Consider the following 71,063-nt stretch of genomic DNA (forward strand, 5'->3'; position numbering starts at 1 on the left):
CTCAGGCCTGATTAAATATATAAAAACGTGAAGCCTAAAGGAGGGTGTTAGTGAAGTATGGAAATCTGGAGCTAACACAAGTGCTGTGGCCAATGTCACCAGTGTCTTGTCAACCCACTGCCCAGAGGAGCAGAAGAGTTAGTTGTAGGACTGAGTTTCCAAGTTCTACTGAGGAGATCTCCTGTGAAATGAATATGTCAAATGCCTTCCAAGATTTAGTTCCCTTAATTATTTTGTGCTTATTCCTTGCTCCTGTGGTGGTTAAGAAGTTCCTATAGTTAATTCTCCTGCAAGTTAATAAATAGGTGTCTTTGCTTTATGGGCTTGCTTAACAGGAGTCTGCTGCAAGAGGTGGTTTCATCCTTGGTACGTAAACAATGCCACATCTCTCTGTCTGCAAGACTAAAAGGCCAAACCCTGGTAAATTTATCACAGTGTGAATTCTTCCTTGAATGTCTTTTGGAAGACAGCACTCCCCTGTTTTTTCTCCTTCACTCTAAGAGGATACCATTTATCGTGATAGAATGTATGTTTTTCTTAAAGCATTATGTGTTTGAATGTGCATGGATTTCAGAGACTGGTGTGTTGGCCAGTAATCCATCTAATAATGATAGGGCAAGACGGAGGGTATTTAGCACCTTGAGGAATTCCAGGCATGGAAGGAATCCTGATAAACTTCCTGCCATGGAGTTGAATGTTGAATGTCTAGTAATTAAAAATTCATATACCCAGGTGGTTTGGTCCATACTGGGGAAGCTCTCTTAAGGAGTTTCTCCACATATTAATTGATACTCGTGCTGGGTCCCCTGAGCTTTTCCTCATTAGGAGCATGCATAACTGTACAATCAGGATGGCATCCCCTACACTTATTAGCTCTGTCCTCTATTCTGGTGCCTTTGCTAGGAAATCAGATTTATTTTCCTCTAAACATGGCAATTATCTCCTTGCACCATAAGATGTGGTTCCATTCAGGCAAGGATTTCTCTGCCTTGTAAATATGAATCATTTTTAGATGGTCCTTTTGTAACAAGTTTATCATCGCTAACTTTGCTTACCAGGACCTTCTCATTGTTAAAATCAAGTTCAGAATGACTTCTGAGGATGCTGAAGAATTCCTACTGTATTTTAGTGGCACTGAGATTTCAATGAAATTTCTAAATTGTTGGGTGTCCCTTAACCCCTTCTTCTTGCATATGTGCCAATTTTGTGATGTGTATTTTCAAAGTGTCATCAATTTTCTGGGTTTTGCCAGGGAGACTATATAGACTGTGTATACCAGGTGAGCTCACGCATCCATCTTTCCTTCTGGGTTCATTTATGGGTATGTTTTCCATTGTGGAAGAAGGCAGGAAAGGTGGGCTTTAGGGACTAAATTCAGACAGATGAGCATTCATATCATTCCTGTTCTGGTAAACTAACTGCAGGGTTTTTTGGGAAAATACTTACATATTCCGACAAGATTTCATCATTTTTGCAAATGTTTTCAGAAATTTTGCACTTGAATTCTTTCAGTATCACGCCTGCTGTTCTGTACAGTAAGTTGATTCATGGGGTCAATATGAAAGAGTCTTCCTTCCTTTCTTCCCTCTCTCCCTCCTTCCTTCCTTCTCTTTTTCCTCCTTCATTAGTTGGCAAGACACAGTCCTGTCAGACACAGCTGTCCTGAACCACCTTTCCTGAATCAGTAATGACACAGGTTCATCACCCTCAGGTCTGGTGTGTGACTTTCATCTCAATCACTTCTATAATCATAGCATGTGGCAAAGTGCATGTTCAATAAATTTTGTTGAAATAAAGGACCTTTCTAATATCCAGATAGGACTCTTTTTTATTTTCCTTTCCAAAGTTCCAACTAGGAATGGGATATGAAACTGAATGTATTAAGTAATTTGTTTTCATACTCAAGGGTTCTTAGATCCATGTTCCCTTCTACACCTGCAGGTGCAAGGAGCAGAGGGCACCCAGATAGTGTAGTGTAAACAGCTTATTGTTTGAAGCCAGGTAATCTGCTGGCTGGCTGTGCAAACTTGAACTACTTACTTAGTCTCCCTTAGCCTCTGTTTTCACATCTGTAAAACAGGGATAATAAAACCTTATTCCACCATTTTTCCTGCCCCCATACCCTCTCTCCTCCACTCCCTCCCCTTTGCTCGCGAGGTGGAGGCAAGAGGATTGTGAATTCAAAGCCAGCCTTAGCAATTTAGAGAGGTGCTAAGCAACTCAGTGAGGCCCTGTAATAAAATACAAAATAGGGCTGGGGATGTGGATCAGTGGTTGAGTGCCCCTAAGTTCATCCCTGGTACCGTTCCCCCCCCAAAAAAAAACACAAAAAAACCCAAACAAACAAACAAAAAAACCCAAAATTCTGCTGGGTTATGAGTTAGATGAGAAAATATCTAGGATGGTTCCAGTCAAGCAAGGATTTCTCTGTAGATGCTCAGTAAGTTCCTCAGCTCATTCTCTTCCCTATCATGAATCCGGAACAGGCACTTAGCAAGCCAGACAATCTGTCACTTTTCTGAGAATCCCTCTGTCTTGTTAAGTCATCTAAGATCTAACCACAAGATGGCTCTGGCCACCTTTTCCTTCCAGAGCCAGTATCAGTTCTTTTCCAAGAAAATATCTGGATATCATTTTTGTTTGTTCAGTTCTTCTTTAGAAAGGAAGGGACCACTTTCATATCTCACATCTATCATAGGAGTACCCAGTTTCTTTTCTGTAATACTTCTGCTTTCTAATAATGCTCTGGTGTCGAATCTCCTTGGCTTCAACCTTGCCTTACAATACCCTGAGACTGGGTGGAGCACAAGGAGTTAAATACCCATTGCTCACTTACTTCAGTTCCTAGAGTTCTCCAAGCAGGTACCATCCTTACAATGCTCTGTGTTTAGAAGAGATAATAGAAAATGCAAAAACACAAGAAAAGCCTTTTAAAGCAATAACTGTGAAAAACAAGACTTCAGCGTAGGGTCTGTGATAGGGAAGACTTTAAAAACATGATTCTAAGTGACCATGGAAACAAGGAGCAGGACATAAGGCTGATGAATACGCTGATAGATTGTGGTGGTCTGGATCATTTGAAATGTTGGCCATCAGTGCAGAGACTGGAGCAGTCCTACGGATTTGTTTTTCAAGATTCTTAGAGGGAAAGGGGGATGGCAACTTTTCCAAGGTTGAGATCTTGACTTTGTGTGGAGGATAGATGAAGCTGATCAGCAGCTGTTGCACCTAGCTGTGGAAAATAAAGACAAAAGCAAATAAAAATGAAGCAGGCTGCATTTCACAAAGCTGCCTCACAATTTAAGAAAATGAATTACAATGTTCCTATCTGCATTTTTCATTCAGTTTAGTTTTTATGTTAATGTTGAGTTTTTATTCTAATAAGCACAACGATATGCTAATTATTATGCTAATAAGCACATTATGCTAATAATCATAATAAGTTGTGGGAGTTATTTATGCTCTTTTAAAAAATTTTGTACTAATTAGTTGTATGTGATAGCAGATTTATTGTACACAAATGAAGCACAACTTTTCATTTCTCTGATTATACACAATGTAGAGTCCCATCACATGTGCAGTCACACATGTACCTAGTGTAATGATGTTCATCTCATTCCACGATGTTTCCTGCCCCATGCCGCCTCCCTTCCCCTTCGCCCAATCAACCTTTTTCCATTCTCCCCATGCCCCGCCCCGCCTGCCCTCTCATTATGGATCAGCATAATTACCATCCACTTATCAGAGAGAACATTTGGTCTTTGGTTTTTCGGGATTGGCTTACTTAGCATGATATTCTCCAACAATCCTTGTTCCTCATGTGCATTGTGAATATCTTCCTTGCCATGTGAGGCAAAAGAAATCAGTCCATAAAATCATAAAAAATGGTAAATTGTTGTCACTGTTAAAAAGTAGTTTACAACACAGCAACAGCTAATTAAAATAATTATATTATTACTTATTTAAAACTATTTTGCCCTTATTTTATGCCCACTATTTCTTTCATAATGCTGTTTATTTCCGTCTTACACTTATTAGCTGATTAATTTGGCCAGAGTTTTACCTATTTTATGCACTTTTTAAAAAGTTCAAACTTTTGGCTTTGTCCAATTCCACTATTTTTCCTTTATTTTCTGTTTTACTAATTTCCACTCTTATTTACAGTATTGTTTTCTTCTGTGTGGGTAGGGAGAAATGCTATTGCTTTTCTCCTAATTTTTTAAGATGGGTCATTAAGCTCATTTATTTTGAGGCTTTCCTCCTTCTTATATAAAGATATAAAGCTATAATTAAATTATCATTAAAATATTGCTTTTGTTACATCCTGTGAGTTTTGATATGTCATGTTTTATAATTATTTAATTCTTTACATTTGAGCAATTCCTCTATAGATTCTATGCTTGTGATTTTACCATTGATCCACTTTCCCTATCATCTTAGCTCTATGTCGCACAACTGGGGAGGCCTGCTACTGGCATCTAGTGGGCAGAGGCCAAGGAGGCTGCTCAACATTTTTCAATGCACAGAACAGACCCCACTGACAGTGGATCACCTGGACCAAGATGTCAACAGTGCCAAGGCTGAAGACGCTTGATTTAGAAAAACATCTAAATATAATTATACATATATATGTATATATTATATATTCACATATATTTACATGTATAAATATATGTATGTTTTGTAATTTATATTATTACATATACATATGTTTATGTACATGTAATATTATATGTGTAAATACATGCTAATATATAATGTATGCATTATATGCATTTAGGTAAATATTTGTAAATATATCCTTGGTACCAGGGATTGAACCCAGGGAAACTTAACCACTGAGCCACATTCCCAGTCTTTTATTTTTTTAATTTTTCATTTTGAGATAAGGTCTTGCTAAGTTGCTGAGGTTGGTGTTGAACTTGTGATCTTCCTGCCTCAGCCTTCCCAGTTGCTGGGATTTCAGGTGCATATCACTGTTCTAGACAACAAATATTATTACCTTCACTTACCTCTGTCCTCTGTTATGAACTGGGCAGTCTCTTCATAAAATCTCAGATATATCTGGATTTGATTTGTGCTTCTGCAGCAATCTCATAAAACACAGGATAGTGTTTTGTAGAGATTGTAGATAGCTCAAAGGTAATATTTCTCAATTCCTAAGATTGGGTCCATATTTAATTTCCTTAATAATGTCTGATTGAGACAAAAAAGTGAACTAAAGTATGGGGGTGGGTGCATGGAATATGCCCTGAGGGAATGTCATTTATTTGATCCTTTGTGTGTGTGTGTATGACATTATATATGACCACAAGAAAGACATTGTCCCAGAATGCTACTCCTGACAACAGAGCATAAGTGTGTGTACGTGAGCTTCAGGTTTAAGTGCATAAAACCCTTTTATTAAGAAATTAATAAAAATATGGCAGCCGCATGCTGGACATTGGTGAAGCCTGGTAATGGGGCTTGTGGCTGAAACTAGAGAACTGGCAGGTTTGTTGTCAGGAGTTGGACTATGCCAACTGATTGTATGGTGACAGGATCAGCAACAGGAAGGTTGCCAGCAGCTGGGCACGCAGCAGCGACTGTGGAGGCAGCTGGGATGGCATCTGGTGGTGCTATACCAGGTGGTCTGACGCAGGCAGGGTGGCAACAAGGCTGGCAGCAGCTGGACCCACAGCAGCTGGGTGGACAGCAGGCTGGTTTCCAGCAGGTGGTCCTGCAGCCGGCAGGCTAGCAGCAAGGTGAGCAGCAGGAGCGGGCCATAGTGTCAGGTGTGGAGGGTGGGTCCTGTTCACAGGTGAGTTTTTCAGATTATGATGACTCCTTCCAATCTAGATCTTATGTGCATTGTACTTCCAAAGTATGGACCAGTCAGTAGGATTTTTCCTTGTTGCTGTTTATATTATTTTCCGTATTCATTTTGGGGTCGACGAGGAGGAAGTCTTTTTCTAAATGTTATGAATCTTTTGAAAATAAGTGTTGGATCTGTTTTTTTAAATTGCCAATAACTCATGAATTTTTTTTCCAGATAAAGGACAGGAAGGTCACATCATTGACATTTTTTCCTGCTCTGATCATCATCTGTCATCTGATGATTCCTTTGGACTGCAGAAACTCAAGACAGATGTCCATCCACAGCTTGTTCTTTTGGAACGTATCTCTGGGATGGGGCATGAGGATGATACATCACTGTGACAAATTGAATCTGTGCATGGTTTCAAGGTTGTTCATGCACAAACCTGGTTCAAAATTAACAGGCATTTGTCCACCAAAGATGCTTGGCAAGAGAATGTTTGGCGCAATGTGTTCCTAATGGCAGAGCAGAATCAGAGCAGGTGATAGAGGAGTATACAGAGATTCAGAAAGCATTCATACAACATGTCCGGGGTGACCATTTATCAGGTTTGCATAGCATCCAGGGGTTTCCCAGGATGTGGGACTTGCGGTAATTAACAGGGAGAGTTATGCACAAACTGAGATGAGGCAGTCATTCTAGTGTAGCCTTGTTTAGCACTACTCAGAGATTTCAAGTCATTAAATAAAATTATTTTCTTTCCTGTATTTTATCAACAGCATATTCACAAATTTGTGGAGGGGAAAATTTACATGCATAGTCATGTACCCATCAAAATAATAGTTTTATTCTTCTCATAATAATCTTTTTATATTTAAAATTTTGGTTGCCACAATACACTCCTATGTCCTCCACTACAATGTTGCATGTGACCGAGAACTGGGTGTCCTTATATTCTTCATATAGTATATTTCACAGTTAAATATGACACTTTCAGTCTTTTCTTTGTAGCAAGTTTTTTCTTCCTCATTTGTTAAGGTTGTCTATCTTTAAAAATGTGTTGACTTTTGTAAAAGACTTTTTCTTCACAAATTGAGGCAATTTAAAGGTTATTTAACCCTGAAAAGTATATTTGAATAAAAGCATTTACTTAATATTGCAATTTTAGACCAACTTTGCATTTCTGAAAATATGCCCATTTGGGTTATTATGGCACTGGATTTGACTCATTTATATATTATTTAGGATACATACTGAATTTGATCCCACAAATTTATTTCCCCGTTTTCACTGTTTTTCCTTCCATCTTCTCTAATCAAGTCAATTTTAATTGAGCCCAAATTCCCTACTCTCCTATGATCCAATTTGGTCTTGATGTGGCTGTCTGTACTAATGTTCCCGAAGGCATACCCATGCCCGAACATACACTAGCAGTGTTATTGCAGAGGGTGGTATGGAATTGTCCCAGTGATCTATTTCTGGTACACACCCATCATGGCAGAAATTCCAGGAAAATGATTTTGCCAAATTGCTGAGCTTTGTTATGTACTTAAAAAAAAAGATAACAAACTCCAGAGCAATTTTCTCAAATTAATGCTTTGTTATTTCTAAACAATATCATGTTGCTCTGGAGAACATAGGTGAAGAAGTGACTTTAAACTCAAATGATAAGAGGAACTTCCTTGCAGGATAAGGTAGCATGGGCTCAGCCCACTGAAAAGCTGAGAGAAAAGTGTCATTGGGAAGCACAATCAAGAAGATGGTGGTATCAAGTTGTCCCCAGATCAACTGAGACATAAAACGAAAGAGCCCCTGTGATTCTTTGAAGAAAGACATACTACTCTGGGTATCACAAATAAATAGACAAATAGACAAATAGACTGGAGAAAATAAAGACCCTCAGTTACAAGAAAAATGATTATGCTTATATGATATGTGATAACATAATTAGCTCTTAAATGTCATGTAAGGCAGGAACAAAATGAAAGGTTACACTAGCAATTAAGAAATATCACAATTTTGGCAGTAAACTCAGCAGCCACAAGATAAAAACATAGGAGAGATCAGATTACCTTTAGAAAGAGGAAATTAAAGTGGTCAGGATTAGAAGAAATCACACTATCCTGGTTAAGGATTTTGTGATATAAAATGTGCATTTCTCAAAGGCAGTGGGACGGTCCCTCACAGAAGTCAGTCTTTGGAGCCACAATGGAATAGATGTTAGTGCCCTGTTAGCAAATCACAGACAAGAGTATGGTTCCTTGATATTCCAGTTCCTTAGGCAAAACCAAGAATTTTTTTTCTCATTGCCAAGATGTCAAAAACAGAAGAATACTATTCCAACATGGCAATAAATGCAATAATAAAATATTGTATTTGGATACTATTAAAACAGACTAAAGTCATTGACAAGGATGTGGAGAAATAGGAGTCCCACTATGCTGGAGGAAATGTAAAATGGTGCAGGAGAATGAGAAAACAGTATGGAGGGACTTCATAAAAGCAGGCACAGAGACACCATAAGATCCAGCAGCCCCGTTTCAGGGAGTTTAGGTAAAAAAAATGAAATCAGAATCTTGAAGACATTACATTCCAGTGTTCATGGCAGAACAATTAAAGACAGCCAAGCCATGGAAGGAACCCAAATGTCCTCTGAGTGACAGTGGATCTAGAAAATGTGTCACAAACATACAATGGAATACTAGTCATATATAAAAGAGAAGGAAATCCTCCCCCTTGTACTAATATGCATGACAAGAATTCTAATGATACCATTGCAGACAAATTGCTGAGTTTCATTATGGAACTGGACCCATGTGAATAAAGTCCAGAGCAATATACTAAAAATTGATACTGGTTGCTTTTACACCACATGGTATTATCCTGGAGAACATGAGTGAAGTAGGGCCTTTAGCCCTTAACTCAAATGATAAAAAGAGGAGCTTACCTGCAGGTTAAGTAAGCATTACCTCAACCCACTTTGATGCTGGGAGAAAAGTTTCATTGGGAAACATGATCAAGAAGCAGGTGGTATCAGATTTTCACCCAATCAAATGACACATAAAACAGGAGAGTTCCTGTGACTTCTGGAACACAGAACTTTCAGCAGGATTATAACTCTGCCTGGAAGATTTAGAGGCTCAAAAGTATTGAATCAGAAGCCCGATGTGTCAAAAATATATTTGGACTTGTATGACATGTTAATATCTTAATAGTCTGCAAACATTACATCAAAGAGGAACTCAAGGAAAGTTCGCATGAACAAATCAGAAGCATCCCATTTGAGCTGAACACTCAGGTGCCACAAGACAGGAAAATAAGAAAGATGGGAAAGTATAATTTCAAAGTGACACTAGTAGGAGCACATTTATTGCAAAGGCACCTCAAACAGAAAAAAGTAGCTTCCAGATTAGAAGCATTTACTCTAGCCTGGTTGGGGATTTTGTGAGAATAAATATATATATATTTTGGAAAGCATTGGAGTGGTCCACTAAGGAGGTTTGGAGGCTTGGGGGCATTGGATTGGAAGAAATGGAAAAGATGGCAGTGTCCAGCATCTCATGGGACAGGGGAAAGACATTGCACCCTAATCTTGTAGTTTCATAGGCAAGACGAAGAATTTTGTCCTGCATGAGATGTTGGTAAACAATGCATGTCATCCTAAAATTGCAATTGTTGTGCATCAGAATATTGTGTCTGTCTATGCTAGAAAGTACCCAATGGAGTCAGGGTTTTTACAAGGATGTGAAGAAATTGAAAGCCTGTTATATTGGAGGGAATGTCAAATGGTGCAGGGACCATTGAAATTAGTATGGCATTTTCTCATAAAATCAAACACAGAAATGCCGTATGACCCAGCAACCCTACCTCCAGGTGCTTGTTTGAAAGAATGAAACCAGAAACTTAGGGAGGCGTCAGTACTCTCACGTTCATGGCAGTACTATGAATAATAGCCACATTGTGGAAGCCAGCACACCTGTCAGCTGATGGATGAATGGCTCAAGAGCTTTTGCCAGACACCTACAATGGAATAGTGCTCAGCCTTAGAGAAGAAGAAAATCCTCCCCCTTGTACTAACGTGATTGAAACCTAAGATTCTCTCCTAAATGAACTAAGCTGGTCACAGAAGGCTATACACTAAAATATTCCACCTTTATGAGGCATGTAAAAGAGTGAAACTCACATAAAGAAAGAATGGAGTTGTGGTTTCAGAGGGTGAAGGTAAGTTGAGGCAGGGAGCAGAAAAGCAATAGGTGTGACATTCAGATTTATTTTTTGGTTCTGAGGATCAAATCCAGGGATGTCTTACCACTGAGCCACATCCTCAGTCATTTTTATTTTCATTTTGAGACAGGATCTTGCTACGAAGCTTAAGATCTCATTAAGTTGTGGAGGTTGGGCATGGACTTCCTGTCTCAACCTCCCAAGTCGCTGGATCATGGGCACGTGTCACTACTCAGCTGTTTGTAGGCTATGTCAGTTACTCAAGAAAAAGAACTTCTATGAAGCTTCAGTAGAGAGTGTGATGAAATAACAACATGTTTTGCACCTAAAACGTATGAAACATAGGATTCTCATGTCAGACATTCTCAGCATAGGAGAATAAAGACAGACAATATGAATGAATAAAGTTCCAAAATTTTATTAATAATTTATAAAGGTTGTCTGTACCCAGGCCATTGAAGTTGATGTTGACAGGAGAAAGCAGCATTCAGGAATATAGAGAACAAGACAAAAAGAAACCATAACTGTAACGATGAAGGAGCAGTTGCATATACCTATGAAATTCTTCTGGAAAAATGTGTTCTTGTTTTCTTTAGATGAGAGGTAAAAATCTTGGTCTCAGATTTTTCAGCCATGACAACACCTTGCCATCAAAGATATATTAAGCAGGCACAAGATGCACATGGCCTAAGGAAGAAGAGGACAGGAGTGGAGTGGTCTGCACTCCCTTGAGGTGATTCACATGCTGTTACAGGGGTGACTGTGAATTTCTGGTGACAGCTTGATGATCTTCAGCCAGGTAAGAAGAGAGTTCTTGCAGGAAAGGAAAGGCAGCTAACAGGAGTCTGTGTAAACCTTGGTCCTTAGGGGGTTGATCACGGGCAGCAAGGCTGGCAGCAGGTGTCCACACAGCAGCAGGGCTGGCAGCAGATGCTGCAGCAGCTGGGGCCACAGGTTGGTTTGCAGCAGGTAGTCCTGCAGCAGATGGTTTCACAGCAAGTTGGGGGACAGCAGGGCTGGCAGCAGGGAATGATGCAGCAGCTGGGGCAGCAGCAAGGCTCACAGCAGGGTGTGCTGCAGCAGCTGACCACAAAGGCTGGTTTGCAGCAGGTGGTTTTGCAGCAGGTGGTTTCACAGCAAGCTGGGGGACAGCAGCTGTCACAGGTGGTTTTAATACAGCAGCTGGGTGCACAGCAGCTGGGTGGACAGCAGGGTGTGCTGCAGCAGCTGGTGACACAGGCTGGTTTCCAGCAGGTGGTCTTGCAGCAGGTGGTCCTGCAGCAGGTAGGCTGGCAGCAAGGGAAAAAGCAGGAGCCGGCCATGGTGTGAGGTGTGGAGGGTGGGATCCTGTTCACAGGTGAGTGGGTTTGCACAATATGGTGACTCCTTGCCATTGGGCTCTTTTATCCTAGGGGCCTCCAAAGTTTGGGCCAATCAGCAGTCCTTCACCTTGTTGTTGTTTATGTTATTTTCCATATTCAGTTTATGTTTGTTAAGGAAGTTATACTGTAAATGTAATGAGTGTTGTGAAAGTGTTTAATCTGTTTCTTAAGAGGGCCTAACTCACAGGAACTGTTTCCAGATGAAAGGAAGACAGTCACCTCATTAGCATCTTTGGTGCTCTGAGCATCATTTGGGTCATGTGGTGGCTCCTGCTGCCCTGGGAGGGTCAGGGAAGTTGTTCCTCTGGAGATTTGTGTTTTGGGGCTGTATTCAGATTAGGGAGTGTCTATGGGAGGAGCTTCTGTATTCACAGAGATGAACAGAACACGTGTTTATCCAGAGCATCCTGACCAAAGACTCCTAGAGGCATCTGTCTCTGTCCCAGCTCTCCCACCTGTGTGTCCCAGGTGTATCCAAGGTACACCTTAAGAGGATGTTGGACACGTGGTTTTCCATAGCAGAGCAGAACCGGAATGTGAGAGCAGATGCAGCAGCAGTACATGGTGAAGAGCCAGGTATGATGGGTGTGTGGATGACCATCTGTCCTGTTATCCAGTCCTGAGGGCTCACCAGGATGAGCCTCTGGGACACTCTGCCACACTAGCCTTGCAGACTATGCCAGTCAGGATGAGCAGGTCACTGTTGTCCCCACCAGCATGCCAGCAGAGTCGGTGATTCTTGGGTCAGGGATCTTTCTGTTTTTCCTGTCTCTGCCTCTCTGTTTCTTTCTCCTCCCTTCTCATCTATCTATTGTTTTCTTGCCTTCTTTCTATTCCACGAGGAAATTATCTCAGGTGAGATGGTACCTAATTTTGTCTGTGAGGAATCTTGTATTTAAAACGTTTTTACTTCTACCATTCCATCCAAAATAATGCATGTTATTACTTTCCCACTTGATATAATATCCTAATGTGAATGCATGCATGTCACTATTAGTGGGTTAGGAAACGGACATGAACTTTGTTCCCTACAAATCATATCCTCTCACTCATCCCCTAAGAGGGCAGATTCCTCTCTTGACTTGTCACCTTTTGGAGCAGTTTTGGCTTTCTTCAACTCTTAGGTTCTTCAGGATGGTAGAAGTATTGGATCTCCTTATGAGTGTGAGATTCATCAGTATAGTTATCTACGGTCTGTTCATTCTCAGTGCCGTAAAATTTCCACTGAGTGAAATTGACACAATTTATTTGTTGGTTGTCCTCTAGATGAGCATGTGGCTTTCTTTTAAAAATTTTCTTTATTGGTGTGTGGCTCATATAAATGTTTTTGCACAGAGCCTGTGGTCATGCAAATGATATTTCTGGTGGATGCAATCCTGGGCATAGAATTGTTCATACAATTCTCATATTGAAAGATTTATTCTTTTCTTTGTGGCTGAATTATCCATGTTCTCTCAATTTTTTTTCTTCACCATTTTATTTTGGGGAGATTCACGCTGGTGGATTAGAGCTAGGCTACCTTTCCAGTTGCTTGCTGGGTCAAGATTCAAGCAGAGAACGTACTTCTTATTAGCCAGTTGGGTGGATGAAGGAATTCTTTGTAATTCACCACTGAACAGTCAGACTCAGAAATTCAGATGCATTGAACAATGAACTAGGAAGTGTGTAGCTGGTTGTGGTAACAGCACTGGTTTACTGCAGATAAAGTGTGTGTGTGTGTGTGTGGGGGGAGAGAGAGAGAGAGAGAGAGAGAGAGAGAGAGAGAGAGAGAGAGAGAGGACAGAGAGAGAGGAGAAGAGAAGAGAAGAGAGAGAGCAAGAGCAAGCAACATAGCAGGCAAATTTGGCACAGAAAAGCAACATGATGTTAGCTGATCCAGAGGCTGCACAGCCAACTGTGTTTGGAAGGTGCTCTGTGTTTCATAACTAGTAAATGGAGAGCTGAGGAAGGAGTCATCTTGAGGAGGCCACGCTGCAGCTTGCTTGTGCAGTAGCTCGGAAGACCATTGCAAACCTTGTGGTACAGTCCAGCCAAGCACCTACCACCTCTTTCCCTGGAGTCTGGTGGCTCATGTGAGCAGCTGAAGCTGAAAGGTAGGAGTGATCACTTTCAGGAATTCAGTCTGGGAAGGCTTGGGCAGCGGAATGCGTGAGAATTGGGGATGGTTGGCTCCCCTGCTCTGTGAATATTGTTATCAGGGGCTCCTGATATCCAGGTTCCCAGCATCTGCCCAGTTCTAGGGGTGTGTTGATCTAATCTCTCCAGAACAGATGTCTCCAAAAAATTCTCTAAAGCTTAATTAGAGCTAAGCCCCAGCCACGGGACCTCCCCACTTAGAGCTCTGTAGCAGCCTTGATCAGCAATGCTCTGATCAATGTGATGAAAAGTCTGGAGAACGTTCCAATGTTAGAACAACCTTGAGTTTATGAAAACAATTTAATGTGGTCATGATCACATGCATATGAGACACTGGATTTCACTCAGTTCTATTCTCAGCAGGATCTATTCTGATTGGCATTCTACAAATTTATTCTTCCGTTTTCACTGTGTTTCCTCCACCTTCTCTCATGAAGTGAGTTTCAAAGGAGCTGAGATTGCTACTCTCTTGACATAATTTGGCCTCAATGCAACTCCATGTCCCGCACTTCTGAAAGCTCTCTCCTGCCAGTAGATTGCACTATGTCAGTGCTCTGACAATGCCTGGGCAAAGAGATCTACAGTGTTGTTTTCATTTGGTGCACTAGGAAACTCCAAGCCTTCTTTTCTGAAGCACACACCATGGGGAGGAATTCTCAGGAGTCTCTTGAATACAAACTGCTAGTTTCGTATCACCTGAACAAAGTTCAACTCATTTATTAAAAATGATAATTGCCATTTCTAGACCAAGATTGTGTCATTCTGCAGAATACGAATGAGGAAGTGTTGTAAGCCCTCAACTCAAATGATTGAAAGAGTAATTTACTTGCAGATTAAGCGAGTATTGGCTCAACCCACTGAAGAGAAGCAGGGGAGGTTGTCACTGGGAAACATAATCAGGAAGCTGGTGATACCAGTTTGTCTCATGTGAACACAGACTTTTCACTGGGCTTATATCTCAGTTGTGAATTTGGAGGCTCAAAGTATTGAAGCAGATAACACTAATGAATCTGAAAATGTAGCTGGACTTGTAAGGCATGTCATATCCTAAAGGACTCTAAATGTTATGTCAAGGGGAAGTTTGCACAAAGAAATTGGGGACATCACATTTTGAGGTGACCACTCAGATGCCACAGGACATGCCACCAAGGGAGAGGAGATCACTCTTGGAATGTGGAACTTCAAAGTGACATTAGCAAGAGCAGAGTCCATTCATTGAGGGCAAAGAGAAAGATTGGCTTAAAGATTAGTAGCATTTCCCTAGCTTGGTTGAGGATTTTGTGAAAATAAATATTTCTTTTTAAAGACAGTGGGGTGGTCCACCATGGGTTTGGAGGCATGACCGTGACAGAAAGGAGAGATGGAAACATTGGCAGTGTCTAATTGAACATAGCACAGGGCAGGTACATTATTCTTTGATTTTGTAGTCCATTAGGCAAGACAAAGTGTTTTATCCCAATTGCATAAGATGTCAGTAAACAGAGGCATATCATCCTAACATTGCAATCATTGTAGTATTGGAATATTGTTTCTGGATATTCTACAAAGTACCGAATGCAGTAAGGGTTTTGACAAGGTTGGAGAGAAATTAGAAACCTGCAACAGGGGAGAGAATTTCTCATGATGCAGAAGCCATGGAAATTAGTGCAGAGTTTCTTGAAAGAATCAGCCATAGAAATACCATTCAATCTAGCAATCCTGCCTCCAGGTACTTAGGGGATGATAAATGGGATGATCAACTTGAAATGATATCAGCACTCTCATGTTCAAGGCAGTATTGTGAACAACTGTAAGGTGGGTGTGGAAGAAATCCTAACATCTTTTGGTGAAGGAATGGATGAAGAAAATATAGCAGAAACACACACTGGAATAATATTCAGGCTTAAAAAAGAAGGTAATCGTTCCTCATGTACTAATGTGGATGAACTTTAGCTTTCTCTCCCTTCAATGAACTAGACCAAATATAGAAGGACAAACAACATGACTCTACCTATATGAGGTATGTAAAATAGGTCAACTTAGATAAGAAAAAAATGGAGTGGTGGATTCCAGAGGCTGGAGTTGGTGGAAGTAGGGAGATGCCTGTCAATAGGTATGCCATTTCAATTATGCAAGATGAGCAACTTCCAGGGATTTGTGGTACAGATTGTATATAGTGACAACTTATCTTTCAGTTAAAAATCTATTAAGCATGTGATTCTCACATCAGGGGTTCTTAGTGTAGGAAAATAAAGACAGACATAATGGAATGAATATTTAGTATTTATTAAGAATTTCTGAAGGATGGTTGTACCCAGGGAGGAATCTAAAGGTGACAATGACAGGAGAACATAGAATACAGGAATCTGGAGAAGAATACCAAATAAATGATAACTGTAAAGTAAAGGGACAGTGGCACACAGCTATGGAATTCTGAATATGTGTATTCCTGTGTTTCTTAGATGGAGAGGTAAAGTTCTTGTGTTTCTTAGATGGAGAGGTAAAGTTCTTGGCTTTATAATTTTAACCAAGATCACACTTCCCCATCAAGGATCCTGAAGCAGGGTCAAGATGCACAAAGCATAAGGAAGGAGAGGAAGAGATTAAAGAGTCTGCATTCTCTCAAGGTCATTCACAGGGTCTTATGTTGGAGCCAGTGAATAGAATTTCTGGTGCCAGTATGATAGTTTTCAGTGAAGGTTAAAAGAAACTTCCTGCAGGTTAGGAAGAGTTTATGCAGGCAAACTTTGTGGAGTTGATCATGGGCAGCAAGGCTGACAGAAGCTGCACATACAGCAGAAGGGCTGGCAGCAGGGTGTGCTGCAGCAGCGGGTCACATGGGATTTTTTGGAGCAGGTGGTCCTGCAACAAATGGTTTGAGAGCAAGTAGGAGGGCAGCAGGGAAAGATGCAGCAACTGGAGCAGCAGCAAGGCTCACAGCACCTAGGTTTACAGCAGGGTGTGCTGCAGCAGCTGACCACACAGGTTGGTTTGCAGCAGGTGGTCTTGCAGCAGGTAGTTTCACAGCAAGTTGGGGGACAGCAAGGCTGGCAGCAGGTGGTCTTGCAGCAGGTGGTCCTGCAGCAGGTAGGCTTGCAGCAAGAGGAGCAGGCCATGGTTTGAGCTGTGGAGGGTGGGATCCTGTTCACAGGTGAGTGAGTTTGCACAATATGAGGACTACTTGAAAATCCGGCTCTTTTATCCCAGGAGCCTCCAAATTTTGAACCAATCAGCAGCCCATTTCCTTCTTGTTGTTATTGTTATTTTCCGTATTTGGCTTGTGTTTGTCTACAAAAATTTGCTATGCAAATGTGATGAGTATTGTAAACGTGTTTAATCTGTTTCTTAAGAGCTTGTAACTCACAAGAACTGTTTCCAGATGAAAGGAAGGCAGTCACTTCATTAGCATCCTTGGTGCTTTGAGCATCAATTTGGTCATGTGGTGGCTCCTGCTGCCCTGGGGGGTCAGCTCTTGTTCTAGAATATTTTTGCTTTGTCTGTATTCAGATTAGGAAGTGTCTATGGGAGGAGCGTGATGCTGCTATATTCAGAGTGAGGAAGCACACATGTGTTCATCCAGAGGATCCTGCCCCAAGGCTGGTTGAGGCCTCTGTCTCTCTACCAGGTCTTCCACATGTGGAAGAGGATGGTTGGCATGTGGTCTTCCATAGCAGAACAGGACCAGAAAGTGAGGGTAGAAACAGAAGCTTCACATGGGATGAGACAGGTATGGATGGATGTGTGGGTGGCCATTGGTCCTGTTTTATCCAGTACTGAGGGCTCCCCAGGATGAGCCTGTGGGACTTTCTTCCACATGAGCTTTGCAGACCCAGGAAAACCAGGATGATCAGGTGAATCTGTTTCTCATCTGGGCACCAGTGGACTGTGTGATCCTAGGTCAGGACTTTCCTCTGTCTTTCCCTCTTTCCTTTTATCCATGTCTCTTGTCTCTTTCTCTCCCCTCTTTTCTCATTTCCTGTGCTGCTTTTTTGCCTTCTAATCAATTTCATGAGGGAATTAAGATTAGGTGATATGGTTCCTGATTTATCTATGAGGACTAATGCATTTGAAAATATATTTAGATCTCCCATTCTATTCCAGAGGAAACAATTTATGAGTTTCCAGGTTGGTGATGTATTCTAAAATGAATGCATTCCCTGCCGCTATCACCAGGTTAGGAAATAGAAATAATCCCATTGCCTACAAACCACATCCTCTCACTCATCCCCAAAGGGTGCTAGTTAATCATTCTGTTGACTTGTAATCTCAGTCAACTTTTGCTTTTCTCCATTTTAGGATCATCAAAAGAATAGAGTAGGTAGGTCTCTATATTAGGAGTGTGACACTCATTATATGATTCTCTTCAGATTGTTCATTCTCAGTGTGTAATATTTACAATGAAGAACTTGACACAATTTGCTTGTTTGTTGTCCTCTAGATGAACATGTAGCTTGTCTGTAGCTTGGGACTACTCAAATTTGTGCTGTTATTAAGTGATTTTGCAGAGTCTGGGCTCACATGTATAAACATTTCTGGTGGATACACAACTAAGTATAGGATTGTTTATAGAATTCCCAGGGGGGAAGATTTATTCCCCTCTTTGTGGAGGCCTTCTCCACATTTCACTGGATTTGTCCTTAGATATATTATTATGTACACACGTTGCATGTTCCAATTCAAAGCTTAAATTTTCACTGCATCATTAGTATTGACAATGTTCCAATTTCTTATGTGTTCCTTATATTCGAACACTCTGATGATTTCTAGTACCACATTGTAGATTTTTTAGGGGAGGAGCAAATGGTCAGGCAGTCATGTCATGAACGAGAACATTCGTTTGGCTCACTTTAGCATAGTCTTTCTATTTTTCATTTTTCTTGCCTTGGCCCAGTGGTAGACCCTCTAGTACAATTGTGTAGCAGATGGGTACTTTTGTACAATCTCAGCATAGAAAGGAGAGCTCTCAACATTTCCCCATTACATGTGGTCCTCCTTGTCCTTTAAAGTTCTGGTAGAACTCAGTTGAGAATTGATCTGTTCCTGGACTATTCTTTGTTGAGAGGCTTTGAATTGCTGCTTTAATCTTAATGCTCAATATTGGCCTTCTTAGGTTTTCTATAGCCTTAGTTAAATTTGGGTAGATCATATGTGCCTAAACATGTTAACATCTTACATATTTTCCAGCTTATTGAAGTATTATTTTCAAAATAGGTCCTAATGAACATCTGTATTACAGAAATATCTGTGGTAATATCTCCTTTTCATCTCTCATTTTATTGATTTAGGTCTTCTCTTTCTTTTGGTGAGTTTGGTTAAGATTGTATCAATTTTATTTACATTTTAAAAGAATTAATTCTTTGGTGCAGTGATCTTTGTAATTTTTTTAAATTATCAATTTTATTTCTCACCTTTATTATTTGCTGTCTTTTATAGTTTTTAGAATTTGTTTATTTGTGCTTTTCTAGTGTCTCGAGATGTAACATTAGATTCTGGGATCTCTCTCTCTTTTTTTTTTAAATGTAAGCACTCAATGCTATAAACTTTCCCCTTAGAACTGCCTTCATACTATCCCAGAAATTTTGAAATGTTTTAATACTGTTCTCATTTGTTCCTAAGAACTGTTTGATTTCTCTCTGAATTTATTCTTTGACATATAACTGTTTCAAAAGTTCATCAGTTAATCACCATGTGTTAAAATGGTTTATGTTTTATACTTTGCTATTGATTTCTAATTTCACTTCAGTATGACCTGACAGTATGGAAGAAATTATCTCAATTTACTTTTTGTCCTAAAATATGCTCAATTTTAGAAGTGATTCCATGTGTGGGTCAGAAGAAAGTCAATGTGGTTGCTGATGGATGAAATATTCTAGAGTTGTTCATTAGGTCCATTTGATTGACAGTATGCCTAAATTCTGAAGATTCTTAACTTGGTTTATTTTGTATGACCTGTCTATTGGTAAGAGAACTGTGTTGAAATCATCCACTATTATTGTATTGGGGTCTATTTGAGTAGGGGTGCACTGATATTTGGGTCATAAATATTTACAAATCTTATATCTTGTTGGATGATTCCCTTAACCAATAAGAAGTGCCCTTCTTTTTCTCTTCAGATTAATTTCAATTTGAAATCTACTTTGCCAGATATGAGCATAGCTACTTCTGCTTGCTTTCATTCTCCATTTGCTTGGTATATCTTTTTCATATTTTCACCTTCAGCTTATGGATGTCTATGACTGTAAGGTGAGTGTCTTGTAAGAAAAAAATAGTTGGGTCTTGGGTTTTAATCTTCTCTACCAATCTATGTCTTCTGATTGGAGAGCTGAGACTACTTACATTCAATGTTATAATAGGGAGATTAGTTTTATTTACTGCCATATTAATTTATTATGAATTTGCTTCAATCTTGATTCTCCTTTACTGAGTATTCTCCTAGTGAGATTCATCCATTTCCTGGCTCTGATATTTTATTTCATTGCTGCTTATAATGCATCATTATGTGTGTTCTGTAGAGCTGGTTTACTGTTATAAATTCTATTAGTTTCTTATTATCATGGAAGGTTTTTATTTCATCTTTAATGCTGAAGAATAGCTTTTTCTGAATGTAGCAATCTTATTTAGCAACCATTATCTTCAGAACCTGGTAAATATTAATCTAAGCCCTCTCAACTTTTGGAGCCTGGGCTGTGAGCTTAGAAGAAGCTTATCTCAGAGTATAAACTGCTCTTTTTCTATTACCGCTTTTAAAATTCTATCCTTATTCTGTATATTCATTTTTAAGTATAATGTTCCTTGATGAGGATATGTTTTGATCTTGTCTATTGGGGTTATAATGTCTCTTCTATTTGGATTTTCACCTTATTCCTAAGGTTTGGGAAATTATCTGATAGCTCCATGCTGAAAAGAGTTTGCATTCCTTTACTTTGTATCTTAATGTCTTATTTTATGCCAAGGATTCTTAGTTTTGTTCCCTTAATGTTGTCCCAGATTTCTTTTATGTTCTTGGTCATGGTCTCTAACTATTTTTCTTCATTGTTGACTTTGTGTTCAGGATTATACTCTTTGCCTGTGAGACCTGAAAATCTGTCCTCTATGTGGTCCAATGTACTGATGATCTTTTCTACTGAAAACAGAACAAAACAAAACATTTTTTGGTAGTAGAGATTGAGCCCAGGGGTGCTTAATCAGTGAGCAACATTAGCAGCCCTTTTAATTTTAATTTTTAAATTTTAAGACAGGGTTTTGCTAAGCTGCTTAGAGCCTTGCTTATTTGCAGAATCTAGCTTTTAATTTGTGATTCTCCTGCCTCAGCCTCCCAAATTCTAGGATGACAGGTGTGTGCCACCATGTCAGGCTGTATTTTCAATTTGATTTATTGAGTTTTTCACTTTCAGTGTTTCTATATGTTTATTTTTCTTTCATTATCTCTGTCTCTTTATTGAAATGATCTGCCACTTCCTATTTTTCCTCTTAGTTCATTCCTTAGATGTACTTTTAGTTCATTAAACATTGTAACTATCATCTTTTTCTGATCTTCCTCTACTGAGGTGTCAATGGGGTCAATTTTTCTCATGTTCTGAGCTATTTGAAGTAACATGCTCTCCTGTATTGTTAGTATTTCTACCCACCTGCTTGTATTACTTACTATTGCTTCTACATTTATATAAAGGGCTTTGGGTGAACTGCTTTCCCTTTACTATATTATGTGCCCTGGGTTAGGTGAGAATCTTGTCAATATTGTCACTCAGTTTGACCGTGGTAATATGTTCAGGCTTTAGCACCACATTGAGAGGAGGTATCAATCCCATGATTATAAGTCCTTTGCAACCAAGCCATATACTAATAAACCTTAAAAAATTTATTGAGCATGTTCTTCTGCAGTCCACTGATCTGATTGGAAATGGAAGTGAACTTTTTTTTTTTTCATAAGTTGAGAAATTAGGTAATAAGAAAAGTAAAATTGCTTTTAAACTATTTTTGGCTTTCTGGTCAGGTATTCTCTCGGTGCTTTGATTCTGGATTGTGAAAAAGTCAAGACATATTGCCTATTTCCACTCCCCCCATCTTCTGAGAGCCTATTTATGTATTTACTCATTTGTTTGTTTTGTGAGTTTTTTTTTTTAAATAAAGTTGGTTCTTTCTAAGTTTCAGACACTGTACAGTTTGTTTTTTTCTCAAGTCTGACCCAAAGTGATCCAACTTGTTAGGAGAGTCCGTATGCAGATTTTCACTCCCTTCTTGCCCTACTGGTTCTGATGCATCGCTCCTTTTGGTAGCCTCAGACCATGTGGAGAGGAGAGTAGGCTGTGTCAGCCTTTCTCCAGCCCTTTTAAGGTTTGAAAGGAGTGACTCAGGGGTCACCAGATTTGGTGTGAATTTAATTGGTCTCAGTTTCCCAACCACCCCATTATTGGCCAGGCTCCTTTTCCCACAGCTCTGATTGCCCGTTTGAAGGGAAAGAGTCCTTGACTCTTCTCTGCTTAGTAGACTGTTTTTCAGGCTGTGTTGCTGTTTTGATTCACTCTTAAGGAGCTGCTATGATGATATAGATTCCACTGATCCACCTTATCCCATTCCCCAAAGGGATAAACTAAACAGATTAAAAGGATCTTAAAAATACAGTTCATTAAGAGTTTAGAAATTAGAGTATGAAGTCCACAGGAAGAGAGAATATCCAAAGGGGAGAAAGTTAAAGAGAGGTAGCATGTGGGGCCATAAAGAAGGAGGAGAAAGGAGGAGGAGAAGATGAAGAAGGAGGAGAAGGAGGAAGAGGAAGAGGAGGAGGAGGAGAAACATTTACAAGGATGTGGAGAAATTCAAACCCTGCTATACTGGAGGGGATATTTAATGATGCAGGAGCCATAGAAATTGTTATATAGCTTTCTCACACAGACACAGATGTTCTGTATGATCCAGCAACCATACCCCTGGGTATTTAGGGGAAAGAATGAGATCAGAAGCTTCTAGATACATTAGCATTATCATGTTCAAGGGAGCACTTGGAACAAAAACCTAGCTTGGAAACAACCCAAATATCTATTGATGGAAGAATGGGTCAAAAGAATATGGAAAAATCCTACACTAGAATGCTCTTCAGGCTTAAAAAAGAGGGAAATTCTCCCCTATGTGCATGGGCCATAGGCTTCTCTCCCAATGAATTAATGAAGGACAAATTCTACAGGGGTTCCACCTATATATGCAGTATGTAAAATAAATCAACTCAGATAAGAAAAGAACAGAGTGGTGGTTTCCAGGGAGATCAAAGTGGGACTTGCATATAAATAGATATGCCATATCCATTATGGAAGATGAATAACTTCTAGGGATCTTTGGTATAGAGTAAGATACAATGACAATGTATTTGCACTTAAAAATCTATTTAGCCCTCATTTTTCACCTCAGGGTCTCATAGCACAGGCAAATAAAAAGAGATAATATGTTGAAGGGTATCTAGATTGGTTGCATAGTTTAGCTATTGTGAATTGAGCTGCTATAACCATTGTGTGGCTGTATCACTGTAATATGCTGATTTTAAGTCCTTTGGGTAGAAACTGAGGAGTGGGTTAGCTGGGAAAAGTGGTGTTCTCTTCCACGTTTTCCAAGTGAATAAAAAATGTATATATACACAATGGAATATTACCTATTAAAGAAGAATGAAATTGTGGCATTTGAAGGCAAATACATAGAGCTGGAGAATATCATGCTAGTAAAATAAGCCAATACCCAAACACCAAAGGTCAAATGTTTGCTCTGATATGTGGATGCTAATTCACAACAAGGGGGAAGCTAGAGAAGAATGGATTATGTAGAGGGGAGTGAAGGGAGGGGAGGGGGATGGGATAGGAAGGATGGTAGAATGAATCAAACATTATTATCCTATATACATATATGATTACACAACGATGTGATTCTACACCATGTGCAGTCAGAAGAATGAGAAGTTATACTCCATCTATGTATGAGTCAAAATGCATTCTACTGTTATGTATAACTAATTATAACAAATAAAAAAGATAGACAATATGGAATGAATAAAGGTCCAGTTTTTATTAAGAATCTATGAAATTTTTGGCAGTACTTAGGCAGGCAACTGAAGGTGACTATGATAGAAGAAAGTAGCATACAGAAATATGGAAGAATATGCAAAAGAAATCATGACTATAAAGATGAAGGAACTGTTTTATACAGCTATGTAATTCTTCTAAAGAAGTGTCCTATTTTCTTTACATAGTGAGATAAAGATTTTGGCCCAGAATTCCAACCAAGATCATAAGTCCCCAACAAGGACCTATGAAGATGGTCCAAGTTCACAAGGTGTAAGGAACAAGATGAGAGTGGGGGTGGTCTGCATTCTATCAAGGTGATTCGCAAGGTCTTACATGAGGGATGATGAACATAATTTCTTATGACACTGTGATTGTTTTAAGCCAAGGTAGGAGGAGAATTGGTGCAAGTAAGGCAACAGGTTGAGAGGAGTTTGTAGACACTGGTGTTTGGGGAGTTGATCATGGGCAGCAAGGACGGCAGCAGCTGCACACACAGCAGCAGGGCTGGCAGCAGGGTTTGCTGCAGCAGCGGATCACATGAGATTTTTTGGAGCAGGTGGTCTTGCAGCAGGTGGTTCTAGAGCAAGAAGGAGGGCAGCAGGGCTGGCAGCAGGGGATGATGCAGCAGCTGGGGCAGCAGCAAGGCTCACAGCAGGGTGTGCTGCAGCAGCTGACCACACAGGTTGGTTTGCAGCAGGTGGTCTTGCAGCAGGTGGTTTCACAGCAAGTTGGGGGACAGCAGGGCTGGCAGCAGGGAATGATGCAATAATTGGGGCAGCAGCAAGGCTCACAGCAGCTGGGCTTACAGCAGGGTGTGCTGCTGCAGCTGACCACACAGGCTGGTTTGCAGCAAGTGGTCTTGCAGGAGGTGGTTTCACAGGAAGTTGGAGGACGGCATGGCTTGCAGCAGCTGGACCCACTGCTGGTTTTACCACTGCAGCTAGAACCACAACAGCTGGGTGGACAGCAGGATGTGCTGCAGCAGGTGTTCTCACAGGCTGGTTTCCAGCAGGTGGTCTTGCAACAGGTGGTCCTGCAGCAGGTAGGCTTGCAGCAAGAGGAGCAGCAGGAGCGGGCCATGGTGTGAGCTGTGGAGGGTGGGATCCTGTTCACAGGTGAGTGAGTTTGCACAATATGAGGACTCCTTGCAGTTGGGCTCTTTTATCCTGGGGACCTCCAGCGTTTGGACCAATCAGCAGCTCTTGACCTTGTTGTTTTTTACGTTATTTTCCATACTTAGTTTGCGTTTTTCAGGAAGAATTTGCTATGCAAATGTGATGAGTATTGTGTATGTGTTTAATCTGTTTCTTAAGAGCGTGTGTAACTCACAAGAACTGTTTCCAGATGAAAGGAAGACAAGTCACTTCATTAGCATCCTTGGTGCTCTGAGCATCATTTTGGTCATGTGGTGGCTCCTACTGCCCTGGGAGGGTCAGCACTTGTTCTAGAATATTTCTGCTTTGTCTATATTCAGATTAGGAAGTGGCTGTGGGAGGAGCATGATGCTGCTGTATTCACAGTGAGGAACCACTCACGTGTTCATCCAGAGGATCCTGACTCAGGGCTGGTTGAGGCCTCTGGCTCTGTACCAGGTCTTCCACGTGTGTGTCTCCAGGCATTTTGGAAGAGGATGGTTGGCATGTGGTCTTCCATAGCAGAACAGGACCAGAAAGTGAGGGTAAAAGCAGAAGCTGCACATGGGGATGAGACAGGTATGGATGGATGTGTGGGTGGCCATTGGTCCTGTTTTATCCAGTACTGAGGGCTCCCCAGGATGAGCCTGTGGGACTTTCTTCCACATGAGCTTTGCAGACCCAGGAAAACCAGGATGATCAGGTGAATCTGTTTCTCATCTGGGCACCAGTGGACTGTGTGATCCTAGGTCAGGACTTTCCTCTGTCTTTCCCTCTTTCCTTTTATCCATGTCTCTTGTCTCTTTCTCTCCCCTCTTTTCTCATTTCCTGTGCTGCTTTTTTGCCTTCTAATCAATTTCATGAGGGAATTAAGATTAGGTGATATGGTTCCTGATTTATCTATGAGGACTAATGCATTTGAAAATATATTTAGATCTCCCATTCTATTCCAGAGGAAACAATTTATGAGTTTCCAGGTTGGTGATGTATTCTAAAATGAATGCATTCCCTGCCGCTATCACCAGGTTAGGAAATAGAAATAATCCCATTGCCTACAAACCACATCCTCTCACTCATCCCCAAAGGGTGCTAGTTAATCATTCTGTTGACTTGTAATCTCAGTCAACTTTTGCTTTTCTCCATTTTAGGATCATCAAAAGAATAGAGTAGGTAGGTCTCTATATTAGGAGTGTGACACTCATTATATGATTCTCTTCAGATTGTTCATTCTCAGTGTGTAATATTTACAATGAAGAACTTGACACAATTTGCTTGTTTGTTGTCCTCTAGATGAACATGTAGCTTGTCTGTAGCTTGGGACTACTCAAATTTGTGCTGTTATTAAGTGATTTTGCAGAGTCTGGGCTCACATGTATAAACATTTCTGGTGGATACACAACTAAGTATAGGATTGTTTATAGAATTCCCAGGGGGGAAGATTTATTCCCCTCTTTGTGGAGGCCTTCTCCACATTTCACTGGATTTGTCCTTAGATATATTATTATGTACACACGTTGCATGTTCCAATTCAAAGCTTAAATTTTCACTGCATCATTAGTATTGACAATGTTCCAATTTCTTATGTGTTCCTTATATTCGAACACTCTGATGATTTCTAGTACCACATTGTAGATTTTTTAGGGGAGGAGCAAATGGTCAGGCAGTCATGTCATGAACGAGAACATTCGTTTGGCTCACTTTAGCATAGTCTTTCTATTTTTCATTTTTCTTGCCTTGGCCCAGCGGTAGACCCTCTAGTACAATTGTGTAGCAGATGGGTACTTTTGTACAATCTCAGCATAGAAAGGAGAGCTCTCAACATTTCCCCATTACATGTGGTCCTCCTTGTCCTTTAAAGTTCTGGTAGAACTCAGTTGAGAATTGATCTGTTCCTGGACTATTCTTTGTTGAAAGGCTTTGAATTGCTGCTTTAATCTTAATGCTCAATATTGGCCTTCTTAGGTTTTCTATAGCCTTAGTTAAATTTGGGTAGATCATATGTGCCTAAACATGTTAACATCTTACATATTTTCCAGCTTATTGAAGTATTATTTTCAAAATAGGTCCTAATGAACATCTGTATTACAGAAATATCTGTGGTAATATCTCCTTTTCATCTCTCATTTTATTGATTTAGGTCTTCTCTTTCTTTTGGTGAGTTTGGTTAAGATTGTATCAATTTTATTTACATTTTAAAAGAATTAATTCTTTGGTGCAGTGATCTTTGTAATTTTTTTAAATTATCAATTTTATTTCTCACCTTTATTATTTGCTGTCTTTTATAGTTTTTAGAATTTGTTTATTTGTGCTTTTCTAGTGTCTCGAGATGTAACATTAGATTCTGGGATCTCTCTCTCTTTTTTTTTTAAATGTAAGCACTCAATGCTATAAACTTTCCCCTTAGAACTGCCTTCATACTATCCCAGAAATTTTGAAATGTTTTAATACTGTTCTCATTTGTTCCTAAGAACTGTTTGATTTCTCTCTGAATTTATTCTTTGACATATAACTGTTTCAAAAGTTCATCAGTTAATCACCATGTGTTAAAATGGTTTATGTTTTATACTTTGCTATTGATTTCTAATTTCACTTCAGTATGACCTGACAGTATGGAAGAAATTATCTCAATTTACTTTTTGTCCTAAAATATGCTCAATTTTAGAAGTGATTCCATGTGTGGGTCAGAAGAAAGTCAATGTGGTTGCTGATGGATGAAATATTCTAGAGTTGTTCATTAGGTCCATTTGATTGACAGTATGCCTAAATTCTGAAGATTCTTAACTTGGTTTATTTTGTATGACCTGTCTATTGGTAAGAGAATTGTGTTGAAATCATCCACTATTATTGTATTGGGGTCTATTTGAGTAGGGGTGCACTGATATTTGGGTCATAAATATTTACAAATCTTATATCTTGTTGGATGATTCCCTTAACCAATAAGAAGTGCCCTTCTTTTTCTCTTCAGATTAATTTCAATTTGAAATCTACTTTGCCAGATATGAGCATAGCTACTTCTGCTTGCTTTCATTCTCCATTTGCTTGGTATATCTTTTTCATATTTTCACCTTCAGCTTATGGATGTCTATGACTGTAAGGTGAGTGTCTTGTAAGAAAAAAATAGTTGGGTCTTGGGTTTTAATCTTCTCTACCAATCTATGTCTTCTGATTGGAGAGCTGAGACTACTTACATTCAATGTTATAATAGGGAGATTAGTTTTATTTACTGCCATATTAATTTATTATGAATTTGCTTCAATCTTGATTCTCCTTTACTGAGTATTCTCCTAGTGAGATTCATCCATTTCCTGGCTCTGATATTTTATTTCATTGCTGCTTATAATGCATCATTATGTGTGTTCTGTAGTGCTGGTTTACTGTTATAAATTCTATTAGTTTCTTATTATCATGGAAGGTTTTTATTTCATCTTTAATGCTGAAGAATAGCTTTTTCTGAATGTAGCAATCTTATTTAGCAACCATTATCTTCAGAACCTGGTAAATATTAATCTAAGCCCTCTCAACTTTTGGAGCCTGGGCTGTGAGCTTAGAAGAAGCTTATCTCAGAGTATAAACTGCTCTTTTTCTATTACCGCTTTTAAAATTCTATCCTTATTCTGTATATTCATTTTTAAGTATAATGTTCCTTGATGAGGATATGTTTTGATCTTGTCTATTGGGGTTATAATGTCTCTTCTATTTGGATTTTCACCTTATTCCTAAGGTTTGGGAAATTATCTGATAGCTCCATGCTGAAAAGAGTTTGCATTCCTTTACTTTGTATCTTAATGTCTTATTTTATGCCAAGGATTCTTAGTTTTGTTCCCTTAATGTTGTCCCAGATTTCTTTTATGTTCTTGGTCATGGTCTCTAACTATTTTTCTTCATTGTTGACTTTGTGTTCAGGATTATACTCTTTGCCTGTGAGACCTGAAAATCTGTCCTCTATGTGGTCCAATGTACTGATGATCTTTTCTACTGAAAACAGAACAAAACAAAACATTTTTTGGTAGTAGAGATTGAGCCCAGGGGTGCTTAATCAGTGAGCAACATTAGCAGCCCTTTTAATTTTAATTTTTAAATTTTAAGACAGGGTTTTGCTAAGCTGCTTAGAGCCTTGCTTATTTGCAGAATCTAGCTTTTAATTTGTGATTCTCCTGCCTCAGCCTCCCAAATTCTAGGATGACAGGTGTGTGCCACCATGTCAGGCTGTATTTTCAATTTGATTTATTGAGTTTTTCACTTTCAGTGTTTCTATATGTTTATTTTTCTTTCATTATCTCTGTCTCTTTATTGAAATGATCTGCCACTTCCTATTTTTCCTCTTAGTTCATTCCTTAGATGTACTTTTAGTTCATTAAACATTGTAACTATCATCTTTTTCTGATCTTCCTCTACTGAGGTGTCAATGGGGTCAATTTTTCTCATGTTCTGAGCTATTTGAAGTAACATGCTCTCCTGTATTGTTAGTATTTCTACCCACCTGCTTGTATTACTTACTATTGCTTCTACATTTATATAAAGGGCTTTGGGTGAACTGCTTTCCCTTTACTATATTATGTGCCCTGGGTTAGGTGAGAATCTTGTCAATATTGTCACTCAGTTTGACCGTGGTAATATGTTCAGGCTTTAGCACCACATTGAGAGGAGGTATCAATCCCATGATTATAAGTCCTTTGCAACCAAGCCATATACTAATAAACCTTAAAAAATTTATTGAGCATGTTCTTCTGCAGTCCACTGATCTGATTGGAAATGGAAGTGAACTTTTTTTTTTTTCATAAGTTGAGAAATTAGGTAATAAGAAAAGTAAAATTGCTTTTAAACTATTTTTGGCTTTCTGGTCAGGTATTCTCTCGGTGCTTTGATTCTGGATTGTGAAAAAGTCAAGACATATTGCCTATTTCCACTCCCCCCATCTTCTGAGAGCCTATTTATGTATTTACTCATTTGTTTGTTTTGTGAGTTTTTTTTTTTAAATAAAGTTGGTTCTTTCTAAGTTTCAGACACTGTACAGTTTGTTTTTTTCTCAAGTCTGACCCAAAGTGATCCAACTTGTTAGGAGAGTCCGTATGCAGATTTTCACTCCCTTCTTGCCCTACTGGTTCTGATGCATCGCTCCTTTTGGTAGCCTCAGACCATGTGGAGAGGAGAGTAGGCTGTGTCAGCCTTTCTCCAGCCCTTTTAAGGTTTGAAAGGAGTGACTCAGGGGTCACCAGATTTGGTGTGAATTTAATTGGTCTCAGTTTCCCAACCACCCCATTATTGGCCAGGCTCCTTTTCCCACAGCTCTGATTGCCCGTTTGAAGGGAAAGAGTCCTTGACTCTTCTCTGCTTAGTAGACTGTTTTTCAGGCTGTGTTGCTGTTTTGATTCACTCTTAAGGAGCTGCTATGATGATATAGATTCCACTGATCCACCTTATCCCATTCCCCAAAGGGATAAACTAAACAGATTAAAAGGATCTTAAAAATACAGTTCATTAAGAGTTTAGAAATTAGAGTATGAAGTCCACAGGAAGAGAGAATATCCAAAGGGGAGAAAGTTAAAGAGAGGTAGCATGTGGGGCCATAAAGAAGGAGGAGAAAGGAGGAGGAGAAGATGAAGAAGGAGGAGAAGGAGGAAGAGGAAGAGGAGGAGGAGGAGAAACATTTACAAGGATGTGGAGAAATTCAAACCCTGCTATACTGGAGGGGATATTTAATGATGCAGGAGCCATAGAAATTGTTATATAGCTTTCTCACACAGACACAGATGTTCTGTATGATCCAGCAACCATACCCCTGGGTATTTAGGGGAAAGAATGAGATCAGAAGCTTCTAGATACATTAGCATTATCATGTTCAAGGGAGCACTTGGAACAAAAACCTAGCTTGGAAACAACCCAAATATCTATTGATGGAAGAATGGGTCAAAAGAATATGGAAAAATCCTACACTAGAATGCTCTTCAGGCTTAAAAAAGAGGGAAATTCTCCCCTATGTGCATGGGCCATAGGCTTCTCTCCCAATGAATTAATGAAGGACAAATTCTACAGGGGTTCCACCTATATATGCAGTATGTAAAATAAATCAACTCAGATAAGAAAAGAACAGAGTGGTGGTTTCCAGGGAGATCAAAGTGGGACTTGCATATAAATAGATATGCCATATCCATTATGGAAGATGAATAACTTCTAGGGATCTTTGGTATAGAGTAAGATACAATGACAATGTATTTGCACTTAAAAATCTATTTAGCCCTCATTTTTCACCTCAGGGTCTCATAGCACAGGCAAATAAAAAGAGATAATATGTTGAAGGGTATCTAGATTGGTTGCATAGTTTAGCTATTGTGAATTGAGCTGCTATAACCATTGTGTGGCTGTATCACTGTAATATGCTGATTTTAAGTCCTTTGGGTAGAAACTGAGGAGTGGGTTAGCTGGGAAAAGTGGTGTTCTCTTCCACGTTTTCCAAGTGAATAAAAAATGTATATATACACAATGGAATATTACCTATTAAAGAAGAATGAAATTGTGGCATTTGAAGGCAAATACATAGAGCTGGAGAATATCATGCTAGTAAAATAAGCCAATACCCAAACACCAAAGGTCAAATGTTTGCTCTGATATGTGGATGCTAATTCACAACAAGGGGGAAGCTAGAGAAGAATGGATTATGTAGAGGGGAGTGAAGGGAGGGGAGGGGGATGGGATAGGAAGGATGGTAGAATGAATCAAACATTATTATCCTATATACATATATGATTACACAACGATGTGATTCTACACCATGTGCAGTCAGAAGAATGAGAAGTTATACTCCATCTATGTATGAGTCAAAATGCATTCTACTGTTATGTATAACTAATTATAACAAATAAAAAAGATAGACAATATGGAATGAATAAAGGTCCAGTTTTTATTAAGAATCTATGAAATTTTTGGCAGTACTTAGGCAGGCAACTGAAGGTGACTATGATAGAAGAAAGTAGCATACAGAAATATGGAAGAATATGCAAAAGAAATCATGACTATAAAGATGAAGGAACTGTTTTATACAGCTATGTAATTCTTCTAAAGAAGTGTCCTATTTTCTTTACATAGTGAGATAAAGATTTTGGCCCAGAATTCCAACCAAGATCATAAGTCCCCAACAAGGACCTATGAAGATGGTCCAAGTTCACAAGGTGTAAGGAACAAGATGAGAGTGGGGGTGGTCTGCATTCTATCAAGGTGATTCGCAAGGTCTTACATGAGGGATGATGAACATAATTTCTTATGACACTGTGATTGTTTTAAGCCAAGGTAGGAGGAGAATTGGTGCAAGTAAGGCAACAGGTTGAGAGGAGTTTGTAGACACTGGTGTTTGGGGAGTTGATCATGGGCAGCAAGGACGGCAGCAGCTGCACACACAGCAGCAGGGCTGGCAGCAGGGTTTGCTGCAGCAGCGGATCACATGAGATTTTTTGGAGCAGGTGGTCTTGCAGCAGGTGGTTCTAGAGCAAGAAGGAGGGCAGCAGGGCTGGCAGCAGGGGATGATGCAGCAGCTGGGGCAGCAGCAAGGCTCACAGCAGGGTGTGCTGCAGCAGCTGACCACACAGGTTGGTTTGCAGCAGGTGGTCTTGCAGCAGGTGGTTTCACAGCAAGTTGGGGGACAGCAGGGCTGGCAGCAGGGAATGATGCAATAATTGGGGCAGCAGCAAGGCTCACAGCAGCTGGGCTTACAGCAGGGTGTGCTGCTGCAGCTGACCACACAGGCTGGTTTGCAGCAAGTGGTCTTGCAGGAGGTGGTTTCACAGGAAGTTGGAGGACGGCATGGCTTGCAGCAGCTGGACCCACTGCTGGTTTTACCACTGCAGCTAGAACCACAACAGCTGGGTGGACAGCAGGATGTGCTGCAGCAGGTGTTCTCACAGGCTGGTTTCCAGCAGGTGGTCTTGCAACAGGTGGTCCTGCAGCAGGTAGGCTTGCAGCAAGAGGAGCAGCAGGAGCGGGCCATGGTGTGAGCTGTGGAGGGTGGGATCCTGTTCACAGGTGAGTGAGTTTGCACAATATGAGGACTCCTTGCAGTTGGGCTCTTTTATCCTGGGGACCTCCAGCGTTTGGACCAATCAGCAGCTCTTGACCTTGTTGTTTTTTACGTTATTTTCCATACTTAGTTTGCGTTTTTCAGGAAGAATTTGCTATGCAAATGTGATGAGTATTGTGTATGTGTTTAATCTGTTTCTTAAGAGCGTGTGTAACTCACAAGAACTGTTTCCAGATGAAAGGAAGACAAGTCACTTCATTAGCATCCTTGGTGCTCTGAGCATCATTTTGGTCATGTGGTGGCTCCTACTGCCCTGGGAGGGTCAGCACTTGTTCTAGAATATTTCTGCTTTGTCTATATTCAGATTAGGAAGTGGCTGTGGGAGGAGCATGATGCTGCTGTATTCACAGTGAGGAACCACTCACGTGTTCATCCAGAGGATCCTGACTCAGGGCTGGTTGAGGCCTCTGGCTCTGTACCAGGTCTTCCACGTGTGTGTCTCCAGGCATTTTGGAAGAGGATGGTTGGCATGTGGTCTTCCATAGCAGAACAGGACCAGAAAGTGAGGGTAAAAGCAGAAGCTGCACATGGGGATGAGACAGGTATGGATGGATGTGTGGGTGGCCATTGGTCCTGTTTTATCCAGTACTGAGGGCTCCCCAGGATGAGCCTGTGGGACTTTCTTCCACATGAGCTTTGCAGACCCAGGAAAACCAGGATGATCAGGTGAATCTGTTTCTCATCTGGGCACCAGTGGACTGTGTGATCCTAGGTCAGGACTTTCCTCTGTCTTTCCCTCTTTCCTTTTATCCATGTCTCTTGTCTCTTTCTCTCCCCTCTTTTCTCATTTCCTGTGCTGCTTTTTTGCCTTCTAATCAATTTCATGAGGGAATTAAGATTAGGTGATATGGTTCCTGATTTATCTATGAGGACTAATGCATTTGAAAATATATTTAGATCTCCCATTCTATTCCAGAGGAAACAATTTATGAGTTTCCAGGTTGGTGATGTATTCTAAAATGAATGCATTCCCTGCCGCTATCACCAGGTTAGGAAATAGAAATAATCCCATTGCCTACAAACCACATCCTCTCACTCATCCCCAAAGGGTGCTAGTTAATCATTCTGTTGACTTGTAATCTCAGTCAACTTTTGCTTTTCTCCATTTTAGGATCATCAAAAGAATAGAGTAGGTAGGTCTCTATATTAGGAGTGTGACACTCATTATATGATTCTCTTCAGATTGTTCATTCTCAGTGTGTAATATTTACAATGAAGAACTTGACACAATTTGCTTGTTTGTTGTCCTCTAGATGAACATGTAGCTTGTCTGTAGCTTGGGACTACTCAAATTTGTGCTGTTATTAAGTGATTTTGCAGAGTCTGGGCTCACATGTATAAACATTTCTGGTGGATACACAACTAAGTATAGGATTGTTTATAGAATTCCCAGGGGGGAAGATTTATTCCCCTCTTTGTGGAGGCCTTCTCCACATTTCACTGGATTTGTCCTTAGATATATTATTATGTACACACGTTGCATGTTCCAATTCAAAGCTTAAATTTTCACTGCATCATTAGTATTGACAATGTTCCAATTTCTTATGTGTTCCTTATATTCGAACACTCTGATGATTTCTAGTACCACATTGTAGATTTTTTAGGGGAGGAGCAAATGGTCAGGCAGTCATGTCATGAACGAGAACATTCGTTTGGCTCACTTTAGCATAGTCTTTCTATTTTTCATTTTTCTTGCCTTGGCCCAGCGGTAGACCCTCTAGTACAATTGTGTAGCAGATGGGTACTTTTGTACAATCTCAGCATAGAAAGGAGAGCTCTCAACATTTCCCCATTACATGTGGTCCTCCTTGTCCTTTAAAGTTCTGGTAGAACTCAGTTGAGAATTGATCTGTTCCTGGACTATTCTTTGTTGAAAGGCTTTGAATTGCTGCTTTAATCTTAATGCTCAATATTGGCCTTCTTAGGTTTTCTATAGCCTTAGTTAAATTTGGGTAGATCATATGTGCCTAAACATGTTAACATCTTACATATTTTCCAGCTTATTGAAGTATTATTTTCAAAATAGGTCCTAATGAACATCTGTATTACAGAAATATCTGTGGTAATATCTCCTTTTCATCTCTCATTTTATTGATTTAGGTCTTCTCTTTCTTTTGGTGAGTTTGGTTAAGATTGTATCAATTTTATTTACATTTTAAAAGAATTAATTCTTTGGTGCAGTGATCTTTGTAATTTTTTTAAATTATCAATTTTATTTCTCACCTTTATTATTTGCTGTCTTTTATAGTTTTTAGAATTTGTTTATTTGTGCTTTTCTAGTGTCTCGAGATGTAACATTAGATTCTGGGATCTCTCTCTCTTTTTTTTTTAAATGTAAGCACTCAATGCTATAAACTTTCCCCTTAGAACTGCCTTCATACTATCCCAGAAATTTTGAAATGTTTTAATACTGTTCTCATTTGTTCCTAAGAACTGTTTGATTTCTCTCTGAATTTATTCTTTGACATATAACTGTTTCAAAAGTTCATCAGTTAATCACCATGTGTTAAAATGGTTTATGTTTTATACTTTGCTATTGATTTCTAATTTCACTTCAGTATGACCTGACAGTATGGAAGAAATTATCTCAATTTACTTTTTGTCCTAAAATATGCTCAATTTTAGAAGTGATTCCATGTGTGGGTCAGAAGAAAGTCAATGTGGTTGCTGATGGATGAAATATTCTAGAGTTGTTCATTAGGTCCATTTGATTGACAGTATGCCTAAATTCTGAAGATTCTTAACTTGGTTTATTTTGTATGACCTGTCTATTGGTAAGAGAATTGTGTTGAAATCATCCACTATTATTGTATTGGGGTCTATTTGAGTAGGGGTGCACTGATATTTGGGTCATAAATATTTACAAATCTTATATCTTGTTGGATGATTCCCTTAACCAATAAGAAGTGCCCTTCTTTTTCTCTTCAGATTAATTTCAATTTGAAATCTACTTTGCCAGATATGAGCATAGCTACTTCTGCTTGCTTTCATTCTCCATTTGCTTGGTATATCTTTTTCATATTTTCACCTTCAGCTTATGGATGTCTATGACTGTAAGGTGAGTGTCTTGTAAGAAAAAAATAGTTGGGTCTTGGGTTTTAATCTTCTCTACCAATCTATGTCTTCTGATTGGAGAGCTGAGACTACTTACATTCAATGTTATAATAGGGAGATTAGTTTTATTTACTGCCATATTAATTTATTATGAATTTGCTTCAATCTTGATTCTCCTTTACTGAGTATTCTCCTAGTGAGATTCATCCATTTCCTGGCTCTGATATTTTATTTCATTGCTGCTTATAATGCATCATTATGTGTGTTCTGTAGTGCTGGTTTACTGTTATAAATTCTATTAGTTTCTTATTATCATGGAAGGTTTTTATTTCATCTTTAATGCTGAAGAATAGCTTTTTCTGAATGTAGCAATCTTATTTAGCAACCATTATCTTCAGAACCTGGTAAATATTAATCTAAGCCCTCTCAACTTTTGGAGCCTGGGCTGTGAGCTTAGAAGAAGCTTATCTCAGAGTATAAACTGCTCTTTTTCTATTACCGCTTTTAAAATTCTATCCTTATTCTGTATATTCATTTTTAAGTATAATGTTCCTTGATGAGGATATGTTTTGATCTTGTCTATTGGGGTTATAATGTCTCTTCTATTTGGATTTTCACCTTATTCCTAAGGTTTGGGAAATTATCTGATAGCTCCATGCTGAAAAGAGTTTGCATTCCTTTACTTTGTATCTTAATGTCTTATTTTATGCCAAGGATTCTTAGTTTTGTTCCCTTAATGTTGTCCCAGATTTCTTTTATGTTCTTGGTCATGGTCTCTAACTATTTTTCTTCATTGTTGACTTTGTGTTCAGGATTATACTCTTTGCCTGTGAGACCTGAAAATCTGTCCTCTATGTGGTCCAATGTACTGATGATCTTTTCTACTGAAAACAGAACAAAACAAAACATTTTTTGGTAGTAGAGATTGAGCCCAGGGGTGCTTAATCAGTGAGCAACATTAGCAGCCCTTTTAATTTTAATTTTTAAATTTTAAGACAGGGTTTTGCTAAGCTGCTTAGAGCCTTGCTTATTTGCAGAATCTAGCTTTTAATTTGTGATTCTCCTGCCTCAGCCTCCCAAATTCTAGGATGACAGGTGTGTGCCACCATGTCAGGCTGTATTTTCAATTTGATTTATTGAGTTTTTCACTTTCAGTGTTTCTATATGTTTATTTTTCTTTCATTATCTCTGTCTCTTTATTGAAATGATCTGCCACTTCCTATTTTTCCTCTTAGTTCATTCCTTAGATGTACTTTTAGTTCATTAAACATTGTAACTATCATCTTTTTCTGATCTTCCTCTACTGAGGTGTCAATGGGGTCAATTTTTCTCATGTTCTGAGCTATTTGAAGTAACATGCTCTCCTGTATTGTTAGTATTTCTACCCACCTGCTTGTATTACTTACTATTGCTTCTACATTTATATAAAGGGCTTTGGGTGAACTGCTTTCCCTTTACTATATTATGTGCCCTGGGTTAGGTGAGAATCTTGTCAATATTGTCACTCAGTTTGACCGTGGTAATATGTTCAGGCTTTAGCACCACATTGAGAGGAGGTATCAATCCCATGATTATAAGTCCTTTGCAACCAAGCCATATACTAATAAACCTTAAAAAATTTATTGAGCATGTTCTTCTGCAGTCCACTGATCTGATTGGAAATGGAAGTGAACTTTTTTTTTTTTCATAAGTTGAGAAATTAGGTAATAAGAAAAGTAAAATTGCTTTTAAACTATTTTTGGCTTTCTGGTCAGGTATTCTCTCGGTGCTTTGATTCTGGATTGTGAAAAAGTCAAGACATATTGCCTATTTCCACTCCCCCCATCTTCTGAGAGCCTATTTATGTATTTACTCATTTGTTTGTTTTGTGAGTTTTTTTTTTTAAATAAAGTTGGTTCTTTCTAAGTTTCAGACACTGTACAGTTTGTTTTTTTCTCAAGTCTGACCCAAAGTGATCCAACTTGTTAGGAGAGTCCGTATGCAGATTTTCACTCCCTTCTTGCCCTACTGGTTCTGATGCATCGCTCCTTTTGGTAGCCTCAGACCATGTGGAGAGGAGAGTAGGCTGTGTCAGCCTTTCTCCAGCCCTTTTAAGGTTTGAAAGGAGTGACTCAGGGGTCACCAGATTTGGTGTGAATTTAATTGGTCTCAGTTTCCCAACCACCCCATTATTGGCCAGGCTCCTTTTCCCACAGCTCTGATTGCCCGTTTGAAGGGAAAGAGTCCTTGACTCTTCTCTGCTTAGTAGACTGTTTTTCAGGCTGTGTTGCTGTTTTGATTCACTCTTAAGGAGCTGCTATGATGATATAGATTCCACTGATCCACCTTATCCCATTCCCCAAAGGGATAAACTAAACAGATTAAAAGGATCTTAAAAATACAGTTCATTAAGAGTTTAGAAATTAGAGTATGAAGTCCACAGGAAGAGAGAATATCCAAAGGGGAGAAAGTTAAAGAGAGGTAGCATGTGGGGCCATAAAGAAGGAGGAGAAAGGAGGAGGAGAAGATGAAGAAGGAGGAGAAGGAGGAAGAGGAAGAGGAGGAGGAGGAGAAACATTTACAAGGATGTGGAGAAATTCAAACCCTGCTATACTGGAGGGGATATTTAATGATGCAGGAGCCATAGAAATTGTTATATAGCTTTCTCACACAGACACAGATGTTCTGTATGATCCAGCAACCATACCCCTGGGTATTTAGGGGAAAGAATGAGATCAGAAGCTTCTAGATACATTAGCATTATCATGTTCAAGGGAGCACTTGGAACAAAAACCTAGCTTGGAAACAACCCAAATATCTATTGATGGAAGAATGGGTCAAAAGAATATGGAAAAATCCTACACTAGAATGCTCTTCAGGCTTAAAAAAGAGGGAAATTCTCCCCTATGTGCATGGGCCATAGGCTTCTCTCCCAATGAATTAATGAAGGACAAATTCTACAGGGGTTCCACCTATATATGCAGTATGTAAAATAAATCAACTCAGATAAGAAAAGAACAGAGTGGTGGTTTCCAGGGAGATCAAAGTGGGACTTGCATATAAATAGATATGCCATATCCATTATGGAAGATGAATAACTTCTAGGGATCTTTGGTATAGAGTAAGATACAATGACAATGTATTTGCACTTAAAAATCTATTTAGCCCTCATTTTTCACCTCAGGGTCTCATAGCACAGGCAAATAAAAAGAGATAATATGTTGAAGGGTATCTAGATTGGTTGCATAGTTTAGCTATTGTGAATTGAGCTGCTATAACCATTGTGTGGCTGTATCACTGTAATATGCTGATTTTAAGTCCTTTGGGTAGAAACTGAGGAGTGGGTTAGCTGGGAAAAGTGGTGTTCTCTTCCACGTTTTCCAAGTGAATAAAAAATGTATATATACACAATGGAATATTACCTATTAAAGAAGAATGAAATTGTGGCATTTGAAGGCAAATACATAGAGCTGGAGAATATCATGCTAGTAAAATAAGCCAATACCCAAACACCAAAGGTCAAATGTTTGCTCTGATATGTGGATGCTAATTCACAACAAGGGGGAAGCTAGAGAAGAATGGATTATGTAGAGGGGAGTGAAGGGAGGGGAGGGGGATGGGATAGGAAGGATGGTAGAATGAATCAAACATTATTATCCTATATACATATATGATTACACAACGATGTGATTCTACACCATGTGCAGTCAGAAGAATGAGAAGTTATACTCCATCTATGTATGAGTCAAAATGCATTCTACTGTCATGTATAACTAACTATAACAAATAAAAAAGATAGACAATATGGAATGAATAAAGGTCCAGTTTTTATTAAGAATCTATGAAATTTTTGGCAGTACTTAGGCAGGCAACTGAAGGTGACTATGATAGAAGAAAGTAGCATACAGAAATATGGAAGAATATGCAAAAGAAATCATGACTATAAAGATGAAGGAACTGTTTTATACAGCTATGTAATTCTTCTAAAGAAGTGTCCTATTTTCTTTACATAGTGAGATAAAGATTTTGGCTCCAGAATTCCAACCAAGATCATAAGTCCCCAACAAGGACCTATGAAGATGGTCCAAGTTCACAAGGTGTAAGGAACAAGATGAGAGTGGGGGTGGTCTGCATTCTATCAAGGTGATTCGCAAGGTCTTACATGAGGGATGATGAACATAATTTCTTATGACACTGTGATTGTTTTAAGCCAAGGTAGGAGGAGAATTGGTGCAAGTAAGGCAACAGGTTGAGAGGAGTTTGTAGACACTGGTGTTTGGGGAGTTGATCATGGGCAGCAAGGACGGCAGCAGCTGCACACACAGCAGCAGGGCTGGCAGCAGGGTTTGCTGCAGCAGCGGATCACATGAGATTTTTTGGAGCAGGTGGTCTTGCAGCAGGTGGTTCTAGAGCAAGAAGGAGGGCAGCAGGGCTGGCAGCAGGGGATGATGCAGCAGCTGGGGCAGCAGCAAGGCTCACAGCAGGGTGTGCTGCAGTAGCTGACCACACAGGTTGGTTTGCAGCAGGTGGTCTTGCAGCAGGTGGTTTCACAGCAAGTTGGGGGACAGCAGGGCTGGCAGCAGGGAATGATGCAATAATTGGGGCAGCAGCAAGGCTCACAGCAGCTGGGCTTACAGCAGGGTGTGCTGCTGCAGCTGACCACACAGGCTGGTTTGCAGCAAGTGGTCTTGCAGGAGGTGGTTTCACAGGAAGTTGGAGGACGGCATGGCTTGCAGCAGCTGGACCCACTGCTGGTTTTACCACTGCAGCTAGAACCACAACAGCTGGGTGGACAGCAGGATGTGCTGCAGCAGGTGTTCTCACAGGCTGGTTTCCAGCAGGTGGTCTTGCAACAGGTGGTCCTGCAGCAGGTAGGCTTGCAGCAAGAGGAGCAGCAGGAGCGGGCCATGGTGTGAGCTGTGGAGGGTGGGATCCTGTTCACAGGTGAGTGAGTTTGCACAATATGAGGACTCCTTGCAGTTGGGCTCTTTTATCCTGGGGACCTCCAGCGTTTGGACCAATCAGCAGCTCTTGACCTTGTTGTTTTTTACATTATTTTCCATACTTAGTTTGCGTTTTTCAGGAAGAATTTGCTATGCAAATGTGATGAGTATTGTGTATGTGTTTAATCTGTTTCTTAAGAGCGTGTAACTCACAAGAACTGTTTCCAGATGAAAGGAAGACAAGTCACTTCATTAGCATCCTTGGTGCTCTGAGCATCATTTTGGTCATGTGGTGGCTCCTACTGCCCTGGGAGGGTCAGCACTTGTTCTAGAATATTTTTGCTTTGTCTATATTCAGATTAGGAAGTGGCTGTGGGAGGAGCATGATGCTGCTGTATTCACAGTGAGGAACCACTCACGTGTTCATCCAGAGGATCCTGACTCAGGGCTGGTTGAGGCCTCTGGCTCTGTACCAGGTCTTCCACGTGTGTGTCTCCAGGCATTTTGGAAGAGGATGGTTGGCATGTGGTCTTCCATAGCAGAACAGGACCAGAAAGTGAGGATAAAAGCAGAAGCTGCACATGGGGATGAGACAGGTATGGATGGATGTGTGGGTGGCCATTGGTCCTGTTTTATCCAGTACTGAGGGCTCCCCAGGATGAGCCTGTGGGACTTTCTTCCACATGAGCTTTGCAGACCCAGGAAAACCAGGATGATCAGGTGAATCTGTTTCTCATCTTGGCACCAGTGGACTGTGTGATCCTAGGTCAGGACTTTCCTCTGTCTTTCCCTCTTTCCTTTTATCCATGTCTCTTGTCTCTTTCTCTCCCCTCTTTTCTCATTTCCTGTGCTGCTTTTTTGCCTTCTAATCAATTTCATGAGGGAATTAAGATTAGGTGATATGGTTCCTGATTTATCTATGAGGACTAATGCATTTGAAAATATATTTAGATCTCCCATTCTATTCCAGAGGAAACAATTTATGAGTTTCCAGGTTGGTGATGTATTCTAAAATGAATGCATTCCCTGCCGCTATCACCAGGTTAGGAAATAGAAATAATCCCATTGCCTACAAACCATATCCTCTCACTCATCCCCAAAGGGTGCTAGTTAATCATTCTGTTGACTTGTAATCTCAGTCAACTTTTGCTTTTCTCCATTTTAGGATCATCAAAAGAATAGAGTAGGTAGGTCTCTATATTAGGAGTGTGACACTCATTATATGATTCTCTTCAGATTGTTCATTCTCAGTGTGTAATATTTACAATGAAGAACTTGACACAATTTGCTTGTTTGTTGTCCTCTAGATGAACATGTAGCTTGTCTGTAGCTTGGGACTACTCAAATTTGTGCTGTTATTAAGTGATTTTGCAGAGTCTGGGCTCACATGTATAAACATTTCTGGTGGATACACAACTAAGTATAGGATTGTTTATAGAATTCCCAGGGGGGAAGATTTATTCCCCTCTTTGTGGAGGCCTTCTCCACATTTCACTGGATTTGTCCTTAGATATATTATTATGTACACACGTTGCATGTTCCAATTCAAAGCTTAAATTTTCACTGCATCATTAGTATTGACAATGTTCCAATTTCTTATGTGTTCCTTATATTCGAACACTCTGATGATTTCTAGTACCACATTGTAGATTTTTTAGGGGAGGAGCAAATGGTCAGGCAGTCATGTCATGAACGAGAACATTCGTTTGGCTCACTTTAGCATAGTCTTTCTATTTTTCATTTTTCTTGCCTTGGCCCAGCGGTAGACCCTCTAGTACAATTGTGTAGCAGATGGGTACTTTTGTACAATCTCAGCATAGAAAGGAGAGCTCTCAACATTTCCCCATTACATGTGGTCCTCCTTGTCCTTTAAAGTTCTGGTAGAACTCAGTTGAGAATTGATCTGTTCCTGGACTATTCTTTGTTGAAAGGCTTTGAATTGCTGCTTTAATCTTAATGCTCAATATTGGCCTTCTTAGGTTTTCTATAGCCTTAGTTAAATTGCTTGTTTGCAGACTGCAATTTACTCAAACTCATGCTGCTATGTTTTTGCACTGAGCCTGTGTCCATAAACATTTATGGTGGATACACAAACAGGTCTAGGGTTATTCATACAATTCCCACATGGAAAGATTTCTTCTGTTATTAGTACAGTCTCATCCATTTTTCTCTACATTTTTTCCCTTAGATATTTTATTATGTACACATGCTGTATGTTAAAATTTAAAGCTTAAATTTTTACTGCTTAGGGAATATGAAAAGTGATTCATATTTTGTATGTTTTTTAAATATCTGTATTTCTTGGTTATTTCTAATAGTGTATGTTAGATTTTGGGGGGAGATGGACAAATTTTCGTGTCATGAACAATGATACTTCTTTTCTTCATTTCAGCATAGTCTTTCTATTGTGTATTTTCCTTGCCTTGGTGGGCTCTCTGATCTGCTGGTAGTATACTGGCATCAGATGGGTATTTTTTGTAGAATCTCAGTATAGGAGGGAGAACTCTTTGCATTTCCCCATTATATGTAGTCCTCCTTGTCCTTTCTATAGATTCTTTTCATAAGAGCATGACATTCACATGTGTCTGAATAAATTCTTTGGACAGAATCCAGTTTACAGAAATCAAGTGACCTTTTCTAATGACATTAAAAACCACCAATTCTAAAATTAAGAATCAATAAATGGGATGGATTCAAACTAAAATGTTCTTTTCAGCAAAGGAAACAATCAATAACATGAAGAGAGAGCCTACAGAATGGGAGAAATTCTTTACTACGTACATCTCAGATAGAGCACCAACCTCCAGGATATATAAAGAATTCAGAAAACTTAACATCAAAAACCTCCCAAATAACCCAATCAATAAATGGGCCAAGGAACTGAATAGACACTTCACAAAAGAAGAAATATAATTGATTAACAAACATGAAAAAATGTTCACCATCTCTAGCAATTAGAGAAATGCAAATCAAAACCTCTCTAAGATTTCATCTCACTCCAGTCAGAATGGCAATTATCAAGATTACAAGCAATAATAAGTGTTGGCAAGGATGTGGGGCAAAAGGTACACTCATGCATTGCTGGAGGGACTGCAAATTGGTTCAACCACTCGGGGAACCAGTATGGAGATTCCTCAGCAATCTTGGAATGGAACCACCATTTGACCCAGCTATCTCACTCCTCAGTTTATACTCAAAGGAATTAAAATTGGCATACTACAGTGACACAGTCACATCAATGTATAGCAGCTCAATTCACAATAGCTAGACTGTGGAGCCAACTTAGATACCCTTAAACAGATGACTGGATAAAGAAAATGTGGTACATACACATAATGGAATATGACGCAGACTTAAATAAGAAATAAATTAGGCCTTTCTCTAAACTTAAGTGCAGAAAGACAAACCCTGAGGGTCCTACCCATATGCAGTATATAAAATAGGTTAACTCAGGAAAAAATGAAGTGGTGAATTGCAGAGGCTGGGGTAGAAGGAAGTAGGGGCTTGCATTTCAATTTATATGTCATTTCAATTATGGAAGATGAACAACTTCTAGGATCTGTGGTATAGAGTGGGATATGGTGACAATGTATTTTGCATTTAAAAATCTATTAAGCATCTATTTCACCTCAGGGTTTCTTAGCACAGGCAAATAAAGAGAGACAACATGGAATCAATAAAGGTCCAGGTTTTATGTAAATAGATGGAACTAGAGAATATCATGCTAAGTGAAATATGCCAATCCTCAAAACCCAAAGGCTGAATGTTTTCTCTGATAAGCAGATACTGATCCATAGCAGTGTGTTGGGGGGGCAGGTAGGGAAGAATGAAGGAACTTTGGATTGTGCAATAAGCTGTCCTAAAATAGGTTGAGAGCTGTCCTAAATCTTAATATCTCAAATAATTAACAAATAATAAAACACAAACACTCAGAAATATATTTACAAAAAAGAAGCCCCTGATAGATCTAGTCCACATGGGTTCTTGAACTAGACAAAGACAAAATGGCTCCCATGGTTTATTTAAGGGGGTACATCAAAGGCAGGGGTAAGGTTTAAGAGTGGAGCCTTGCTTTATGATATCTTGCAGTCTACAGGTTGATTGACATCTTGGCAGGTTACACCCATCTCAGGTGCTATGTGGGATCTGAGGCAGAGCTTGAGGGGAAGTTCACCTGCACCAAGCAGTCAATCCTTGTGGGGAGTATCCCAGGGAGTCCCCGGTGCCAGACTTATCCCCTCAGGAGACTACTTATGCACAACATAGTCCACACACAGCCCACAGATGGCTCGTGACATTAATCCACCATGAAGTTTGGATGTTGGCAGTGCCCATCTGGATATGAGACAGGGGAGGGACATTTTCCTAAATATTACAGTTCCTTAGGCAAGACCAAGCATTTTGTCCTGATTGGATGAGATGTCAGTAAACAATGGCATATCATTCTATCATCACCATCATTGCAGTATTGGATTATTGTGTCTGGCTATTCTAGAAAGTACCGAGTAAATGAAGGGTTTGTCAAGGATGGAGAGAAATTGGAACACTGCTTCCCTGGAGGGAATGTCAAGGGTTACATGAGCCATGGAAATCAGTAATGGAGTTTCTCCACAAAATCAGACATGGAAATACCCTATGATCCAGTACTGTGGGGTGTTTAGAGGAAATAATGGGATCAGAAACACGAAGAGCTATCAGCATTTTGGTGTTCAAGGCAGGACTATGAACAACAGTCCAGCTGTGGAAGCAAAATAAATATCCATTGATAAAAGAATGGATCTAGTGAATGTGGTGACAATCTACAATGGAATACTGTCCAAGATTAAAAGGGAAGGAAATACTCCCCTGTGTGCTTACATGGGAGAAATTTAGGCCTCTCTCTAACCCTAAGTGCAGAAAGACAAACACTGTGGGTTCTACCCATATGCAGTAGATAAAATAGGTCAACTCAGGTAGGAAAGAATAAAGTGGTGGATTCCAGAGGCTGGGGTAGAAGGAAGTAGGGACTTGCATTTCAGTTTGTATGTCATTTCAATTATGGAAGATGAACCACTTCTAGGATCTGTGGTATAGAGTGGGATATGGTAACAATGTATTTTGCATTTAAAAATCTATTAAGCATCTATTTCACTTCAGAGTTTCTTAGCACAGGCAAATAAAGAGAAACAACATGGAATGAATAAAGGTCCAGTTTTTATTAAGAATTTACAGAATTTGGCTGTACCTAGGGAGGCAACTGAAGGTGACTATGACAGGAGAAACCAGTATATAGAAGTATGGAAGACAATGCAAAAGAAATCATGACTCCAAAGATAAAGAAGCATTTGCATACACCTGTGAAATTCTGAAGCCCGTTCCTGTGTGCTTTAGATGGAGAGGTAAAGATATTGGCTTCATAATTTCAGCCAAGATCACACCTCGCCAACAAGGACCTATGCAGCAGGCATAAGATGCACAAGGACGAAGGAAGAAGAAGACAGGTGTGGAGTGGTCTGCACTCCCTGGAGGTGATTCACAAATTTTTACATGGGTGACATCTTGATGATCTTCAGCCCAGGTAGGAAGAGAATTGGTGTAGGTAAGGCAAATAGGTTGAGAGGAGTTTGTGCAGATAGATGCTGGTCTTTAGGGAGTTGATCACGAGCAGCAAGGTTTGCAGCAGCTGCACACACAGAAGCAGGGCTGGCAGCAGGGTGTGCTGCAGCAGCGGGTCACATGGGTTTTTTTAGAGCAGGTGGTTTTATAGCAGGTGGTTTGAGAGCAAGTAGGAGGGCAGCAGGGCTGGCAGCAGCCTGGCTGGCAGCAGGTGAACACACAGCAGCAGGGCTGGCAGCAGGGAATGATGCAGCAGCAAGGCTCACAGCAGCTGGGCTCACAGCAGGGTGTGCTGCAGCAGCTGACCACACAGGCTGGCTTACAGCAGGTGGTTTCACAGCAAGTTGGGGGACAGCTTGGCTGGCAGCAGCTGGACCCACTGCTGGTTTTCCCACAAGAGCTGGACCCACAGCTTCTAGGTGGACGGCAGGATGTGCTGCCACAGCTGGTCCCACAGGCTGGTTTCCAGCCGATGGTCTTGCAGCAGGTAGGCTTGCAGCAAGAGGAGCAGCAAGAGCGGGCCATGGTGTGAGCTGTGGAGGGTGGGATCCTGTTCACAGGTGAATGAGTTTGTGCAATATGAGGACTCCTTGCAGTTGGGCTCTTTTATCCTTGGGGCTTCCAACGTTTGCACCAATCAGCAGTCCTTTGCCTTCTTGTGGTTCATGTTATTTTCCATATTCAGTTTGTGTTTGCCTAGGAAGCATTTGTTATGCAAATGTGATGAGTGTGGTGAATGTAAGTGTTTAATCTGTTTCTTAAGAGGGCATAACTCACAGGAACTCTTTCCAGATGAAAGAAAGACAGTCACCTCATTAGTATCCTTGCTGCTCTGATCATCATTCTGATCATGTGGTGGCTACTGATGCCCTGGGAGGGTCAGGGCAGTTGGTCCTCTGGAGCTTTGTTCCTGTGTCTGTATTCAGATTAGGAAACATCTGTCGGAGGTGTTGAAGTTTCCCATGATTATGGTATGGTGGTCTATTAGACTCTTGAACTTGAGAAGAGTTTGTTTGACGAACATAGCTGCACCATTGTTTGGGGCATAAATATTTATGATTGTTATGTCTTGTTGGTGTATGGTTCCCTTAAGCAGTATGTAGTGTCCCTCTTTATCCCTTTTGATTAACTTTGGCTTGAAATCTATTTTATTTGATATGAGTATGGACACTCCTGCTTGTTTCCGAAGTCCATATGAGTGATATGATTTTTCCCAACCTTTCACCTTCAGCCTGTGTATGTCTTTTCCTATCAAATGCGTCTCCTATAGGCAGCATATTGTTGGGTCTTGTTTTGTGATCCATTCTACTAGCCTGTGTCTCTTAATTGGTGAGTTTAAGCCATTAACATTTAGGGTTATTATTGAGATATGGGTTGTTCTTCCAGCCATATTTGTTTATTTCTGTTACTAAACATGGTTTGTTTTCCTCTTTGATTATTTTCCCCCCTTTACTGTCCTACCTCCCACTGTTGGTTTTCATTGTTATTTTCCATTTCCTCTTCCTGTAATGTTTTGGCGAGGATGTTTTGAAGAGATGGTTTTCTAGCTGCGAATTCTTTAAACTTTTGTTTATCGTGGAAGGTTTTAATTTCATCTTCCATCCTGAAGCTTAATTTTGCTGGATACACAATTCTTGGTTGGAACCCATTTTCTTTCAGTGTTTGAAATATGTTATTCCAGGATCTTCTAGCTTTCAGAGTCTGTGTTGAAAGATCAGCTGTTATCCTGATTGGCTTACCCCTAAATGTAATCTGCTTCCTTTCTCTTGTAGCTTTTAAAATTCTCTCCTTATTCTGTATGTTGGGCATCTTCATTATAATGTGTCTAGGTGTGGATCTCTTATGATTTTGCACATTCGGCGTCCTGTAGGCTTCTAGGATTTGGGATTCTGTCTCATTCTTCAAGTCTGGGAAGTTTTCTCGTATTATTTCATTGAATAGACTGCTCATTCCTTTGGTTTGGAGCTCTGTACCTTCCTGTATCCCAATGACTCTTAAGTTTGGTCTCTTAATGTTATCCCATATTTCTTGGATGTTCTGCTCATGGTTTCTTAACAGTCTTGCTGAGCTGTCTATGTTCTTTTCCAGTTGAAATACTTTGTCTTCATTGTCTGATGTTCTATCTTCTAAGTGTTCTACTCTGCTGGTAGTATTCTCCATTGAGTTTTTAAGTTGGTTTATTGCTTCCTGCATTTCTAGGATTTCTGTTTGTTTGTTTTTTATAACCTCTATCTCCCTGTATAGTTGATCCTTTGCTTCCTGGATTTGTTTGCGTAATTCGTTGTCGAAGTGATCTTTCATTGTCTGATTTTGCTGTCTAATGTCTTCCTTGATACTCCAGATCATCTGAAGCATGTATATCCTGAATTCTTTATCTGACATTCCATCTGCTGCAGCTGTTACCTCTTCTAAAGTTGCGTTGACCTGCATTGCTTGTGGTCCTTTCTTTCCTTGTCTTTTCATACTGCTTGCGTATCTTTCCTGCAGGCGCGGGCGGCGGCTCTGCTCTCTCCTTATTCCAATTGGGGTGTCGTGGCTACCACGCTGGCAGGCCACCGGGCCTGATCCGCCGGTCGGTTGCAGGTTTGCCTACCCTGCAGGCACGGGCGGCGGCTCTACTCTGCCCCTCCTCCAAATGGGGTGACATGTCTGTTGTACCGGCAGGCCACTGGGCCTGTCCCGCTGGTCGGTCGCAGATCTGCCCACCTTTCGGGCACGGGTGGCGTCTCTGCTCTGCCCCTACTCCAATTGGGGTGTCGTGACTACCCGCCTGCAGGTCGCTGGGCCTGTTCCTGGCACGGGCGGCGACTCTGCTCTGCCCCTACTCCAATTAGGGTGGTGTGTGTACCACGCCGGCAGGCTCCTGGGCCTGATCCGCCGGTCTGTCGCAGGTCTGCCTACCGTGGAGGCGCGGGCGGAGGATCTGCCCTGCCCCTCCTACCACGCCTGCGGACCCCTGGGCCTGATCTGCAGGTTGGTCACAGGTCTGCTCACCCTGCGGGCACTGGTGGCGGTTCTGCTCCACCCCCACTCCAATTGGGGTCACGTGACCACCACACCGGCAGGGCCTGATCCGGGCGTGGGCGAAGGATCTGCTCTGCCCCTACTCCAGTTGGGGTGACGTGTGTACCACGCTGGCAGGCCGCTGGGCCTGACCTGCCAGTCTGTCACAGGTCTGCTTACGTTGCAAGTGCGGGCGGCGGCTCTGCCCAGCCCCTTCTACCACGCCCGTGTACCACTGGGTCGCGGGTCTGCCCACCTTGCGGGCTCGGGTGGCGGCTCCGCTCTGCCCCCTCTCCAATTGGGGTCACGTGGTCACCACGCCGGCGAGCCGCTGGGCCTGCTCCGGGTGCTGGCGGCGGCCCGGCTCCTCCCCTGTGGCTCGACGACAAATCGAGAGAGACTCGGGTGTCTGTGCCTCACCCCCCCCCACCAGGAGACCAACTGTTTCTGTCGCCGCTGGTATTGATGAAGTTCTCTCCTCCGCCACTTTCTGATGACATCAGATCTCTGCCATGTTGGTGTCCTATGCGAATGGCAGCATTTCGTTCCCCTGTTCTATGGCTGAATGAGCTGCGGTCAGTCGAAAACAGGGATGGTGACGTCAGCTTTCCAACATGGTTGCCGCTGGCCTCCTCTGTGGTCTGACCGGTGTGGAGAACCAAGATGGACCGCTTCCTTCCCCCGTCTCGAACCCAGAATTCAGCCCTGAGTATGGTGCTTGCACGGCTGGCAGAAACTGCAGCGATGTATCCCTGCGTCGCTATCTCCTCGTTTCCCCTCTGTCTTTCTTTCTTCCCTTCTGTCTCCATTTTGTTTTCTGTCCCCCCTCTTTTCTTTCTGTCCATTTCTTTCTTATCTTCTTTCCCCATTATCCTTGATCCTCCTCATCCTTTCTATAGGTTCTCTTCATGAGAGTAATGAAATTTGCATGAGTTTGAATACACCCTCTATAGTTATCCAGATGCACATCGTTCTAGTGACCTGCTTCTAATGACATTAACAATCCTTATCACCAACTAACCGGGCTAGCGACCTATGCTGGGTTCCCATAATCTGGCTACCACAATAACTAAGAAAACAGTTAAAGAAGCACGCAACACACAAATATACCTTTTGCTTGCAGGGATCAGGGATGGCTCTCCACCTTAAAGGTACGTTGGAAAGAGAGAGTGAGCCACTGGAAAATCCTCTATTTATTGGGGGAAAAAGACATTCTAGAAAGTTCAACCCAAATGAGGCAAGGGATTGGGTTTCAGGGGGGTGTAGCCCAGTCTCACTGGGTGATGCCCACTCCCAGAGCATCATTCCTCTGCCTAGCAGAGGTGGGATCTACCTGCTCTCTGCTGTGAGCCAAAGCCAGTCCCACACACCTCTGTTGCTCAAGGCGAAGGGTCCGTGTTCATTCCTGTGTGGCATCTCCCAATAAATCCCTTAAATGACTTGTCTGACATCATGGGCTTAACTGCTGGTGAACAGTAACTTTCTATTTGGAAAGCTTGTGTTTCAGGGATTGGCACCCTGCCTGGTGGGTAAGTTGGAACTGTATCAGCAGCAGTGTGGAGAATCTTTCATCCCTCATTTATTAAGGTGTTGGGTATTGAAAATTTGATGATATTCACAGAATGCTTTTTCTTTATCAGGTGAAGCAATATTATGATTATTCTCTCTTTTCCAGTTATGTGACATTACATTTTTGGAAATGCAAGGGTGCTACACCCACCCTTGCATTTTCAAAAATGGTCCAAAGTTGTCATGGCCAGACCCACATGGGACTGGTCTTGACTCAATTCTACCCTTATCAGAATATATTCTGCTTTGCATTTTAAACTTTTATCCTTCTGTTCTCAGTGTATTTCCTTCACCTTCTCTAATCAAGTCAGCTCCAAAAAAGCTGAGATTTTCCATCCTCTTGTGACCCAGTTTCTCTTGACATGGCTCCATGTCCTGGACTTTCAAAATCACTCTCCTGCCCTCAACATACACCAGCAGTGCTCTTAAGGTGTTGCAGTATTCTTTTTTAGTTAGTACACTGGGAAACCCCAAGGGTTCCTTTCTGAAACATACAACATGGGGAAGAATTCTAAGGAGACTCTCGTACAATAGTTGTTGAGTTTCATTATGTAACTGGAAACATGTGAACAATGTCCAGTCCAATATATTAAAAATTGATATTACTCATTTCTACACCACTATTATATTTTTCTGATGAATTCAAATGAAACAGAGCCTTTAGTCTTCAACTCAAATGATAAGAACAGAAACTTATTTGCAGGATATGCAAGCATCAATGCAACCTACTGAAAATCTGGGGGAAAGTGTCATTGGGAAATAGTCAAGAAGCTGGTGGCATCAGATTAACACCTGATAAAATAACACATGAAACATGAGAACCCTTTTGACTCTTTGAACACAAGTTGTGAATTTAGAAGCTCAAAGGTATTGAAGTAGAAAGACCAACATGTCAATAAATATAATTAGACTTTTATGAGCTCCAATTACATCCTAATGGGCTCTAAATGTTATGTCAGGGAGGAACCCAATGAAAGTTTGCACAAACTGATTGAAGACATCCCACATGGAGTTGATCACTCAGCTTCCACATTCCAGATGGGATGTGGAATTTTCAAGGTGACATTAATAGAAGTAGAGTTCATTTATTGCAAAGGCACCTCAAAGAGAAAAATTGGCCACAAGACTAGCAGCATTTCTTCTAGCCTGGCTGAGGATTTAATGAAAACAAATTTGTATTTTTTTAAAGGTAGTGTTGTGGTGTGCCATGAAAGTTCAGAAGCCTGGGCAGGGGAGAACTGGAAATGTTGACCCTGTCCAGCTGAACATGGAACTGGGGAGAGACATTGTTCTTTGATCTTCCAGTTCTTTAGCCAAGACCAAGTATTTTGCCTGTTTGCATGAGATGCTGGTCAGCAATGTCATCATTCTCCCATTGCAATCATTGCACAGATGGAATAGTGTATCTGGCTATTCTAGAACATTCCCAATACAGTAAGTGTATTAACAAGTATTGGAGAAATTGGAATCCTGCTATACTGGAGGGAATGTCTAATGTTGTTGGACATTTTAGGAAACTCCTAAAATTAAACATAGAAATATTACTCTATTCAGCAACCCCATCTCCAGTGTTTAGGTAAAAGAATTAAATCAGATTCTTGAAGAACTATCAGCATTTCTAACATTTATGGCAGTACTACGAACAACAGCCATGCTGTGGAAGAAATCCAATGTCTGTTGGATGAATGCCTCATGGGAATTTGCCAGAAAACCTACAATGGAATAGTATTCAGAAAAGGAAATTCTGTCTCCTGTACCTACATCATTGAACCATAATCCTTTCTCCTAAATTAACTGAATAAGTCACAAAAGGAACAACACTAAATGATTTCATGTATATGAGGCATTTCAAACAGTGGAACTCAGGCAAAGAAAGAACAGAGAGATGGTTTCCAAAGACTGGAGGTAGGTGGAAGTAAGGAGTTGAAAATCAATAGGTATGCCTTTTAATTTTTTTAGTTTTTTGGTATTGATATTGATCTAGGGGTGTTTTATCACTGAGCCACATCTTCAGTCATTTTTATTTTTTTATTTGGAGGTAGCGTCTTAACTAAGTTGTTTAAGGTCTTGCTAACTTGTTGAGGCTGGCCTTGAACTTGCAATCCACCTGCCTCAGTCTCCAAGTCACTGGATTACTGATGTTACCACCACACCTGGATTTTGGTATGCCATTTCAATTATTTAAGATGAAGAACTTCTAAGAGTTTGTATTTCAGAGGAGGATACCATGACAATGTATTTGCACTTAAAAACCTGTTAAGCATGTGATCTTCAAGTCAGGGGTTCTTAGCACAGGAAAATACAGACAGACAATATGGAATGAATTAAAATCCAGAATTTATTAAGCATTTATGAAGGATGACTGAACATAGGGAGGGAAATGAAGGTGACAGTGACAGGGAAAAATGGCAGATAAGAATCTGGAGGACAATGCAAAAGTAATCATGACTGTAAAGATGAAGGAGCATTTGCATATAGCTATGAAATTCTTCTGAAGAAGTGTGGTCCTACATTCATTAGACAGAAGGTAAAGATCTTAGTCTGAGAATTTCAGGCAAGACCATCCCTCCCCATCTAGAATCTCTGAAGATGGCACAAGATGCATGAAACCTAAGGAAGAAGAGGATGAGGGTGGAGTAGTCTGCACTCCTTGTAGGTGATTCACAGGGTCTTATATGGGGGATGATGCATAGAGTATCTAATGGCAGCATGATGGTCTTCACAAAGGTAGGAAGAGAATTGTGCAATAAATGAAGGCACATGTTAGGATTTTGTGCAGACGTCAGTTCTTTGAGAAGTGATCACGAGCAGCATAGCTAGCAGCAATTGGACACACAGCAACAGGGCTTTCAGCAGGGTGTGCTGCAGCAGTGGGTCACACAGGTTTGCTTGGAGCAGGTCCTACAGCATGTGGTTTTAGAGCAAGCTGGAAGGCAGCAGGGCTGGCAGCAGGGGATGATGCAGCAACTGAGGCAGCAGCTGGGATCACAGCAGGGTGTGCTGCAGCAGCTGACCACACAGGTTGGTTTGCAGCAGGGGGTCCTGCAGCAGGTGGTTTCAGAACAAGTTGGGAGACAACGGGGCTGGAAGCAGCTAGACCCACAGCAGCTGGGTGGACAGCAGGGTGTGCTGCAGCAGCTGATGACACGGGCTGGTTTCCAGCAGGTGGTCTTGCAGCAGGTGGTTTCACAGCAAGTTGGAGAGCAGCAGGGTTGGCAGCAGGGTGTGCTGCAGCAGCGGGTCACATGGGACTTTTTGGAGCAGGTGGTCCTGCAGCAGGTGTTTTTAGAGCAAGTAGGAGGGCAGTAGGGCTGGCAGCAGGGCAAGATGCAGCAACTGGGGCAGCAGCAAGGCTCACAGCAGCTGGGCTTACAGCAGGGTGTGCTGCAGCAGCTGACCACACAGGTTGGTTTGCAGCAGCTGGTCTTGCAGCAAGTGGTTTCACAGCAAGTTGAGGGACAGCATGGCCAGCAGCAGCTGGACCCACAGGTGGTTTTGCCCCTGCAGCTGGACCCACAGCAGCTGGGTGGACAGCAGGATGGTTTCCAGCAGGTGGTCTTGTAACAGGTCGTCCTGCAGCAGGTAGGCTTGCAGCAAGGGGAGCAGCAGGAGCTAGCCATGGTGTGAGCTGTGGAGGGTGGGATCCTGTTCACAGGTGAGTGAGTTTGCACAATATGATGAGTCCTTCTAATTGGGCTCTTTTATCCATGTGGCCTCCAAAGTTTGGACCAATCAGTAGCCCTTTTCCTCATTTTTGTTTATATTATTTTCTACATTGGTTTGTATATGTTAAGGAAGAAGTTGTTTTCAAAATATGATGTGTTTTGAATTTAAGTGTTTAATCTGTTTCTTTTTTGAATGCTTTCATTAGTGCATGATAGTTATTTATAATTGTGGGGTTCAGTTCGACATATTCATACACGCATGTAATGTAATTTGCTCCATTTCAATCCCCACCACTTCCACTTTTCATCCCTTACTCTTTTTCTCTACTTGTTTTCCTTCTATTTAATTACTGTGTTTTTTGATGAGTGTTCTATTTACATACATAAAGTAGAATTTTCTCTTGGTATTTTAATTCATGTGCATATTTTGGTCAACTTCATTCCCCAGTCCTTCCCCTTTTCCACTTCACCTTCATCTTCCCCAATGCCCTTCCTCTACTCCACTGATCTTCTTTTCTATTTCCGTAGGATCCCCCCTTTGATAAAATTCCTTATTTCTCTCTCACTTTCACATGTGAGATAAAACATTCAACCTTTGACTTTCTGGATGCAAATGTTTTTTTCCCATTTGCATCCATTTACCAGCAAATGGCATAATTTTTCTTTATTACACTGCACAATATTCCATGGTACATACATTTATTTGGTAATTCCATGGTACATACATTTATGACATTTTCTGTATCTGTTTGATTGTTGATGGGCATCTGGGATGGTTGTATAGCTTGGCAATTGTGAGTTTCACTGCTCTACATATTGATAGGCATGTATCAGTATAGTATGTTGATGTTAGTTCTTCTGGATAAATACCAAGGAGTGGGATAGCAGGAATAGTGGCTAGAGTGTGAAGAATTGTATTAAACAGGAGTGGTGAGAGTGGATATCCTTGCCTTGTTCCCGAGTTTAGAGGAAATGCTTTCAGGCTGTTCTCCATTCTTTATGATGTTAGAATTGGTTTAATCTATATAACCTGTGTGATAACAAAGAAAGTTTCTTCTATCGTTAGTTTCTTCAGCATTTTTAATATTCATGGGTGCTGGATATAGCAAGGATTTTTCTGCATCTATTGAGATGATTATGTCATTTTTGTCCTTAATTCTATTTATGTGATGTGTTACATTTATTGATTTTTATATGTTCAACCAAACTTGCAACCCTGAGATGAAACCCTGGTGATAATGGTAAGCAATTTTCTTAATTGCTTACTTCTTGTCCTAAATGTGGTCTATTTTAGAGATGGTGCCATGTGTGGTTGAATGCAGATTGCTAATATTTTATTAATAAATTTTACACCTATGTTTATCTGTGATATTGGTCTGTAGTTTTCTTTTCTTGATTTTTTTTTCCTGGTTTGAGTATTGGGGTGATTCTGGCTTCATAGAACGAATTTGGGAATGTTATCTCCCTTTCTATTTCATGGAAAATTTTGAGAAAGTTATTTTTTTCTGAAGGATTGGTAGAACTCAGTTGAGAATCCATCTGGTACTGGGCTTTTCTTTGTTGGAAGACTTTTAATTGCTGCTTGCATCTCAGTACTCGGTATTGACCTGTTTAGGTTTTCTGTGTCCTGTTGCTTCAGTCTGGGTAGATCATATCTATATAGAAACAAGTCAGTAACTTCTAGATTTTCCAGTTTATTGGAGTATAATTTTTCAAAACAGTTTCTAATGATAACCTGGATTTCAGAAATGTCTGTGGTGATATTTCCTTTCTCATTTCTATTTTGTTGATTTGGGTCCTCTCTGTTTTTGGTTAGCTTGGTTAATTAAGGGTTTATCAATTTTTCCTACCTTTTCAAAGAGACATTTTCTAGTTGCATTGATTTTTATATTGATTATTTTAATTCCCAATTTCATTTCTAATCTTAATTATATCCTGACTTTTACTGGTTTTGGATTAGCATTGTTTTTCTTCTTCTAGGGACTTGAGGTATAGTATTAGTTTTTTTTATTTGGGATCTTTCTGTCCCCCCCACCCACCCCGGCTCAATGTAGGCCCTCAATGCTATAAACCTTCCTCTAAGAACTGCCCTAATATTATTCTGATGATTTTGAAATGTGTATCACTGTTCTCATTTGTTTTTATGCCGCAGTCTGGCTGGGCACAATCAGGAGCCACTTGTCAAAAGAAACTAACTTTATTTTTAGAACCACACACGCCAAACAAAACAGCCTCTCAGGAAAAACCCTCAGAGCCTCAACTGCCACCACCGGCTTCCCACAAGCCTCTCTATCCCCCACCAGCTTCTCCCCACCTCCCACAATCCTCCTGCTCTTGAGGCCGATTGGCTGGGTCACGTGGGCGGAGCCAAAAAAGTCCCCCAATGAGCAGCTCCGTGGTCTGAAAGGGCAGGGAAACAGCCCAATGAGCATCACCGCAGAGGAGCCAATCAGCTAGATGTTGCTAGATGTCATTGTTTGCTTTCTAACCTGATTTCTTCTATGATCTATGCTTGATTGGAAGCACATTTTCCAGTCTTCATGTGTTAAAATAGTTTCTGTTTTTTGTCTTGATATTGATTCCTAATTATATTCAGGTATGATCTGATAGGATGGAAGGAATAATCTCGATTTCTTTTATTCACTAAGACTTACTTCTTGTCCCAAAATGTGGTCTATTTTAGAGATGGTGCCATGTGTGGTTGAGAAGAAAGTGAATGTGGTTGCTAACGGATGAAATAGTTTATAGATGTCTGTTAGCTCCTTTGGATTAATAGTTTGTTTTAAATTTTATTTTCTGAAGAATCTTTACTTAGTTTATGTCTGTATGTTCTATTGGTGAGAGAAGGGTTTGAAACCACCCAGTATTCTTGTATTATAGTCTCAAAGAATCTATACATTGAGTAGCGTTTAATTTATGTACATAGGTGCATTGATATTTGGGGAATAAATATTTACACCCATTATATCTTGTTGTTGGAGAATTCTTTTACCCAATACAAATTGTGCTTCTTTGTTTCTTCAGGTTAATTTTGGCTTGAGGTCTACTTTGTCAGATTTGAGACAGTAGCTACTTCCTCTTCCTTTTGGACTTACATCTTTTTCTATCCTTTCAGCATCAGCTTGTGGATATCTTTAAGGTGAGTCTCTAGTAAACAACATATGGATGGCTTTTCTTTTTTAATCTACTGTTCCAATCTGTGTGCTTTTAATGAAGACTTTTTCTGTCTATGTCTTTTTAATGAGACCATTCAGTGGTGTTATAGAGAGATGATTTTTATTTCCTGACATGTTGATTTATTACTAATGTTTACTTCAGTCTTGATTCTCCTTTACTAGTATTATCCTAGTGAGAATCATCCATTTGTTGGCTCTGATATTTCTTCTTCATTGCTTCTATATATAATCTGTCATTATTATGTTCTGTAGTAGCTTAGTGGTAATGGATTCTTTTAGTTTCTGTTTATCATGGAAGGGTTTCTTTCTTTCTTTTTCTATCTTCAATGCTGAATGATATGGTTTGCTGGATATAACTATCTTGGTTGCCACTCATTATCTTTCAGAACCTGGTAAATGTTCCAACCCTCTTGGATTTTGCAGTCTGGGCTGCCAAATGAGTGGAAAGTCTAATTGGCTTATCTCAAAACGTGAACTGCTGTTCTGCTGCTCTATCCTTGGACTGTATATTAGACATTTTAATTATAGTCTGTCTTGGTGAGTACTTTTTTATTGTTATTTTTTTTATTTTCATGTGTTATATATGACAGCAGAATGCATTACAATTCATATCACATGTATAGAACACAATTTTTCATATCTCTGGTTGTACACAAAGTAGAGTCACACCATTTGTGTGTTCATACATGTACTTAGGGTAATGATGTCCATCTCATTCCACCATCCTTCTTACCCCCATTCCCTCCTCCCTTCCCCTCCCTCTCCTTTGCCCTATCTAGAGTTCATTTAAACCTCCCATGACTCACACCCCAAACACATTATGAATTAGCCTCCTTAAATCAGAGAAAACATTTGGCTTTTGGGGTTTTTTTTGGATTGGCTAACTTCACTTAGCATTATATTCTCCAACTCCATCCATTTACCTGCAAATGCTAAATAATATTCCATTGTGTATATATACCACATTTTTTTATCCATCCATCTACTGAAGGACATCTAGGTTGATTCCATAGTTTAGCTATTGTGAATTATGCTGCTATAAACATTGATGTGGTCGTGTCCTTGTAGTATGCTGTTTTTAAGTCCTTTGGGTATAGACGGAGGAGTGGGATAGCTGGGTCAAATGGTGGTTCCACTCCCAGTATTTCAAGGATTCTCCATACTGCTTTCCATATTGGCTGCACCAATTTGCAGTCCCACCAACAATGTATGAATGTGCCCTTTCCCCCACATCCTTGCCAATAATTATTGTTTGTATTCTTAATACCTGTCATTCTGACTGGAGTGAGATGAAATCTTAGAGTGGTGATTTGCATTTCTCTGATTGCTAGAGATGTTGAACATTTTTTTTACATATTTGTTGATTGATTGTATATCCTCTTCTGAGAGGTGTCTGTTCAGTTCCTTGGCCCATTTATTCCTTGGCCCAGTGTGAAATTTCCTGAAAGAATCAGACATAGAAATACCACACAATCTATCAATCCCACCTCTGGGTGGATAGGGGAAAGAATGGCATCAGAAACTTGAAGAGATCTCAGCACCATCATGTTCAAGACAGCACTAGGAACAACAGCCAGACTGTGGAAGCAAAACAAATATCCATGGATAGAGGAATGGATCTAGAGAATATGGCAGAAACCTGGAATACTATTTAGGTTTAAAAGAGAAGGAAATTCCCCTCTTATGTACTAACTTGGATGACCCTTAGCCTTCTTTCCTCCATGAACTAAGCCAAGTACAGAAGGATGAACACTGCAGGATTCCACCTATGTGAGGTATGTGAAATAGATCAACTATGATAAAAGAATAGATTCATGGATCCCAGAGGCTGGGGTGGGTGGAAGTAGGGAACTGCCAATCAATAGATATGCCAATTCAATTATGCAAGATGAACATCTTCTAGGGATCTGTGGTACAAAATATAAGTCAATGATAGCATATTTTGCATTTAAAAATTCATTAAGCATGTGATTCTCCCAACAGGGATTCTTAGCACAATAAAATAAACACAGAGAAAATGAAGTGAATTAAGATTCAGCATTTATTAAGAATTTATGATGGACAGTTGTACCGTGGGAGGGAAGTGAAGTTGATGATGACAGGAAAAAGTAGCATATAGGAATATGGAGAAAAATGCAAAAGAAATCAAGACTATGAAGATGAAGGGACAGTTGTGTGCAGCTAGGAAATTTTTCTGAATAAATGTGTTCCTAAGTTCTTTAGATGGATAGGTTAAGAACTTTGTCTCAAAATTTCAGCCAAGAGCACACCTTCCCATAAGGAACTGTGAAACTGATCCAAGGTGCACAAGGTAAGGAAGAAGAGGATGAAAGCAAAGTGTTCTGCACTCCATTGAGGTGAGTCACAGGTCTTATATGGGGAATGATGGACAGAATTTCTTGTGACAGTATGCTGGTTTTCAGGCAAGATAGGAAGAGAATTTGTACAGGTAAGGCAAGCAGATTGGAAGGAGTTTGTGCAGGCATTGGTTTTGGGTAGCTGATCATGAGCAGCAGGGCTGGCAGCAGCAGGGCTGGCAGCAGGGAATGATGCAGCAACTGGGGCAGCAGCAAGGCTCACAGCAGCTGGGCCCATAGGCTGGTTTGCAGCAGGTGGTCTTGCAGCAGGTGGTTTCACAGCAAGTTGGGGGACAATAGGGCTGGCAACAGCAGGGTTGGCAGCAGGGAGTGAGGCAGCAATTGGGGCAGCAGCAAGGCTTACAGCAGCTGGGCTCACAGCAGGATGTGCTCCAGCAGCTGACCACACAGGTTGGATTGCAGCAGGTGGTTTCACAGCAAGTTGGGGGGCAGCAGGGCTGGCAGCAGCTGGACCCACAGCAGCTGGGTGGACAGCAGGGTGTGCTGCAGCAGCTGGTGACACAGGATGGTTTGTAGCAGGTGGTCTTGCAGCAGGTGGTCCTGCAGCAGGTAGGCTGGCAGCAAGAGGAGCAGCTGGAGTGGGCCATGGTGTGAGGTGTGGAGGGTGGGATCCTGTTCACAGGCGAGTTTGCACAATATGATGACTCCTTGCAATTGGGCTCTTTTATCCTAGGGGCCTCCAAAGTTTGGGCCAATCAGCAGCCCTTCACCTTGTTGTTGTTTATGTTATTTTCCATATTCAGTTTATGTTTGTTAAGGAAGTTATACTGTAAATGGGAGGAGTGTTGTGAAAGCGTTTAATCTGTTTCTTAAGAGGGCCTAACTCACAGGCACTGTTTCCAGATGAAAGAAAGACAGTCACCTCATTAGCATCCTTGGTGCTCTGAGCATATTTGGATCATGCGGTGGCTCCTGCTGCCCTAGGAAGGCCAAGGAAATTTTTCCTCTGGAGATTTTTTTCTTTGCCTGTATTCAGATTAGGAAGTGCCTCTGGGAGGAGCATGATGTTGTGTATTCACCGTGATCAACCAATAACCTGGCACCAGGTCTGTTTCCCCACATACTACTCAAGATTAGTAGAGAAATCTTTCTCCGTATGAACTCTCCCACCTGTGTGTTCTAGGTGTTTCCAAGGCACTTGGGATGAGGATTTTTGGCATGTGGTTTTGCACAGCAGAACAGAACCAGAACCTAAGGATAGAAGTTGCAACATTACCTAGGGATGAACCAAGTATGGATGGATGTCAGGGTGACCATCAGTCATGTTTGATCCAGAGCTGGAGGCTCACCAGGAAGAACCTTTGGGACTTTCTGACACACAATCCCTGCAGATCCAGGAAAACCAGAATGAGCAGGTGAGTCTATTTCTCTTCTGGGTACCAGCAGAGCCTGTGATCTTAGGCCAGGGGTCTTCCTCGGTCTTTCCTTCTTTCCTCTTGTCTCTCTGTTTCTTTCTCTCTGCTCCTTTATCTTTCCGTCTATTGCTTTCTTGCTTTATTTCTATGTCATGAAAGAATTACGATTAGCTGAGATGATCCTTAACTTATTTATAGGGACTGTCGGATTTAAATCTCATTTATTTTAATTTATGTTCCATCTATTAACAGTTTGGTACTTCAGTGGAGAGGTTAATTTGCTTTAACAAAATCCTCATTGTTATTTACTGTCTCAGTACAATGTTTTGTACTTTCCCATTCTCTAAAATATAAGAACAAGACCCACAGATATAAATAATATGATTGAAGTCTAAGTTCAATATGTATTTAGACATTTAAATTACTTAACACAATATGTAGTGAAAATCCAGGTTATTGTAATTTGTTATCTAATGGATGTGAAGAGCTGTGGAAAGATTTTCTGGGTCATACAAATAAATAAGCAGAATTTTATCTATTTCTCCTTAAATGTTTAACGAATATGTAACAAAATAAGCTTGTCATTCATTTTTTAAGTCAATTCAATACAAATAGATATATTTAGGATAATGTGGGTGGTGGTTTTAAAAATGTTCACAAAATCTTTGGTACCTTTTCATTCAAGAGGTAGAGCCTAATTCCTCCTGTCCTTGAGTGCAGATTAAACTTAGTGGCTCACTTCCTACAAATTGTATATGGCAGAAATGACTGTGTACAACTTTTGAGATTAGATCGTAAAAGATAACCTGGCTTTATTGTGTGTCCACCCCCTCCCTGTCTCTCACACACACTTTGAGAAAATGGATGCTTTGTCATGTGGCTACTTGAGCATCCTACACAGAGGTCCATGTGGTGAGGAGCACCCAACATCCAGCAAGGAGCAGAGGCCTCCTGCCAAGAGCCATGTAGGAAGCAAATCTTCAGATCCCAGGCAAATCTCCAGATAACTAAAATCACTGTTGAAGTTTTCACTATAACTGATGATAACAGGAAAGACTCTGAATCAGAATCTTCTAGTTAAGCCTCTTCTGCATTTCTGATCCAAAGAACCTGTGAGAAAATAAATAACCTGTTGCTTTTCACTGCTGTGTTTGGGGATAATTTGTTATGTAGTAATAGATAACTCAGAAATGTGAATCTACTTGGCCATCATCATAACATTTTTGTGCATACATTGTTGCTCATTCACAGTATGCCATATTCATAATTTATAGTCACATATTTTTAAATCAAAATTGATTTATGTGTGTATCTATAGGCATAACACAATTTTAATATCTTAAAATATTTTTCTCATGTGAATATCATCCCAAGTCTCAGCCACAAAACTGCTTCTCAGTGTTCTGATGTACAGATTCCTGATAACAGCAGCAGAAGCTACTTTGAATCCACCTTAATCTTATTCCTTTTTTTTTTCAGTAGTGATGTTAAATCACATTTAAGTCTACCATTGTTTCCAAAAGAATACAAGTTATTACTTTTCAACGTGGTGAAATATTCTAAAGTGAACATATCCCTGCCACTACTCTCAGGTTTGAACATAGAAAGGAACCCAATTTCTTAGAAATCATACGTTGTCATTCATCCCCAAATGGGGTGGATCCCTTTGTTGGCCTGTAGCCTTCTAGGGCAATTTTGTCTTTGTTTCCCCTCTTAGGTTACTTAGGATAATAGAATTCCCAGGTTTCCTTATACTATGAGTGTGAGCTTCTTCACTATAGTTACCTAGAGTGTGTTCACCCTCACTGTAAAATTTCCACTGACACAATTAATCTGTAGATTGTCCTCTAGATGAACATGTGGCTTGTTTGTTGATTGGGACGATTTGCATTCATGCTGCTATAGATGTTTTAGCACAGAGCCTGTGGTCGTGTTTATAAACACTTCTGGTGAATATACAACTGGATATAGGCCTGATTATAGAACTCTGAGGTGGAAAGAGTTGTTCTTTTTTTTTGACAGTCTTGTCCATGGTTCTCCAGATAACTCAGAAATGTGAAATCTACTTGTATGTATTGTATTGTGTACACAGCTATGAGATAATTTAAAAGTTAATTTTTTACTGGTTCACTGATATAAAAAATGATACATTTTTGTATGTTTACCTTGCATCCAAACTCCTTTCTCATATCTGATAGTGCGTGGTAGATCTTCTTGGAAGAGAGTGATTTTTCAAGCAGTCATATCATGAACAAATATACTTCTATTCATTTCAGCGTAGTCTTTTTTTTTAAGAGAGAGTGAGAGAGAGAGAGAGAGAGAGAGAGAGAGAGAGAGAGAGAATTTTTTTAATATTTATTGTTTAGTTATTGGCGGACACAACATCTTTGTTTGTATGTGGTGTTGAGGATCGAACCCGGGCCGCAGGCATGCCAGGAGAGCGCGCTACCGCTTGAGCCACATCCCCAGCCCCTCAGCGTAGTCTTTTTACCTTGCATTTTTCTTGCCTTGGTCTATTGGTAAGCCCTCTAGTGCATTGTGCATCTGGTGGGTATTTTTGAACAATCTCAGCCTAGATCCTTGAAGGGAGAGCTTTAACATTTCCTTATTACCTATGATCCTCCTTTTTCTTTCTATAGATTCTTGTCATGAGTACAACGACATTTTCTCAAATCTGAATAATCCTTGTAGATTTAACCTGATCCATGTGGTTCTAGTGACCTTCTCCCAATAACATTAAAAAATCCCCACTAATAGAGGTTACGACGTGAGCAACATATTGTAAGATGCCCAGTAGCTTTGCCATAGATAACACCTCTCAAAGATGGGTCATGATGGAAAAAATTGTGAAAGTGGTTTTCCAGGCACTTGGAGGTGGCCTTTTCCTGCTCTATGTGATTGAATGACTCACTGACCCTTCCCTTGAGCTTGGGCAGTGGTCTGTTAGGTGATAAGTCTGACATCACAGGTGTGAGCACTCCACTCTGGAGACACACTTGAGACTTGCTCTCCTGTCTTGACTGGATGGTGAATAAAGACTTTTTCTTTTCTTTCTTTTCTTTTCTTTTTTTGGACCTTTTCCTTTGACAGATGGTCTTTTCAGGAATTGTTACCCTGCATGATGGGTGAATGAGGACTGTTTCAGCAGTAGTCTGGAGGCTCTCGTAATCCTCGTTTCTTAAGGTGATGGAGGTTGAAAATGTGTTGGTGTTTATCCTACCTTTTTTAGTCAACGTGATGAAAACTGAGTCATGTTACAATGTTGGAATAACCTTGCATTTCCGAAAATAATACAATGTGCTCATGATCGGATGCATGTGACTCTGGCCTTGACTCACATCTATCCTAAACAGGATGTATTCTGTTTTGTATTCTACAAATTTATTCTCCCATGATCACTGTATTTCCTCCACCTTCTCTCATCAAGTCAGTTCAGAAGAAGCCAAGATTCTTCACCTTCTTGTGACACAAATTGACCTTGCTATAGTTCCACATCCTGGACTTCTGAAGGCACAGTCCTGCACTTAGAATTTATTAGTAGTGGTCAGACAGTGCCGGGGTAAAAGAATGTGTTCTTTTGTCTTGGTGCAATGGGAAACCCCAAGGCTTCATTTCTGAAACACACACTGTGGGGAGGAATTCTAAGGAGTCCCTGGTAGACAATTTGCTGAGTTCATTACCATATTTATTTAAAATGGATACTGATAGTTTCTATACCAAGAGTGTATTCTTCTGGAACACATGAATGAAGCAGTGCTTTTAACCCTCAGCACAGATGATAAGAAGAAGAATTTACTTGCAAGATAAATGAACATCAGCTCAACCTACTGAGAAGCTGGGGGAAATGTGGAATTGGAAAATTAATCAAGAAGCTGGTTATACCAGGTTGTTACCCCAGCAAATGACACCTAAAAAAGGAGAATGGCTGTGACTTTTGGAACATAGACTGTTTACCAGATATAACTCTGTGTTGTGAATTTAGAGGCTCAAAGGTCTTAAAGCAGAAACTCACTGTGTCAAAAATATAATTGGACCTGTAGGACATGTAATTTTTTAGTGGAATGCAAATATTATGTCAAGGAGGAACCAACATCTCATTTCGGGTATACACTCAGGTCTCACAGGACAGAGACAAGTGAGATACGATTATTCTTGGATTGTGGACCTTAAAAGTGACATTAGCAGGAGCAGAGTCTATTTATTGCAAAAGCACCTCAAAGACAAAGATTGGCTTCAGAATTACAGCCGTTTCCTTTAGTATGGTTGAAGATTTTGAGAAAATGTATGTAGGTATAGATATATGGTAGAGTGTAGTCTTCCATGGAAGTTTGGAGGTTTGGGTTGACAGATTGGGTAGTAGATGGGAATGTTGGCACTTACCCAGGTAAACATGGGATAGGGGAGGGACATTATTTCTTGATTCTATAGTTCCTTAGGCAAGACACTCAATGCTTTGTCCCCACTGTCTGAGGATATTGATAAACAGAATCATATCATTCTAATATTATAGCCATTGCAGTAGTATAGTATTGTGTCTAGAAAGTACCCAATGCAGTAAGTGTACTAAAAAGTGTATTTAGAAATTGGAACCTTCATACAGTGGAAGGATGTCTTATGTTTCAGGAACCCCCTGGAAATCAGTATCGAGTTTCCTTGTATAATCAGATGTAGAAATACCATAGGATCCAGCAACCTCCATTTCTGGGTGTTTAAGTTAAAGAATAGAATCATAATATTGAATATATCAGCACCCCCATGTTCATGGCAGCACTATGAACAATAGCCAAGGGGTTGAAGAAACCCAAATGTCTTCTGATGGAGGAATGACTCATGAGAATTTTCCAGAAACCTAAAATAGAATAGAATTCAGCCTTAAAAGAGAAGAAAATCCCCTCTTTTAAGGGGATGTTGTCACTGAGCCACATCCTCAGTACTTCTTGTTTTCTACTTTTTGACAGTGACTTGCCAAGTTGCCTGAAGTCTGCTAAGCTGCTGAGGCTGGCATATGGGAGTGTACCATAGCACCTGGCTTTCTTTATGCCATGTTAATTGAGCATGATGAATAACGTCTAGGGATTTGATGTACAGTGTGATACAATAACAATGTGATTTTCACTTAAAAATCTACTAAGCAGATGATTCTCATGTCAAGGGTTCGTTGCATAGCAAAATAAAGACAGTCAATATGGAATGAATGAAGGTCCAGAATTTATTAAGAATTTACCAAAGATGACTGTATCTAGGAAAGGAAGAGAAGGTGACAATGAAAGGAGAAAGCAGTGCTCAGGAATATGGAGGACAATGCAAAATAAATCATGACCATAAAAATGAAGGGGAATTTGCATAGAGCTATGATATTCTTCTGAAGAAGGGTAGTTCTAAGTTCTTTAGACGAGAGGTAAATAACTTGGCTGTAGAATTTCATGCAAGATCACACGTCCTCACCAAGGATCTATGATGCTGGTACAAGGTACACAGGCCTAAGGAAGAAGAGGGTGATTGATAGTGGAGTAGTCTGCACTCCCTCCAGGTGATTCAGAAGGTCTTCTGTGGGGGACACTGAACAGAATTTTTGTGAGCATGACAGATTTCAGCTGAGGTAAGAAGAGAATTGATTCAGGAAGGGAAAGCAAGCAGGTTTTGCAGAGTTTGTGGACCCTGGTCTTTGGGAGTTGATCACAGGCAGCAAGGCTGGCAGCAGGTGCACACACAGCAGCAGGGCTGGCAGCAGGGTGTGCTGCAGCAGCGGGTCACATGGGATTTTTTGGAGCAGGTGGTCCTGCAGCAGGTGGTTCGAGAGCAAGTAGGAGGGCAGCAGGGCTGGCAGCAGGGAATGATGCAGCAACTGGGGCAGCAGCAAGGCTCACAGCAGCTGGGCTCACAGCAGGGTGTGCTGCAGCAGCTGACCACACAGGTTGGCTTGCAGCAGGTGGTCTTGCAGCAGATGATATCCCAGCAAGCTGGGGGAGAGCAGGGCTGGCAGCAGCTGGATCCACTGCTGGTTTTATCACAGCAGCTGCACCCACAGCAGCTGAGTGGACAGCAGGGTGTGCAACAGCTGGTGGTCTTGCAGCAAGAGGAGCAGCAAGAGGAGCAGCAGCAGCGAGCCATGGTGTGAGGTGTGGAGGATGGGATCCTGTTCACAGATGAGTGAGTTTGTGGGATATGATGACTCCTTGCAGCTGGGCTCTTTTATCCATGGGGCTCCAAAGTTGAAACCAATCAGCAGCCATTTTCCTTGTTGTTGTTTATGTTATTTTCCATATTCAGTTTGTGTTTGTCTATGAAGAATTTGTTATGCAAATGGGAGGTGTATCCTGAAAGTGTTTAATCTGTTTCCTAAGTGGGCATAACTCAAAGAAACTGTTTCCAGAAGAAGGAAGACAGTCATACCTTATTAGTATCCTTGGTACTCTGAGCATCATTTTGGTCATGTGGTGGCTCCTGCTGCCCTGGGGAGGGTCAGGGCATTGTTTCTCTAGGGATTTTCTTCCTTTGTATTCAGATTAGGAAGTGTCTGTGGGAGGAGCATGATTCTGCTGTGTTCTCAGTGAGGAACAATCCATATGTTTACCCAGAGGATCCTCACTCAAGACTAGTAGAGGAGCCTTTCTGTGTTTTCTCTTCCACTTATGTGTCTTGGGTGGCACTTTGAAAGAGAGTATTGGACACATGGTCTTTCCCAGCAGAGCACAAGCAGAACCTGAGGGTAGAAGAAGAAGTAGTGTATGGGGACCAGTCAGGTAGGGATGGAAGTGTGGGTGACCATCAGTCCTGTTTGATCCAGTACTGAAGTCTCACCAGGATGAGCCTTGGGACTTTATGTCACTTGATCTCTGCAGACCCAGGCAAAACAGGACGAGCTGGTGACTCTAGTCCTACCCTGGGTCCCAGGGGAGTCAGTGATCTTTGGTCAGGGATTTTTTTCTGTCTTTCCTTCTGTCTCTGTTTCTTTGTTCTCCCTTTTGTTTCTATTGCTTTTTTTTTTTGCCTCAATTCTGTTTCATGAGGGAATTAAGATTAGGTGAGATGGCACCTGGTTTACCTGTGAGGACTAACATATTTAAAATGTTTTCAGGTCTACCAATGTGTTCAGAAAGATGAAAATTATTAATTTCCAGCGTGGTGAAATATCCTAAAGTGAATGCATTCCTGTCAGTATATCACGTTAGGAAATAGAAACAAAACCTGTTCCGTTCAAACCCTACCCTGTCACTCATCCCCAAAGGAGGCATAAGCCTCTGTTGACATGGGAACCTCTAGGACAATTTTGAGTTTTTTCACTTTTAGTTTGCTTCAGATAATAAGTGAGTTTCCTTCTGTGGTGAGTGTGAGAGTCATACTCTAGTGTGTTCATTCTCATTGTTGTAAAACATCCACTGAATGAAATGACACAATCTGTTGCATGTCCCCTAGCTTGTCTGTAGCTTGGGACCATTCAAATTTGTGCTGCTATAAGTGTTTTTGCACAGAACCTGTGGTGATGTATAAAAGCATTTCTGGTGGATCTACAACCAAGTATAGGATTACTCATGAAATTCCCAGTTGGAAGGATTCATTCTTTCTCTGTGGCTATCTTGTCCGTGTTTCATTCTATTTCTTCATAGATATCCCATTATGTAAGTGTATAATATGTTATGATTTCTTATGTTATAATTTAAAAGTCAATTTTTTTTTACTATGTTGGCTACATTAAAAATGTTCCATTTATATGTCTCTGTATGTAAACTCCCTGGTTATATCTAAGAGTGCATGGTAGATCTTTTAGAAAGGGAGTAATTTTTTAATGCAATTACATCACAAATAATGCTCCTCTTTTTGTTCATTTCAGCAGCGTATTTATATCTTGCATCTTTGTGCTATATTACACCTTTGACCCACAGGTCATGATGGCTTAAGAGGAACAGTTGGTCAGGAGATTTTCCAGGAAATTGCAAGGTGTCTTTTCTGCTGCACTTTGTTGAAACCACTCTCCCTTCCCTTGCTCCTGTGCCAGGGCATGTTGGGTGGTGTGTCATGTTTGATATCAGAGATCTAAACACTCCATTCTGAAGACTGATTTGAGACTTGCTCGCCCATCCCCCAGCTTGACTGATGAATGATCAGTTTCACTTTTGAAGCTCGATATTTCAAGGGTTGGCACCCCTGATCGTGGGTGAATCAGGACTCTTCAATCCTCACTCGTAAGATGTTGAATGATTTTTCTTCATGAACTAAAGCAATGTTATGATTATTCTGCACTTATTTAGTCTATGTGATGAAAACTTTGAATAATGTTCCAGTGTTGAAACCTTACATTTCTGAAAATAGCTAATTAGGGTCATGATCACATGCATGTGACTCAGGTCTTGTCCCACTTCTATCCAAATAGGATCTATACTATTTGCATTATCCTTTTATTCTAATTGTATTTCCTCTACCTTCTCTCATTAAATCAATTCTGAACAAGCCAAGATTCTCCACTTTCTTGTGACCCAATTTGGCCATGTTTCGGTTGCATGTCCTGGACTTCTTAAGGGGCTCTCCTCTCTATATGATGAACTCGCCGTTCTCTGACAGAGCCTGAGCAAAGGCATCTACAGTGTTCCTCTCAGATCATGCACTGGGAAACCCCAAGACTTTCTTTCTGAAGCACACATCATATGAAGGAATTCTAAGGAGTCTCTTGTAGACACATCACTGAGCTTCCTTACTGCATAAACAATGTCTTGACCTGTTTATTTATAATTGATACTGTTCATTTTTACATCAAGATTGTATTATTCTGTAGGGCATGAATGAAGCAGTGCTTTTAGCCTACACTCAAATGAACATAAGAGGAAATTACTTGCAAGATAAATGAGTATTAGCTCAACCCATTGAGGAAAAGCTGGGGGGAAAGGCGTACTTGAGAAACAGTCAAGAAGCCAGTGATATCAATTTGTCACCCAACCAAATGCCACATAAAACACACAAGCCTTTGTGACTCTCTGAACACTGACCTTTCATTGGGATCATAACTCTATTTTGGGAATTTAGAAACTCATAGATGAAGAAATACTGATGTGTCGAAAATTATAACTGGATTTATATGACATGACATATCCTAAAGCGCTCTAAATGTTATGTCAGGGAGGAGCCAAATGAAAATTTGTACAAAAAGTCAGAGACATCATATTTTGAGCTGGTCACCCAGATGCCATTGGACAAGAGACAGGAGATTGTTCTTTGAATGTGGAACTTGAAGCTGACATTAGCAAGAGCAGAGACCATTTATTGCATAGAACCCCAAAGAGAAAGATTGGCTTCAAGGTCAGCAGTATTTCCTCTAACCTGGTTGAGGATTTTCTGAAAATGAATATTGATTTTTTAAAGGCAATGGTGTGGTGTTCCCTAGTAGTGCAGGTATGTTGGTGGAGAGGAGGGAGAAATGGAAAGATTTTCAGGGCCCAGCTGAACATGGCACAGGGGTGGGAGCATTGTTGTTTGATCTTGTAGTTCCTTAGGCAAGACCAGGTATTTTTTGTTATTGCATGCCATTTCAGTAAACAAGGCCATATCATTCGAACATTGCAATCATTGTGGTATTGGAATACCATTTG

The 71,063-nt window shown here is 40.5% G+C and overlaps 6 protein-coding genes across 6 annotated transcripts; all 6 read right to left on the reverse strand.

The window, feature by feature from the left end:
- Positions 1-10,436: 10,436 nt before the first annotated feature.
- On the reverse strand, positions 10,437-16,672 carry LOC124091678 (keratin-associated protein 9-2-like). The gene is made up of 3 exons (XM_058578777.1): positions 16,286-16,672; positions 13,417-13,489; positions 10,437-11,404 (listed from the first exon to the last, which is right to left on the reverse strand). Exons 1-3 carry the CDS (start codon positions 16,632-16,634, stop codon positions 10,897-10,899), a joined length of 930 nt encoding a protein of 309 aa, XP_058434760.1. The 5' UTR covers positions 16,635-16,672; the 3' UTR covers positions 10,437-10,896.
- A 6,851-nt stretch (positions 16,673-23,523) lies between these two features.
- Positions 23,524-24,688, reverse strand: LOC131424129 (keratin-associated protein 9-1-like). The gene has a single exon (XM_058578728.1). The coding sequence runs from the start codon at positions 24,642-24,644 to the stop codon at positions 24,024-24,026; it is 621 nt and encodes a 206-aa protein (XP_058434711.1). The 5' UTR covers positions 24,645-24,688; the 3' UTR covers positions 23,524-24,023.
- A 6,864-nt stretch (positions 24,689-31,552) lies between these two features.
- LOC124091679 (keratin-associated protein 9-1-like) lies at positions 31,553-32,719 on the reverse strand. The gene has a single exon (XM_046442865.2). The coding sequence runs from the start codon at positions 32,673-32,675 to the stop codon at positions 32,055-32,057; it is 621 nt and encodes a 206-aa protein (XP_046298821.1). The 5' UTR covers positions 32,676-32,719; the 3' UTR covers positions 31,553-32,054.
- A 6,863-nt stretch (positions 32,720-39,582) lies between these two features.
- Positions 39,583-40,746, reverse strand: LOC124091680 (keratin-associated protein 9-1-like). Its single transcript, XM_046442867.2, has one exon. The coding sequence runs from the start codon at positions 40,705-40,707 to the stop codon at positions 40,087-40,089; it is 621 nt and encodes a 206-aa protein (XP_046298823.1). The 5' UTR covers positions 40,708-40,746; the 3' UTR covers positions 39,583-40,086.
- Positions 40,747-45,921: 5,175 nt separating this feature from the next.
- On the reverse strand, positions 45,922-46,901 carry LOC124091681 (keratin-associated protein 5-1-like). Its single transcript, XM_046442868.2, has one exon. The coding sequence runs from the start codon at positions 46,859-46,861 to the stop codon at positions 46,379-46,381; it is 483 nt and encodes a 160-aa protein (XP_046298824.1). The 5' UTR covers positions 46,862-46,901; the 3' UTR covers positions 45,922-46,378.
- Positions 46,902-53,247: 6,346 nt separating this feature from the next.
- On the reverse strand, positions 53,248-54,550 carry LOC124091682 (keratin-associated protein 9-1-like). Its single transcript, XM_046442869.2, has one exon. It carries the CDS (start codon positions 54,526-54,528, stop codon positions 53,758-53,760), a length of 771 nt encoding a protein of 256 aa, XP_046298825.1. The 5' UTR covers positions 54,529-54,550; the 3' UTR covers positions 53,248-53,757.
- Positions 54,551-71,063: the final 16,513 nt, after the last annotated feature.

The sequence above is a fragment of the Marmota monax genome, unplaced genomic scaffold, assembly GCF_021218885.2.
Source record: "Marmota monax isolate L192 unplaced genomic scaffold, Marmota_monax_Labrador192_F-V1.1 WCK01_AAM20220418_F8-fsc00205, whole genome shotgun sequence".
Taxonomy (NCBI): Eukaryota; Metazoa; Chordata; class Mammalia; order Rodentia; family Sciuridae; genus Marmota; species Marmota monax.

Coding starts and splice junctions, on each gene's coding strand:
- LOC124091679 (XM_046442865.2), bottom strand. CDS start 32,675: ATGGCCCGCTCCTGCTGCTCCTCTTGCTGCAAGCCTACCTGCTGCAGG.
- LOC124091681 (XM_046442868.2), bottom strand. CDS start 46,861: ATGGCCCGCTCTTGCTGCTCCTCTTGCTGCAAGCCTACCTGCTGCAAG.
- LOC124091680 (XM_046442867.2), bottom strand. CDS start 40,707: ATGGCCCGCTCCTGCTGCTCCTCTTGCTGCAAGCCTACCTGCTGCAGG.
- LOC124091682 (XM_046442869.2), bottom strand. CDS start 54,528: ATGGCTAGCTCCTGCTGCTCCCCTTGCTGCAAGCCTACCTGCTGCAGG.
- LOC124091678 (XM_058578777.1), bottom strand. CDS start 16,634: ATGGCCTGCTCCTCTTGCTGCAAGCCTACCTGCTGCAGGACCACCTGC. Junction 13,490..16,285: donor CAGCTTCTGTCAGCCTTGCT/GCCCATGATCAA, acceptor CCTACCTTTCAG/CTTCAGCTGCTCACATGAGC. Junction 11,405..13,416: donor TGGCTGGACTGTACCACAAG/GTTTGCAATGGT, acceptor AATGGCAAGGAG/TCACCATATTGTGCAAACCC.
- LOC131424129 (XM_058578728.1), bottom strand. CDS start 24,644: ATGGCCCGCTCCTGCTGCTCCTCTTGCTGCAAGCCTACCTGCTGCAGG.